Below are 60,948 nucleotides of genomic sequence, written 5' to 3' on the forward strand. Positions count from 1 at the left end.
ATTAAGAAATTGTCCCTGCTGCTAAATCATAGCTACAGATGGCCTGTCCCTGTACAAAATAACTGACTGATTGTTTGGCTTGAGTGTTCATGTTCATCTTGAATTGACAGACAAAGAACGCATCAATAAAATACACAACTATAATAACACTCATGATAAATACCATTAATATTTATGAGTATAAGCAACAACACAATGACGGAATGGTAAATGTCTGTTATCTGATGTACATTTTTGCAACAAGACTCAATTATACAAGTCAATTAAGTTTTTTTTTTTTGTGTGTGTGTGTGTGTGTGTGTGTGTGTGTGTGTGTATGTGTGCTGCCCATTCTCTATCTGTTCCTCCTTTTATATATTGTAACACCCGGGGCAGCTACTGGGCCATGAAAACAACTGCATCCTTCCTGAAGAAATGATGACTCAGCTATGTGTGTGTGTGTGTGTGTGTGTGTGTGTGTGTGTGTGTGAGAGAGAGAGAGAGAGAGAGAGAGAGAGAGACAGAAGGGAAAGAGTAAGGGTATGTGTTTAATAGTTAGAGAAAACTTATAGGGACTTGAAATAAACGCCCATAAACACTGGCTCCGCTGTAATCGACTGGGAAGCCTGTAGTACTGTGTTTTACGGTTCTTTTGTCCACTAAAGTAAGTAAGTCTGCACTGTGGCAGTAGGGGAAAGGGATTAGTGGATGATTTGGGATGCAGCCTTACAACAAAGGGCCACTGTGGACAGCCATCAAAGGGCTTAACATGGAAAAGCAGCTTTTTCTCCAAACAGGAAGAGCAACACACATCCCCCTAGTGGCTTGGAGAGCACTGCGCTGGGACCAGCTGTTTTTCTAAAGTGTGGTTTTCCTAGCTAGTGCCTAGAATGATTTTCTATAGGATAGTATTGATAGCAACGTGTGTAGAATACTTTTCTAGAGGGTGGTATTGCTAGATAGTGTATTGTGGATATTGTGGAGTGTGGTATTCCTTGTTAGTGTATATAATGGTCTTTTTTATGTGTGTAGTATTGCTAACATATGCAAAGACTGCTTTTCTGGAGTGTAGTATTGCTTGCCAATGTAAAGAATGCTTTTCTGGAGTGTAGTATTGCTAACATATGCAAAGACTGCTTTTCTGGAGTGTAGTATTGCTTGCCAATGTAAAGAATGCTTTTCTGGAGTGTAGTATTGCTAACATATGCAAAGACTGCTTTTCTGGAGTGTAGTATTGCTTGCCAATGTAAAGAATGCTTTTCTGGAGTGTAGTATTGCTAACATATGTATAGACTGCTTTTCTGGAGTGCAGTATTGCTTGCCAATGTAAAGAATGCTTTTCTGGAGTGTAGTATTGCTAACATATGTATAGACTGCTTTTCTAGAGTGTAGTATTGCTAACATATGCAAAGACTGCTTTTCTGGAGTGTAGTATTGCTAACATATGTATAGACTGCTTTTCTAGAGTGTAGTATTGCTAACATATGCAAAGACTGCTTTTCTAGAGTGTAGTATTGCTAACATATGTATAGACTGCTTTTCTAGAGTGTAGTATTGCTAACATATGCAAAGACTGCTTTTCTGGAGTGTAGTATTGCTAACATATGTATAGACTGCTTTTCTAGAGTGTAGTATTGCTAACATATGCAAAGACTGCTTTTCTGGAGTGTAGTATTGCTAACATATGTATAGACTGCTTTTCTAGAGTGTAGTATTGCTAACATATGCAAAGACTGCTTTTCTAGAGTGTAGTATTGCTTGCCAATGTAAAGAATGCTTTTCTAGAGTGTGGTATTCCTTGCTAGTGTAAAGACTGCTTTTCTGGAGTGTAGTATTGCTAACATATGTATAGACTGCTTTTCTAGAGTGTAGTATTGCTAACATATGTATAGACTGCTTTTCTAGAGTGTAGTATTGCTAACATATGTATAGACTGCTTTTCTGGAGTGTAGTATTGCTTGCCAATGTAAAGAATGCTTTTCTAGAGTGTGGTATTCCTTGCTAGTGTAAAGACTGCTTTTCTAGAGTGTAGTATTGCTAACATATGTATAGACTGCTTTTCTAGAGTGTAGTATTGCTAACATATGCAAAGACTGCTTTTCTGGAGTGTAGTATTGCTAACATATGTATAGACTGCTTTTCTAGAGTGTAGTATTGCTAACATATGCAAAGACTGCTTTTCTGGAGTGTAGTATTGCTAACATATGTATAGACTGCTTTTCTAGAGTGTAGTATTGCTAACATATGCAAAGACTGCTTTTCTAGAGTGTAGTATTGCTAACATATGTATAGACTGCTTTTCTAGAGTGTAGTATTGCTAACATATGCAAAGACTGCTTTTCTGGAGTGTAGTATTGCTAACATATGTATAGACTGCTTTTCTAGAGTGTAGTATTGCTAACATATGCAAAGACTGCTTTTCTGGAGTGTAGTATTGCTAACATATGTATAGACTGCTTTTCTAGAGTGTAGTATTGCTAACATATGCAAAGACTGCTTTTCTAGAGTGTAGTATTGCTTGCCAATGTAAAGAATGCTTTTCTAGAGTGTGGTATTCCTTGCTAGTGTAAAGACTGCTTTTCTGGAGTGTAGTATTGCTAACATATGTATAGACTGCTTTTCTAGAGTGTAGTATTGCTAACATATGTATAGACTGCTTTTCTAGAGTGTAGTATTGCTAACATATGTATAGACTGCTTTTCTGGAGTGTAGTATTGCTTGCCAATGTAAAGAATGCTTTTCTAGAGTGTGGTATTCCTTGCTAGTGTATAGACTGCTTTTCTAGAGTGTAGTATTGCTAACATATGTATAGACTGCTTTTCTAGAGTGTAGTATTGCTTGCCAATGTAAAGACTGCTTTTCTAGAGTGTAGTATTGCTTGCCAATGTAAAGAATGCTTTTCTAGAGTGTGGTATTCCTTGCTAGTGTATAGACTGCTTTTCTAGAGTGTAGTATTGCTAACATATGTATAGACTGCTTTTCTAGAGTGTAGTATTGCTTGCCAATGTAAAGACTGCTTTTCTAGAGTGGAGTATTGCTTGCCAATGTAAAGAATGCTTTTCTAGAGTGGAGTATTCCTAGCTAGTGTATGGAATGTGTGTAGTATTGCCAGCATATGCATAGACCACTTTTCTAGAGTGTAGTATTCTTAGCAAATGTATATAACCCTTTCTAGTGTTCTTACTAGTTTGTGTAAAGAGAGTATGAGATGCTACAGCGTTATATTCCTTCCTAGTGTATTAAACACTTTACAAGACTACAGTATTCCTCACTAGTGTATGGAAAACTTTTCTAGAGTGTAGTATTGCTAACATATGCAAAGACTGCTTTTCTGGAGTGTAGTATTGCTAACATATGTATAGACTGCTTTTCTAGAGTGTAGTATTGCTAACATATGCAAAGACTGCTTTTCTAGAGTGTAGTATTGCTAACATATGTATAGACTGCTTTTCTAGAGTGTAGTATTGCTAACATATGCAAAGACTGCTTTTCTGGAGTGTAGTATTGCTAACATATGTATAGACTGCTTTTCTAGAGTGTAGTATTGCTAACATATGCAAAGACTGCTTTTCTGGAGTGTAGTATTGCTAACATATGTATAGACTGCTTTTCTAGAGTGTAGTATTGCTAACATATGCAAAGACTGCTTTTCTAGAGTGTAGTATTGCTTGCCAATGTAAAGAATGCTTTTCTAGAGTGTGGTATTCCTTGCTAGTGTAAAGACTGCTTTTCTGGAGTGTAGTATTGCTAACATATGTATAGACTGCTTTTCTAGAGTGTAGTATTGCTAACATATGTATAGACTGCTTTTCTAGAGTGTAGTATTGCTAACATATGTATAGACTGCTTTTCTGGAGTGTAGTATTGCTTGCCAATGTAAAGAATGCTTTTCTAGAGTGTGGTATTCCTTGCTAGTGTATAGACTGCTTTTCTAGAGTGTAGTATTGCTAACATATGTATAGACTGCTTTTCTAGAGTGTAGTATTGCTTGCCAATGTAAAGACTGCTTTTCTAGAGTGTAGTATTGCTTGCCAATGTAAAGAATGCTTTTCTAGAGTGTGGTATTCCTTGCTAGTGTATAGACTGCTTTTCTAGAGTGTAGTATTGCTAACATATGTATAGACTGCTTTTCTAGAGTGTAGTATTGCTTGCCAATGTAAAGACTGCTTTTCTAGAGTGGAGTATTGCTTGCCAATGTAAAGAATGCTTTTCTAGAGTGGAGTATTCCTAGCTAGTGTATGGAATGTGTGTAGTATTGCCAGCATATGCATAGACCACTTTTCTAGAGTGTAGTATTCTTAGCAAATGTATATAACCCTTTCTAGTGTTCTTACTAGTTTGTGTAAAGAGAGTATGAGATGCTACAGCGTTATATTCCTTCCTAGTGTATTAAACACTTTACAAGACTACAGTATTCCTCACTAGTGTATGGAAAACTTTTCTAGAATGTAGTATTGCTCCTGAGGTTTTTGCTATCTATATTTGTTTGCAGCCTAATAATGACCCCCTTTAACCCGCATACTAAGAGTTCCACCATGAACCACAACCAAAAGCAAATTCAACACTTGGAATCAACTCCTGTTGTTTATCTCCATAACAGGTCACATCTCGCCACACCACGACCGACCAGTCATTTGTCCGATTACTTTTGCAGCTGCAAAAAACATTTTAATTACTTTATTACTTTATTAAATTCATTAAGGTGACGTCCAAATACTTATGGATCAGACTGTACTTTTAAACAAATCTTTATCAATATTATTCATTATACTGTACAACACATGTCCTGGCTAGCTAGATTTGATCAAATGTAACATTAGCATGCTAGCTGACTAGCTTTTCTGCTCGTTATATGTTCTGGCTGGCGATCTAAGGTAAATATAGGTTAGCTAACTATCTTCAAGAAACCACCCGGAAGCTCATTCTACCAGAAACTCACAAATGAACATAAGTCATTGAATTGCGTGTCAGAAAATACTGTATAGTGGTGCTGATGGTGTTGCCTCGTCCTGAAGTGTCCGCGCGCTCCAGCGCAGATCACTATTGCGCTACTATTGTGACGTCAGGCCAGTTGCTTTATTATGGCGTAGCGAGTTCTTTCCGCAGGTGCGCGAGACAGCTTGCGTCGCCAAGGCAGCGACTAGTGGCCTCTAGTTAGGACACAAGTGCGCGTATTGGACAGCGGCCAGCGACAAAAAGCGAAACCCCACCCTCCAGTCTGCCTACTGGCAGCAACGTAGAGTGGTTCGACTGCGCGGCGAACGGGAAGAGAGCAGGCTACGCTGCGGGGCCACAGCGGACTGCGACACGCTGGAAGATCGACTTGTTTTCGGGTGGGGAGAAAGACGAAGCCAGGGGCCTTGGAGCGTAATCCGCGTCCACCTGGCGAGGTAAAGGGACACTTGTCACGAGAGCTCTCGTTTGGCCTTGCTTAACGAGAGCAAACGAAGTTCTTCCTGTTCAGAAGTTGGTGGCAGTGAAGTTATCAGCGCGAGGGCAGGAGCGCGGAGTGTGTGTGGAGATAGAAAAAGAGTGTGTGTGTGTGTGTGTGTGTGTGTCAGGAATGGAGGGGAGTAAGACATTTCACTGTGTTTCAGTGTTGAGGTGAAGTGCGTTTTTAAAGTCGACGTCTATCTCTCTCTCTCTCCCTCTCTCTCTCTCTCTCTCTCTCCCTCTCTCTCTCTCCCTCTCTCTCTCTCTCTGTGTCTCTCTCCCTCTCTCTCTCTCTCTCTCTCTCTCTCTCTCTCTCCCTCTCTCTCTCTCCCTCTCCCTCTCTCTCTCTCTCCCTCCGTGAGCTGGCGCGCTCTTTTCCTGCCATTCTTCTGCGCGCCTCTGCGCTTCCTGCTCGGACTGACCACAGCACTGGACGGCTAAAAATACTGACAGGTCAAAATGGACAGCTAAATGGACTTTTTTTTTTGTCCCCCCTGCTATTATTCCTCACCTCCCTCTTGACTGTAAAGCTTTAGCTTTTGGATAAGTCCTGACCATCTTCCTCTGCTTTTGGACATTGGACTCCTCTGTGGGATTTGGATGGTCAGCAAATCCTGGGGTTCTTGTTTTGGACATTTTTTTTTTATTGTGAATTTTAAATATGGAGATATTTGATCAGATGTTCCACCTTTCCTTCCCATGATGTTTCAGCTCTGTAGAAGCAGCAGAAGCTGAAGTAAGTGCATGGAGGAAGATTGGCGTCTTGCAGGCTCTTCCGTACGCAAGCCCTCGTTCTGTTGACTTCCTTTGGCCTGAAGCCGGCCTAAAACCTCCATGGAGCCGTAGGCCTGCGATATCCATGTCCACAGGTGTTGGGGTGTCCTCGAGGAGCGCTCTGGCTGAGCATGGCTGTGTGATTGTGCGCTGCTTGGCCTTGGAGCGGGGAGTAGAAGGCCCTCATGAGCCTCCCAGAGGGGTCGCAACGGGAGAGAGGAGCTGGGAAGTACGCAGTTCGACAAAACGAGTCGCCTATTGAAACACCTTGCACACAGAGAATCTTCCATGGAGCCGCTGAAGAGCATATTCACCCGCGGCCCCCTGGCCCCCTGGAAAAGCCTGGAGGACTCTCAGAAGGGAAGCTTCAGCAACCCTGTGTGGACCGCGCTGTTCGATTATGAAGCCACGGGAAAGGACGAGCTGACTCTGCGCAAGGGGGATGTAGTGGAGGTCCTGTCTTTGGACTCTGAGGTGTCCGGAGACGAGGGCTGGTGGGCGGGCAAGGTGAACAACAAGGTGGGCATCTTCCCCTCCAATTATGTCTCGCTCAAGCCCAGTGGCTACGGCAAACTGCCCACCAATGTGGGCAGCGTGGCCCACGAGCTGCAGTTCGAGCCTGAGGTGGTTGATTTCCGGGAGTTAAGCCTAGAGGAGGTCATAGGGGTCGGAGGGTTTGGGAAGGTGTACCGGGGCACCTGGAGGGGCGACCTGGTGGCCGTCAAGGCGGCCCGCCAGGATCCGGACGAGGATATTAGCGTGACTGCGCAGAACGTGCGCAACGAAGCGAGGCTCTTCGCCATGCTCACACACCCCAACATCATCGCCCTCAAAGGGGTGTGCCTGCAGGAGCCCAACCTGTGTCTGATCATGGAGTACGCCTCCGGTGGCCCGCTGAGTCGGGCCCTGGCCGGCAGACGCATCCCGCCACACGTCCTGGTCAACTGGGCCGTGCAGATCGCTCGAGGGATGCTGTACCTGCACAGTGAGGCCATAGTGCCGGTCATCCACCGTGACCTCAAATCAAACAACAGTAAGTGACACATTTTGCAGACTATTGTCTGTTCTTCTTCGTCTGTTGTTGTGCTGATGCAGTCTGAAGGGGAAATTCCACATTCTTAAGCATAATTCAGTGGTTGAGAGGTAAACGGAGTCATGCAGAGTGGGGTGTGGTGTGAAATGGCTGATTGTACTGATGCTTACCTACTCTAATTCCTTTACGGTGGTGTTGGCTGGAACCAGGGGTGACCATGACACAATATAGCCATTTAATTGACTGGCCAGAACCCCTAGTTGCCCTACACATCTTCTAAGTTTCATATGTTATGTTGATGATGGTATAATAGCAGGAAAAATGCAAAAGAATACATTTTAGGGGACTATTTTAACAACTAACAACACCTAGTGTGTATCCTTCCACCATTGCCATTTAGGCCAATGGTTTAGGCCAAAAGCTTCTCAATGCAGGAGTAACATAAGGTCTCAGGCATCAGGCAGTGTATTCATAACCATTAGGTGTAGTAACTTAGGCCTGGACGATATGGTAAAAATATTAAATCATGATATTGTGGGGGACTAATTTGCATCATAACACCCTGGATGTATCCCTCCACCATGAATGTTTTAGTCCAAAAGTTTCTCAATACAATGATAACATGATGTCTCAGGCATCAGGCAGTGTCTTCCTAACCATTTGGTGTAACTGCTGGGCAATATGGTAAACATATTATATCACAATATTTTAGGGGACTATTTTGCTTAACAACATTCTATGAAAGTTTTCGTTCAACGTTTGAAGCCATATAAAATAGGTAAAAGACAGTTTTATGATGCACAATATTTATTACAAAACATGTGATTGCATGCAAAATGCATCAGTAGATTTTCTGCTAGATAATTGCTATACTGTCTCATGCAGTACAGTGATTTCTATTCTTGTAGTGCACTTCTAATTAGGACTAATTAGACCCTCTGTAGTGAAATCGGTGATCACAATATCCTAGATATGCTCAGAAAAGCATATTGTGCATCACGATAACAAAATTTATCATGATACAATAAAATATTGCATATTGCCCATGCTTGTAATAACTTTCTGATGGAGTTTCTGGAGGCGTTTAACCCTTCTGACATTGACAATATGCAAAATACGTACTTTACTTTGGGAACTACTTTGTCTCACAGCACCATACATGTACCCTTCTGCCATGAATTGATTGTGCACTTTGGGTCTAAATCTTCTCAAACCATGGTAAAACCATCTCTCAGGCATCAAGCAGCATATCCATAACCGTTTGGTGTAACAACTGTCTGAGGGATAGAGCTGCAACCAGCCCCAGCCACTATTTCCATTATTGATTAGTTGGTCTATTTAATTGAAAAAGTAAAAGTGCCATTTTCCATCCATTAATAATTAAATATGATCAAATAGAGGATTTTTAGTTCCTTAGCATGAAGCTTTTTAAAATTAATATTCATCTTCTAAGTCATATCTTCAGAAAAACAAAGCAAAGGGCAATATGGCAGATCTTCATTGCTTCTGAAAATGCAGTTTTGCTCAGTGTGAAAGGTGCAGAGCGTACTTATATACAGGTCTGTGGTTTCTACAAGACTTGTGTGTTGTCTGTTGGCATCATGCCATCAAATCTGACAATACTGAGGACAGAAACAGCCGGTCAGCAGCCACGTCCAGAGTACTCCAGCAGCTCATTGGATAAGAAACAGCCACAGCTTTCTCCAAACATCCGTCCACACGAAAACACACAAACAGAGTTTAAAAAAACCCTGATGCCTGGGAGCATCATTTTATTTATATCCACATGGATGAGCATTAGCATTTTGCCAGTCAGTTTAGTCAGCATGCAAATGGCATCAAGCCAACAAACGATAAGATTTATTTTTAGCTTTTTTTTCTCTCTCAGCATTATCAACAGTGTTAATAATGTTTGTTGAAGCTCTAGCGAGAGAACTTTAGGAGGCTTCAAGCTTTCAGGTGTCTGATTCCCATCACCAATACAGTGAACTATTCTGACCCTGTATGTTTACCTAGAGAGGAGAATTTCACACCAGACCACTCTGAATGACTGTGTTTACATCTGAACCATTTAATTCTGCAGTTTAGGCAATTAGGTGGAATGCACCTTTAAAGATGGCATTGCTCTATAGGACCTGTGTATGAGTAGATACTGAATAAATCATAGTAGGTACTAAATAAGTCATAGCGGCTATTGAATAAATCATAGTAGGTACTGAGTAATTCATAGCGGCTGTTGAATAAATTATAGTAGGTACTGAATAATTCATAGCGGGTTATGAATAATTAATTGTGGATGCTGCATAGTTCATAGTTGATACTGAATGATTCAAAGTGATTACTGATGAATTCATAGCGGGTACTGAATAAGTCATAGTGTACTGACAGGAGTTGCTAACCAATTCATAGTTCATGCTAAGTAATTCATTGTAGTTACTGAATAATTCATAGTGGTTACTGAATAATTTACAGTACACATGGAGTAATAGTTTAAATAGTGATTTAATCAGTGTTTTTTAATAATTCATTGTGGATGCTGAATAATTCTTATTAAGTTACTGAACAGTTCATATTATTTACTCAACAATTCATAGTGAGTACTGAATAATTTATAGTTCATACTAAATAATTAATTGTAGTTACTGAATACATGATGGTGGTTACTGAATATTTTGTAATACACATGGAATAATTAATTGAGATGCTGAATAATTCATAGTGGATGCTGAATAATTAATGGACATTACTATATATTTCATAGTGGTTACTGAAAAAATAGACTTTACTGAATTATTCTTAGTTCAGGCTAAATAATTCATAGTGGTTGCTGAATAATGCTTAATGAGTACTGAAGGATTCATAGTAGTTACTGTATAGTTTATAGGTGATATTTAATCATTCATAGTGGATACTAAACCATTCAAAGAAAATCCTGAAGAATGTTTTGTCAGTTCTGAATAATTCATAGCGGATACTGAGAACGCAAACCTGAGGATTCAAAACTAAACTGATAAGCCTGGAGATCAGTGGTTTAAAAACACAGCCGACAGAGAAGAGTGGCTGAATGGTTCTAGGGCAAGATTGAATAAGTATTAGAACATTTACGTCTCGTTCTTCAGCTTCTACAAATCCGTTCCAAATGTCCAGGATTGTCAACACACCTCACTTACACAAATGTTACCAATGTAAATGTACACACATGAGTCTTTCAATAGTTAACACTTCTTCAGGGAACCCAAAGAACCCTTTTTGGCACCTTTATTTTGAAGCGTGTATCTCCACTCCCTGCTTACCTGCACCAGCCAATCAGAGATGTCGATTGTTTAGCTCAGGTGTGTTGGAGTTAAGAGATAATGTGAGAGGAAATGCTGAGGATCACCAGTTCCTTCAGGGTTTGGTTAGGAAAACAGTGGCTTAACTGTCCCTGAATTTCCCGTCCGAGTCATGTGTGCTAACCTGCACTACATACTCAACAGGCCAGCTGTTTCACCAGCCGTTCTTTTCCCATCCACCTAAAAACAAAAAATCGTCAAATTACGACAGGTTGGTTGCCAACACAAACACATATGTTGTAGTAATGTGATTATTCACACTTCACTGAGAAAATAGGAAGCCATTCATTCAGCCGGCTGTTGGGCAAGGTTTGACGTGAGTGTGCTATCAGCTTCGTCTCTCTCTCTCTCTCTCTCTCTTTCTCTCTCACTCCCATGCTGTGGTGTGTTTGAGGTCTGTCATAAAACCTGGGGAAAGAAATGGGAGAGTTAATTGTGTGGGAATATGCTCTTTGCTCTGGAGAGCCACAGGCAAGGTCATGTGACTTGTCTTGGCCCAAATGTCCAAATGAATGTGCGTTTGCTCGCAGTCTTTTCCGAGAAGGTTGTGAAATGGTGTGCAATCACTGATAAGACAAGCAAAGGTCAGGAGAATAATATCATTTTGGATGGATATGTTAATGAATCCAGCAGGATTACAGCGACGCTGGCAACCACACGGTCAGTACAGAGTGTTGGTAACACTCAAATATAGGGGACTGCTAGGGGCAATATTGATCTAGTCCAGTCAGCAGGTAGAACTCATCAGGCACCTTTATTTTTAAGAGTGTATTGGATGGACAAAAGTATTGGGACACCTACTCGTTCATTGTTTCTTCTAAAATCAAGAGTATTAAAAAAAAAAAGGTCCTGCTTTTGTTGGAGTTACTGTCTCTACTGTCCAGGTTTTGCAGCATTTCTGTGAGAATTTAAACGCATTCAGCGACAGCGGGTGTTGGATGTTGGATGATCGCCACACCACCTCATCCCCAAACACCCCAGCTTACTTCCTAAAAGTGTTGGAAAGAGCACCACCACCTTCAACGCTCAACGCTGGGGGGCTTTTAACCCACCTAGCCAACGCCTGGCATTAGGCATGGTTCCAGTAGGTTCATGTTTATCTGCTTATTTTATGCAATGGGTGCAACTTTAAGTAGCCCAATGCAGTGATTAGAAGGGGTGTCCGCAAACTTACTGTTTATTTACTGTGGTTGGTTGTCTGTCAGAACTGCTAGAACTAAACAGCGGGGCTCACCTTGAGGGTCTGTCCAATCTGCTTCGTTGTGTATATGTGGTATAACTAAAGATCTACTGTCACGGCCATGTTTTTGCACCTTAGCAAAGATAGTCAAGACGCATGAAGTGATCTGGTATAAATGTGGTCTAAAAGATCCCATAAACAATGCACACGGTATTGCGGCATCAATCAAGCGCAAGGATCTGAGCTGCTTTGACAAGGCCAAGCTGTGATGGCTAGATGACTGGGTCAGAGCATCCCCAAGACATCAGGCAGGTTCCTGTAGGGTGTTCCTGGTATGCAGTAGTTGATACCTACCAAAGGTCCAGGTTCCAGGAAAGGCCAACCAGTTAACCAAGGTGGCCAGGGCTCACTGATGCGATCCATTGAGGCCGCACCTCACAGCTTACAGGACAGCTTAAGGGATCTGCTGCTAACGTCTGCCTTCATGACTTGGGTCGGGTCAGAGCTGTTTTGGCGGCGTGAGGGGAACCTATTACACAATATTAGGCAGATGGTTATAATGTTATGGCTGCTTGGTAGTGTTAATACATATGCCTTTTATATAGTGCACATAGTGATGATGTATTTATGCCATATTGCCCACGCCTGCCTGTGGGTTATTCATCATCTAGTTAAACAGGTCTAAGTATGGTTTCTCCATAAGGACACATGCAGCTGATCAGTGTAGTGTCATGCTTGGACTACTCACTCCACAAACCCACAGGAAGAAACACACAGCTTACATCACTCCGCACAGTATGGATGTGTGTGTGTGTGTGTGTGTGTGTGTGTGTGTGTGTGTGTGTGTGTGTGTGTGTGTGCGCTATTTCAGGACAAATTTGCTACAGGGAGTTATGCTGACATGAGTCCAAGACCCATACTCTTATTCATATCAATCATGTTGATTAATAATTACTAATAAAAAATAATAATAAAAATACCACACCTCAATTGATAGTAATAATATGCCCATAAATTATGCCCTCAGTTATGGGTCATACATACAAAGCCATCAGCAATGAAGATCTCACTGTATCAGGTTTGACGTTGGGTAGAAGATTAATCAGTGTGTGGTGGTACACCCACGGAAACTGTAACCACATACACACTTCCTTACTTGAACGGTCTTTGAGTTGAGATGTTTGTTATGTTTTAAGATTACACCCGGTCCCCTGTCCCCCCTTGTCCCTCTATCTCAGGCTCTACGTTTAATGAATACTCACACCTTTCTAATGCTCTGTGCTGATTTATTTGGCTTTGTTATGGTTATAGCTTCCGGTCTCTGCCCCCCCCCCCCCTTTCCTCCTGTCATCATGTCTGTCTGTGTGTTTTGTTTCATACAGTGGCACCTATTCAGGTGTAGGACGTACATCAGTCAGCAAGTGAACGGTCAGCTCTCTAAGGTGCTAAAGGTGATAACCCCTTAAACAGCCTACGCAGGACAAATGAGCAACGAGACACTGAGACACATTGGCAAAGTCCAGGTTGTGATGACTAGACAGCTGGGTCAGAACACCCTCCAAAACACCAGGCAGGTCTTGTGGGGCGTTTTCTGGTATGCAGCGGTCAGTACCTAACAAAAGTGCTCCAAGGAAGCACCAGGGACAACTGCTGGCAGTGTTGTGTTGGAGGTGCCCAACCCGTGGTCCAGGCCCCACCTCACAGCTTGGCGGACTGAAAGGATCTGCTGCTGGCGTCTTGGTACCAGAAACCACACGACGGCTTCAGAGGTCTTGTAGAGTCCAGGTCTCTCGGTATTGAGAATGCACACCATTTGTAAAGCTCTGTGCTGATTTTTTGGCTTTGTTGTTGTTATTCCTTCAGGGCTCGGCCCCCCTGGCTTTAATTTAGGTCAGGCGACACATCCGGCCTTTTCTTTCCTGCTGTCATCATGACTGTTTGTGTCTTTTGCGATCCTTTCATCCGTTATTCATCCTCCTTTTCCTTCTTACACCTTTCGCCCAGCCTCCCTTCATTCTTCATTGTGTTCCCACGCATGTCCCATGCTCGGCGTTCCGGGCTGGAAAACACCTCAGTTGCGTAAAAGCAAACTTTTTTAACACAGGCTTTTTCTGTACACCAGAATACAATCCACTCACTGTACTGTGTGATACTATCTCTCTCTCTCTCTCTCTCTCTCTCCCTGTCTTCCACTCTCTCTGTCTCTCGCTCCCTCCCTCCCGCTCCCTCTTGTTTTTTAATTCTTTCCGAACTCCTTTGTCTCAGACGTGTCCTTACTTGTCTCTTGAGTTCTGGCATGCAAGAGTTCAGTATCCTGTGTTTTTCTTTCTCGTGTTGTTCTTTTTTCTCCCCCCCCCCTCTCTCTTTTAACTCTACTTTGCCTTTCCTTACCGGCCCTCGGAAAGTCTCGCCCCCTTCCCAGAAAGGTTTGAGCGAGAGGGCAGGGCATCCTGCAGGTCACCGCATTTCAGTGCTGAGTGTGAAGTGTGCTAGGGGAGGTCAAGTGAAGTGTGGAAAGCCAGGGAGAGAGTGAGTTATTTGGAACCAAGCCAAGCAAATGGAAACGGCAGTAAACACAATGACGTCTCGAAAGTGTCACAGGCTGCTGTAAATAATCTCGCCTGTTGGCGCAGAGCTGGCCCGGCCGATACAGCCGAAAACCTTGCTGCAGTATATTTACTCAGCAGCGTCCTCCCATGTCCACGTGGCTCATCGGATACTCTGATTTCCTCCCACCTCCCCCAGAAACACACAGGGTAGGTGAATTTGCTGTGCTAAATTGGCACTAGGTACACTCATTTTAGAATGTTTGTGGACGCCCCTTCTAATGACGCCCCCTTCTTAACATGCAGTTACTGAATGCAATCAAATCCTCACAGCAACGCTCCTCCAAAATCGAGTAGAAAGCCTTCCTCTCTGGACAGTAGAGACAGTGACAGTTTTTTTTAATACCCTTGATTTTGGAAGAAACTCTATATGGACATAAGTATTGGGACACCTGCTCATTGATTGTATATGTGTGAGTGAATGGGTGTTGCGATAGGCTGCCGCTCTGTCTAGGGGGTATTCCTGCTTTGCACCCAATGATTTCAGATCTGGCTCTGGACCCACCACAACTCCGACCAGGAAGAAGTGGATGAGATCCATGCAGTAATGCCCAAGAGGGAATGCTAATCAAGGTCAAAAGATACAACTCCACACCACAATCTCCTCTGTTTGTGATTGGCCCTTTTGCGTGTCAGTCAAAGAAACTTCTCCAAGCAGTCTCCGTAGTTCTCAAAATATACTTGGCTTGTTGGAAGGTGTATCTCTGTAGACTCACCCCGTGTAGTCGCTCTCATCCCATGCTGTATTTCCACACTGCTGTACTGATTTTCAGACACTCCTGCTGCTGTACAATAGCATAAGTGTTTACGTTATTGCAAAGTGGACCTCCAGCATGATTCTGAGGGCGCCACAGCCTCCCACAATGCATTTGTAATTTCCTGTGAATGAGCTCATCACATGAGCCATTATTAATACATGTTGTGCATTAGGTCAAACATACACAAACTACGGTTCTCAGCTCAGACCTCCAGACTTCGACTGAAGCTACTAGGTTCCACTACATTTGAATCATGTGCCACGGGTAGGTACATGCAGCATTAGGAGTCTTGTCCAAGGACTCTTATTGATTCAGTGTGGTTCATTCGGCCAGCCAGTGAATCAGACCCTAGCCTGTCACGAGGAGGGGAATGCACCACCAACCTCACCTCACAATGACAACAGTTACAGTTTCCAGGAGCTCAGTGAACAGTTTTGTTAATTGCATGCTAAAAGGAGCGAACAGTGGCAGATTTTTTTTTTTCGAGAGTGATGAGGGCACCGCAGTCTCTCACAATGCACTCATAAGTATATAGTGAACAGCGTAGCTCCCCACATGAGCTGAAACTGAACCAACATGCATTGCAAGACCATATATTATTATTTATTTATTATTGTTATTTCTATTTTTTTATTAGTATATATTTTTATATTATTTTTATTATATACTTTTTACTAAGCAACACACCATGGAACAAAATGAAGCCCCCAGCATTTGTTAATATAAGCAAGTGATGGTTACAAGCCACTGCAGACCTAACAGAGACTGTTATAAGAATGTTTTTAAAAGATTCCAGATACTAAAATAGCGTTCCAGGAACGTTATATAGCGTTCCAGGAACGTTCCAGGTTTGCATCACGACGTTATTGGAGTTAGTTCCCAGTTGGACAAACATGAAGTCAAATGCTATGGAAATGTCGGATTTGAAAACATTGATATAAAACAGTTAAAATGACATTAAATGTTTTTTCAAACGAAATAATTTGAGCATTTGTTAAAAAAAACATTTGAATATAGAAAAAATACATTTTAATTGTATACTTCCATTACTTTTCATATTATTTCAACAAAATGTTGGATCCCATATTCCCATAGTTAGTTGTAAGCGTAAACGAATGAACTTTACTGGATTGGTTTTTTTTTATTTATTTTTTTTAAACATATTCTGGGCAACGTTTACAAACCTTAACACATTGAACCACAAATCGTAACATCCAGAAAATGTTCCACTAATTAAAAATGGTTCGCTGGCTGGACGTCATGAATTTCAGATATTTTCTGCATTTAGTTTAACAGTTGGTTTAGGTTGCTCAACATAACGGTCAAAGATTATTTCATGAACAGCACAATACATTTACTGCCTTTAATTCAGACAGCTTTTTTTGTATAGAGATTTAAGCAGGCCTCAATCACTTGTGTGTTTGTTTAGGTGACTGGTGCAGAGGTGTGTTGATGAAGGATTCATTTGTGTTCCTATCGCTACTTAAAGTATACTAAGTATAGTAAAGTATAGTAGCCCCACCCTATATAGCACCCTATATTGCTGTCCAGTGAAAAACATGCATCTCCAAAATGGTGACTTTACAGGAGAAGGCAAAACTGTTCTTAACTTTGAATGGAGGTCAATGAAAGCTAAAGGGGTCAATGAAAGAAAAGAGTTTATTCCAAGGAATTTAGAGCATTTCTATTGGTCAATTCACATCAATTATTTACACAGTGTACAGAGCAGCTACAGGGTTCAAACAACAGACAAATATCCTAATATCCGGCGATATCCTAATGGGTTTAGGGCTCCATCTCGGTCACAGCCATGGGGTTGTTCGTTACAGTTCTTTTTGGCAGGATTGGTACTTGTCTTTTAAACTTGGCTGTTTTTTTCTGATTGTTTTTTAATAGCTTTTGTTCGTTGCTAGGTTACAAAGAAGTAAGTCTGATATCTGTTGATAATAATTGTATTGTGATGTCATTACAAAACCTCTACTCCCTTTTTCAGTTTTTGGTAAAGCCCAGCTGCTGGGAACATTGTACTGGGTCAGTTTTGTTAGCCTTTCTGACAGCCTTAAACAGCTAGGAATACATTAAGGATGTATGATAATTGGAGGAGTCTCGGTATCAGAAGCGCTCATGTGCCTTAGCTGAACTTCACTTATGATATTTGGTGCGGTGTATATATATGATGTGTATATATATGATATCTGGTCCGGTGGTTGGTGTGGCGCAACAGATAACACCACCACCTACCATTGTGTTACAACACCACCATGTGGGAGACCAGGGTTCGATTCCCGGTCTGGGTGACTATGCTGCGCTACACCAATAAGAGTCCCTGGGCAAGACTCCTAACACTACATTGGCCCTCCTCTGTAATACGAGTAACCTTGTAAGTCGCTCTGGATAAGAGCGTCTGCTAAATGCCATAAATGTAATGTAAATGTAAAATGGTGCATTTGTTTAGGAGTAATAGTAATAGATTAAGTTCTACATGGCCATTGTCCAACCTCTCTTTAGCTCCTAGATTTAAACAGGCTATTTTTGTGCCCGTAGGACGTCTATATGTAAATGAGCTTTGTTCTGATTGGCTGTCCTATAATGTGCTTCATTCACAAAAAGCTGTCCAGACTGAATCACTCATTATGACTTCAGTGTAAGTAGGTGGAGCTAAACAGCATCTGTTTTAGAGGTGGATATGTGTAACACTGTTGGCTTTTATGACATCACAATAAGGGTGAATTCAACATTTCCTTATATGGGTGTTTTAAGCTGGGACATGAAGAGTATATTCAACTAACCTAACAATGCAATGCAGGGTCTGGACGGCTAATGTAATACCATTTTTATCAGTACATATTGAGATTGACCTCATTACGTTATTGGAAATTGCATTTTCCAGTTGATCATTTGTAATGTCATTACATCATTGGGAATTTAGTTAATATGCCAGTTGATAATTTGTTTTACCTTATGATATTTTTGGGCATTTATTACATTTTTCAGGTTGATAAATTGTAATGTCATTATATTATTGGGAATATAGTACATTTTCTTCCTGGTTGATCATTTAAAAATACACCCCCCCCCCAGCATGTGCAATTAAGGGTCAATTTGCAATTATCTGTAAATAATCTGTCAATAATATTGTTTTTTACTTCTATTATTTATATTGTGTATATATTGGTAATTTATATATTGGTAATGTCTTGCTATCCCTTTGCTGCTGTGGCACTGTGAATATCCCCACTGTGGGACTAATAAAGGATTATCTTATCTTATTTATAATATTGTTTATTACATCTTTAGGGAGTTGGTACATTTTCCTGATTCAGATCATATTTTATTCATTTGATTTCATTCTTAACTGCGTTAAGTGCAGTTTTTCGTTAGGGTTATTACACTATTAGGAAATGATTACAATATCAAGTGCCCTTTAAAGAGTTCTGTCATTTACCCACAACCATTCTTTTCAATCTAGAGACTGGGTTGTCTGTCCGTTCATTTTTTTAGAACATAGGCACAGAAACAGCTGTAAAACATAAACATGTTATATTTGGAGCACAGGGGACAGAAGAAGATGCAAGAAAAATGTAGGATATGGGCCCTTTAAAGGACAAAGGGGTTCCGACAGGAAATAAAGGGAATTTAGGTTGTTACAGGTGTGTGTGTGTGTGTGTGTGTGTGTGTGTGTGTGTGTGTGTGTGTGTGTGTGTGTGCACGCATTGAGGGGAATTATTATTTATTCTTATTAATTTGCTTATCACAGATTGTGTCCTCTGCTTGGGTGTTCGGGATATGGATCAAAATCAGGCTGCTGTAGGGTGTGTGTGTGTGTGTGTGTGTGTGTGTGTGAATAGTTGGACTATCAGAGGATGCTGAGAAGGCACGGCTCGCAGAAGTACGTCTAGTGATGGGAAAGTCTTGGAGTGAAGCCAAGGACCATAACTGGAATTCCACTGAAAGCAAATACAGAAAGGAAGCTCTTTTAGCTACACACACACACACACACACACACACTATCCTTAGCCACACAAGTTGCCCATTTGCACTCACGTATAAACTGAATGAAATGAGTATACTAGTATACTGACACACACACATGCACACACTCCAGCTGCCTCACCCAGTTAAACAAATATTCACCCAGGCCCACACACACACACACACACTGGTATAGCGGATAGGGGAAATCGTGGGAAAGCGCCAAGCTAAGCACTGTGTGTCAGTGGCCTCTCTCAAGAAGAGCCTCAGTTCAACCCAGGAGCAACTCGGCTCACTCTCGCGTGCTCTCTCTCGTCTCTCTCTTGCTCTCTTGCTCTGTCTAGCGTTCTTCTTTCTTGCACTTTCGCTCTCTCTCATGCTTTCTCTCTCTGTCTGTCTCTCTCTCGCTCATATTCTCCATCACTCTAGGTCTTGGTCTCTTGCACTCTCGCACTTTTTGTCAGTCTTGTTTTCTCTTGCTTGCTCTTCCTCTCACTCTCTCGCGCTTTCTCACATGCTCTCTCTAACTCGTTCTTTCTTGTGCACTCTATCTCTACCTCCTTCTCTCTCTCTCTCTCTTTCTCTCTTTCTCTTTCTTTTCCTTTTTTCCTCTCCCTCATTCTCTCTCATAGCATCAGATATGACCCCGTTCTTTTTTTTTTTTTTTTTTTTTTTTTTCCATGGACTGTGATTGGCTGTTTTGAAGCCCCTAGCAACTTTGGATGGGTCATCTAGAACATCTCTCACTTCTATCATATCATCTCTCCCGCCCTTCTCTCTCTCTCCCTTTCTCACTCTTTCTCTTTCCTTTTTCCTTTTCTGTCTTTCATGCTTTCTCTCTCGTCTATGTTCTCTTGTGTCTCTCTCTCTCTCTCTCTCTCTCTCTCTCTCTCTCTCTCATGTAGTCTATAAGGGTAATTTAGGAGTGTGTTGAGTGCAGGTGGGTGTGTGATCTGCAGGGGGGTTGATCTCTCCGTATCGGCTCTATCAGCAGATGCTCGAAGATACGGCCTTTTTACTTCCACTACAGCGCACTAAAGTTTGGAAGGCCCACTTAATCGTATTGTGTGTGTGTGTGTGTGTGTGTGTGTGTGTGTGTGTGTGTGTGTGTGTGTGTGTGTGTTTTTATAGTATGAGGAATTTTCCACTGAAAGCCACCTACACACTGCAACTTTTTTTACATCCCCCTAATTACCCTCATTACCTGAAGCACATTTCAGGGGCTAGATTATTTTCTCAGGGAGTTCAGCTGTTAGACATGATGCCTTCACGCCAACGGAGACACTCGGACACTTCCAGACTGTATTTACGATCTTCACTCTTCACGATACTGGTCTGTTCTGTTCTGACAAAAGTATTGGGACACCTACTCATTTATTGTGTTTTTCTGAAATCAAGGTATTCAAAAAGAGTGCATCCTGTGTTTATTGGAGTAAATGTCTCTACTTTCCAGGGAAGACTATCTACTAGTCCAGGGGTGCTCAAATATGTATCTTGCAGGTCCACACACCACATGGGTCAAACGTCAGATGACAAACGAGCGATTTAAATCTGGTACATCTTACAAAATACAAAACAAAGCTGATAATTGAAGTATAGTCCCCAGAAAATCCCAGAAAAGTTTGGGACACCTGCTGTTTCATTGTCTCAAGACCCAACTGTCCTGGGTAAGGCTTTCTGCTGGATTTTGGAGCATTGTTGCAAGGATTTGATTGCATTCAGTGACAAGAGCATTAGTGAGATCACGGCGTTAAATGATCAGCACCTCACCTTTTCCCCAACTTCCCAACCCAGCCCGATAGCTGCGGTAGCAATGTGGGACGAGCCCGGTCGCCGGGCCTTGTTAACGCTGTGGTAGTCCTATGGGATGAGCATGGTAGCCGGCGTGCTAATGCTGTGGTAGCGATGTTGGACGAGGCCTGTAACCGACTCTAATATGATAAACTTTATTATCAGTGCAGTTAAAAAGGCTAAGACGGGAAAACTATTCTTTTAGTTGTTGCTACAGTTGGTTTAGTGTTACGCTAAGTTGAAGTTTAGGCTGTGTGGATGCAGCAGATAAAGCCGAGGCTGAAACACCACTGGAGCATTCCTTTAATCAGCTGCAGGACTTCACTGTCCTAGCACTGTCCTGGGAAATGAGTTGAATGAGGAGTGTTAGCGCTGGAGTAGACTCTGTCGCGCTGCTGAAGAAGGGCAGGAAACGGAGGGCACTAGTCAGCTTTTTTCCCCCCTCTCCCTCCCTCTCTTCTTTGGCCGTGGCTGATAAGGAAAGGGAGCTGCCGCGGGCCTGGCCTGTATTGTCTCTTTATTTTGGAAAGGCTAAGCTGGCTGCATCCGGAGATGGGAGACGGAAATGTGGGCTGGATCAGGGCAGGTACCAGCCTGGCATGGGATTCCCCTCATACAAGCCACTGTCGCATAAGCAGAGTCCATCAAATAGCTGTTCATGTCTTTAGCCTTTGCTAATGCAAATGGCTCAGCTCTTGAGCTACACGTTTGTCTTCGGCCTTCTCCCGAATGTAGTCGATCGACCTAGACATTTTGTTGTTGACTCTGATTCCAGTTCCAAATGATGGACTCTTATTCAATGAACTTTTTAAAGTTAAAAAAATTAATTATATCTGGCAAAGAAATACAATAATGATGTTTATAATACACTATTACGATATGAAGTTATGAATAAAGGGATAGTGAAATGAGTTGTTGAGGCTCCCACCACTTTAAGAACACGAAATGTCATTAGGGAACCAATGGATCTGAACATGGCCTCGATTTGGGTGGGTAGTAGTTTCAGCAATGGTAATGTTTTTATTGTAAACCACTTTTTTGTGATTAATTTTACATTGCACAAAGTGAAATACTGCCAGAATAGTACGTTTTTCAGACAGGCTGTCTAGACATCGATGGCAGAATCTCCCACAAAGGTACAGGCAAACTTCAATGTCTGTTTTGGGGGCGATTCTTGACTCCTAAATGCTTGGAATCAGAGAACTGACTCTTTGGAGTTGACTCCTAGCCCTTCTTTTTTGATTGATTCTGGGTTTATTTTTATTATGACTTTACTGTTAGGTTTGGAGACCAAGTGAGTATTTAAAGCCCAAATCTGTTTGTTCTGTGCAGGAAGCGAGCATTTAGCATCTGCAGTGCCTAGACATATTATGGTCCATCCTGAATTGAACTGCTTTTAGATTTACTGACTACATGAGGAGTCCCTTAGGACTGGATTTAAGTGCCTTGCTTAAGCGCTCTGTGGCTGAGACTGAACTCCATGACCTCTTAAAGGAACACTTAGGGTATTTTTTAACTGACTGTCCTATGACTTCTATTGTAAGTGTGTCAGAAGCTTTTCTGTTTTCTGTCTTTTATGAGCACATGGAAATATGAGCCTGTTTATTGTCCGTGGTGTGATATAGATGCAGCAGATTAAGATTAGTCTGAAAAACACTGGAGTATTCCTTTAGTTCAGAGCAGCTTTACAGGTTCTCCCAGGTTCTGCGCAGTGGATCTAATTTGGCCTGGACTACGTTGTTCGGTGGTCCATTTTGACAGTATTTCGACGCAACCAATTAATAATTTGGCGTTTCTGCTAAGTTCCTGCCGGACAATGTGGGCAGCTGCGTTTTCTGGAAACCACAAGGCCTCAGATGGCAAAGCTGTAATGTTATGTAAAGCAGGTGTTAGTTTTGTTTCAGGTCTCGAACCCAGCAGCTGAGAAGAAGATATGGTTGTGTTGATGTGTTATTGGCTTATTATAGTAGCTTTCTATCTTGTGGCAGCTGGAATCATGCATTATGTCATTTGTGGACTGTTGTAGTTACAACCATTAAGCAGTTAACGGTTTCATTATGCTGTTATGGTGCTGTGAGCTGGCACTGACCATCGTGATGTCCTCTTGTGTAATGTCTCCCTAGTGATGGAGGTCTGAAGTGTTGCTGTGATTGTTAATAATACTCATACTGTACTTCAGCACAGCTGTGTGGGTGATAGCTCAACCAGGGATTCCTCCACCGCTCCAAAAGTGGATCTACAGATGAAATTCTAAAACTGGTGAGCTTCTCAACTAGGCCTTAATACCAGGCACATTCAGGTGTATCACCAAATGTAGTGTTACATTTTAGTCTGTTTGATCTGTCATGATCAAAGTTCGACTGCTCTGATGAGGCAGTGGTGCAGTCTGTGTAACCTAAGCTAATTCCTGCCCATGATTATTTAGCTAATGTAGATGGCTGTTAATGGCAAATCTGGCTGTTACAGTGGGTGTGTTCTGGTTTGCAACCTAACACAGCAAATTATTCTCATCAACATCTCTTTGTTGTTTTTTGTGTGATTGTAATATATGTCCTATCCTCGAGGCTGTAAACCAACTCTAAAGCTGTGTACTGATGCATAATACTTGGGGCTTGGTGGCCTTGGGGGTTAAGCTGCCTGCAGACGAACTGTGAATTGAGAGCTCCTGCACAGACAAATTAAACTTAATTTATACTTATACTAGATACTGAATAATTAATAGTAGATACTGAATAGTTCATTGTAATAACTGAATAATTTAATAGTATTGGATATTTTAGAGTAGGTACTAAATAATTAATAGTAGAGACTGGGTAATTCGTAGTAATAACTGAATAATTTAATAGTATTGGATATTTCAGAGTAGGTACTAAATAATTAATAGTAGAGACTGGGTAATTCGTAGTAATAACTGAATAATTTAATAGTATTGGATATTTTAGAGTAGGTACTGAATAATTAATAGTAGATACTGAATAGTTCATAGTAATAACTAAATAATTTAATAGTATTGGATATTTCAGAGTAGGTACTGAATAATTTATAGTAGAGGCTGGGTAATTCATAGTAATAACTAAATTTAATAGTAGTGTATAATTCAGAGTAGGTACTGAATAATTTATAGTAGAGACTGGGTAATTCGTAGTAATAACTGAATAATTTAATAGTATTGGATATTTCAGAGTAGGTACTGAATAATTTATAGTAGAGGCTGGGTAATTCATAGTAATAACTAAATTTAATAGTAGTGTATAATTCAGAGTAGGTACTGAATAATTTATAGTAGAGACTGGGTAATTCGTAGTAATAACTGAATAATTTAATAGTATTGGATATTTCAGAGTAGGTACTGAATAATTTATAGTAGAGGCTGGGTAATTCATAGTAATAACTAAATTTAATAGTAGTGTATAATTCAGAGTAGGTACTGAATAATTTATAGTAGAGGCTGGGTAATTCATAGTAATAACTAAATTTAATAGTAGTGTATAATTCAGAGTAGGTACTGAATAATTTATAGTAGAGACTGGGTAATTCATAGTAATAACTAAATTTAATAGTAGTGTATAATTCAGAGTAGGTACTGAATAATTTATAGTAGAGGCTGGGTAATTCATAGTAATAACTAAATTTAATAGTAGTGTATAATTCAGAGTAGGTACTGAATAATTTATAGTAGAGGCTGGGTAATTCATAGTAATAACTAAATTTAATAGTAGTGTATAATTCAGAGTAGGTACTGAATAATTTATAGTAGAGACTGGGTAATTCGTAGTAATAACTGAATAATTTAATAGTATTGGATATTTCAGAGTAGGTACTGAATAATTTATAGTAGAGACTGGGTAATTCATAGTAAGAACCGAATCATTTATAGTAGACAATGGATGATTCATAGTAACAACTAAATTTTTTATAGCAGGTTCTAAATCATTCATAGTAGATACTGAATACTTCATAGTAGGTACTGGATGATTCATAGTCTGTACTGGATGATTCATAGTAAATACTGAATAATTCATAATAGTAATGAATGTTTAATAGGAGGTACTGGGTAGTTTGTAGTAGATACTGGATAATTTGTTGTTGGAACAGATGATTCATAGTGAATACTGAGTAATTCATAGCAGACACTTCATAATTCATAGTTGATACTGATTAGTTGATCTAAATCTCCAGAGGTTAGGAGATGCCTAATGCTTGATAATGCGCTCCATGGAGGCCCCACCTCACAACTTAGTAGCACTTAAGGATCTGCTGCTAACGTCTTGGTGCCAGATACCACAGGATGCCTTCGGAGGTCTGGTGGAGTCCGTGCCTCGAATGGTCAGATCTGTTGTGGCGGCACAAGGGGGACTCATTATTAGGCTGATGGTATTAATGTTATGACCCTGTATATATATACACACACATACAGAGAGAGAGAGAGAGAGAGAGAGATTGACAGCAACTTTTTTTTCACTATTTTTGGAGAGAGAGAGAGAAGAGAAAACAGGTCGAGTGGAGAAGGAAAACAGAGACACTGAAGGGTCATGCAGCACAGGAAGTGGAGAGGAATCCGTACGAAAGAAGGAAACTTTTCCAGGCCCCGAGCACATTTCTATTTTTTTTTTCTATTCTGTCTCTGCTTCTCTGTTTGGCTGCTCGGCACAACCCAGCCTATTGTTCAGGATGGCCAGTATGACATGGAGCAGTCCGGCTCCGGGTCAGCGGGTTTGTGTTTCATTATCTGCATGAAATGTGGGATATTCTCTCAGATGATGGGGCTTTTTGGTCTGTATTTTTGCAGCTGGTCTTCAGAATCGCTTAGGCTACTGACTTTGTGTGCAAATCTTTTGTTAATCAGCATGTCATTATTGGCCTTTGTGAAAAATGCTGGAATGCACACCCTTTAACTTATAAGTAAATAAGCCATTTGACCAATTACAGTGTGTTTTTACAGTGTATTGTGAACTGGCTGACCAATCAGAGCCCCAGGCCAGTTTCTGAGGGTGTTTTAATGAGTCAAGATTCATGTAATCCAACAAAGGTCAGGGATCACCATTGTAATATATAATATGTCCAAATGTTTGTGGCCACTCTTTCTAATGAATATATTTAGCATATTTAGGTTGGATCCATTGCTGACACAGCTTTTGTACTGTCAATAAAATAAGACTCTCTGGAGCAAGATGAATATGAACCTGTTGGCACCATGCCTAATGCCAGGTGTGGGCTAGAGGGGTATAAAGCCCCCCAGCATTAAACAGTGGAGCAGTGGAACTGTGTTTTCTGGAATGATGACCGATGCCCCATCCAATACCTTTCAGTAGGCATGAGTTGGGGGTGAGGTGGTTATCATCAGACATCCTGACCTTGCTAAATGCCTTCCCTGGACAGCATTCCAACGTCCAATCCGATACCATTGTTGAGTGAATAAACCATATACCTGACCATCTGGGAGAGACTTAATGCATCAGGATTGACGTAATTGCATTTCTATTAGTCCGTTCATCATGAAATTCTGACACAGTGTAAAGAGCAACTGCCAGATTTACATCATATCAGAAAGTGAAAAACTGAATGAAATGAAGATGCTAGGTTTTTGCCAGACTGTGTCTGTTTTGAATTTTAGCTGAACCATTGCTTCACCAGATGAGCACACACCTGCCCATCTGGTGAAGCAATGGTTCAGCTAAAATTCAAAACAGACACATATGTGTTTGTACAGGAATGTGCAAACATGTGAGTCTCTTTGTGGACCTGTCTGTGTTCTCCTGTCTGTGACTGATGTTTGTGTGTGTGTGTGTGGGGTGGTGGGGGGTTGAATGACCTGAACACTGAGAACACACATAGTGCTGTCACTAGTGCCCCCCCCCATACAACAAATAATATATGGAGCATAGCGTCATTGTCTTGTATCTTCAAAATAGCAATAACAATTATTAATAGCACTGAATAAATTATAGTGGTTACTAAATAATTTAGAATAGTTACCGAATAATTTATAGTGGGCACTGAATAATTAATTGTAATTGCTAAATCATTTATAGTGGTTGATTGATAAGTTATAGTGTTTACTGTATAATTCATAGTAGGTCTGCAACAACGAATCGATAAAATCGAAAAATACGATTATTATCGATAATTAAAAGTGTTGGCAATGAATTTCAGTACGTACAATTCGTTGTGTTGCATGATTTATGTGTTACTCGCCTTGTCATATCCACTTACGTCACATGCGGTTTCTTTTTTTGTTATCAGTTTAATTCACTGAAGCATTGTTTAAATGTGCTTTATAAAAACAGGTAACTTGTACACAATGGTGGTAATTAAAGCTTAAGCTTCATGTTTTCAAGTTTGAGTGATGAAACTACATACAAACTAAAGGCAATTCATCCTGTCTAACTCCTCACTCCCAACCCGTGCAGTGTTTACATCAGCAATGCACTTATTTTTCTTTATTATTTAATTTATTAAAAGTTTCATTTATGAATAAATTTGGTTAAATAATTTAATCTATTATTATTGAATTATTTTACATGCTTATTTGCTCTGTTATTCAATTTTAAATAAAGACATGGAAATTTTGGATGTTTAATCAGATTCATCGATTGGAAAAAATAATCAACAGATTAATTGATTATTACAATAATCGTTAGTTGCAGCCCTAATTCATAGTACTTACTAAATAATTCTTAATGGTTACTGAATAAAATATAGTGGTTACTGAATAATGCATTATGGTTGCTAAATGAATTGTAGTGGTTGATCAATTATAGTGGTTGGTAAATCATTCATAGCGGTTGGTAAATCATTCATAGCGGTTGGTAAATAAATGATAGTGGTTACTGAATACTTCATAGTGGATGCTGAATTATTTGGAGTAGTTACAGAATAATTTGTTGTAGCATTATTATTACATTACTGTTCTGTGAGCGGTTCTCCATTTCCTTATTAATTTCCTGCAGTAAGTTGACTTCCACCTTCTTCTGCACAACTCCAAAAACAACTTACCTAAAGAACCTTTCACTGAATAAATCTTTTAAAAATGAATGAATTGATGGAAATGAGACGAGTGTGAGTGTGAAGAAGCTGTTTAAGTTTGAGGAACTTCTTTGTCAGCTAATAATGTTCTTCTTATCATGATCAATTACACCACAAACTGCTTTTCTGAGAACATTGTGGATATTCTCATTAGCTGTACAACGCTCAGGAGAGACGAATTAGTGCTGATAAATTGGACTTTCAGTATTACATCTGCAGTCCATCATATGGCCTTCCTAATATGCCCTGAATTGCCAGTGAGTAATTCTAGTTATGTGCATAAGCTAGAGTGTATAACTTCTTAAAGTCAACACATTATTAGGTCTGTTTACAAAAACATCTTCGTTGATTACTGCTGTAATGTGATGCAGTCTGACATAATGAGGCCATGTATTGGTCATTAACGTATAGGTACATGTGTAATACTGTGGGGGAAAAAAACATATGGCTTAATAATGTGAAGCCTCAGACCCATGTCAGACCATTTAAAGGATTATGTATGCAGTATAACACATCATACACCGATCAGTCGTAAAATTAGCACCACTTGTCAAACACTAAGTATGTCCACCTTGTGCCGCCACAACAGATCTGACCATTCAAGGCATGGACTCCACAAGACCTCTGAAAGCGTCTGGTAGCAAGACGCTAGCAGCAGGTTCTTGTTAGCAGTCCTGTAAGTTGAGGTGGGGTGTCCATGGATCGCATTAATGAACTGTGGTTGTGCATACACGATGGCCATATAACCAATTCCACTTGATCGGATCGGGACATAGCCCACCTTGTCTGATTACGTCATCAAGCATTCCAACGCCAGCCCACCATTTGGCATAGAAAGTGCCCTGGTACGTAGACACGTAGAATCGCTGGGTGTCCATGCTAACACAATGTTCTCCAACCCTGCTCCTGGAGAGCTGCTGTTATGCAGACTTCAGATCCAGCCTAAATTCACCCCATCTAATCCAGCTAATTACTACCTTCTGAAGTTCTTGATTGGCTTAGTGAGATGTGCTGGATTTGGGTTGGAGTTGAAACCTGCAGGAGGGTAGATCTCCAGGAGGAGGCCTGGAGGCCACTGCAGATACGGGCTAACACTATTGCCAGTTAAACATCAGCTATGGCCTGACTCGCTTACAGAGCAGGAGCTGTCCGTTGGGGTTAATTGGTTACAGTTTGGGTTAATACGTGACCTATCTTTTAGCTTGGCAGCATTCAATGGCACACCGTGTGAGAGAACGGGGCTGTCTTTGTTGGGTTTCAAAGCACAGTTCTGCTCAGTTGTGTGAGATATTTGACACTTGAAAGAGATGCTAATTGACTTTCAATTTCAGGCTCCATTGTTCTTATACAGCAGAAAGTGAACAGTCATTTCTTGAAGGTCCAAACTGTGATGCTAGACGACTGGGCCAGAACATCTCTAAAACATCAGGCAGGTCTTGCAGGGTGTTTCCAGTATGCAGTGGTCAGTACCTACCAAAAGTGGTCCAAGGCAGAACAACCAGTGAACTAGTGATGGAGTGATGGGCACCTAAGGCTCATTGATGTGGTCCATGGTCGCACCACCTCACAACTTACAGGACTTGAAGAATCTGCTGCTCCGACTCTTGGTGCCAGATACCACGGGGCACCTTCAGAGGTCTTGTAGAGCGCCATGCCCTGAGTGATCAGATCTGTCGTGGTGGCACAAGGAGGACCTACATAATATTAGGCACTAATGTTGAGACATAATCAGGAATGCGTGAGATCAGCGGTGTAGAAGTTGTAAACAGATGGTGGAGCATGTGTTGAGTGTGAGGAAAGTAGGCGAAGAACCTAGACATCAAGTGAAGGTTTTTAAAACCTTTAAAAGGTTCTTCACACACTCATATCTCTACAAAATGGTGGTTGGTGTGGTGCTATGGATAACACCACTACGTGCCAGTGAGCTGCTACACCACGTGGGAGACTGGGGTTCGATTCCCGAGCTGGGTGACTGTGCTGCACTACACCAGTAAGAGTCCTTGGGCCAGACTCCTAACACTACACAGGCCCACCTCTGTAATACGAGTAACTGTAATTCGCTCTGGATAAGAGCGTCAGCTAAATGCCATTAATGTAATGTAATGTAACGTACAAAATGTTTCTTTTTGGAACCAAAAGTGGCTCTTCGGTTGCTTAAGAGCACCTTTAGTTTTGTAAATGACTTAAATCTGAGCTTAAAGTCTTATGTAAAAAAGGTGAACAATATAAAGAATATGACAAGCCAAAGTAAGCTATTGGCAGGACTTCATTTTAGCTTGTATAAGTGATTTCCTGATTTATCACTTACCCAAGACAGTCGGCCAAGACATGTTTGATTAATGACGTGCTTCTTTGGTGTACAAACAGCTAAACATTGCAACACTGGAAAAAGGGATTCATCACAGCTTATCTAGGTAAATACATGCCCAAAGCATCATTCATCATGTCAACCAAACGACTATGTCAACAAGTAAAAAAAAAAAAAGATAGAGCTACATTATCTTCTACATAACGTCCTGCTTTGTAGATCTACTTTCAAACTGGACCTCAATGTGTGGAAAAATACCACACACTGTGCTGAGATAAATAAGCTTCCGGTTGCTCAAAATAATTACACCGTCCCAGTAGGGCTGGGCAATATGGTAAAAATACTACATTGTGATATTTAAAGACTTGTTTTCGTGATTCACAATATTTATCACAATATATGTAACTACAGACTAAAAACATCGGTAGCGACAGATTCTTATAAAATAGTATAATTACACTGTTAGTAATGAAACCTGCAGCTGATCAGTGTTTTATTAAGCACTAACAGGATCCTTGATATGCTGAGAAAAGCATGTTATCACAATAACAAAATTTATCATGATACGATAAAATATTGTCTTATTGCCCAGCTCTACGTCCTATTATTTAGCTTCCAGGTCATACCATGTTCTAAACCATGTTAATTCGTCTGCGTGAAACCAATGAGGATCTGCGTATGTTTTTAGCTTTGTTAAGAGACATTTCTGGGCATGTATTTACAGAGGTGAGATTGGTGACAGTCTAGGTCCAGGGTTAGTTAGCAACATTAACCTAGCATCTCCCATTGTGAACTAAAGAAGCACACATCTGATACCAAACATTTTTTCGTTGGTCAACTGCGGTAAATCACGTCCGTGTTATTTTTTGCTGAACTTTTCCTTTAAAGCATTTTGCTAGTTCAACCCCTTTGCTAATAAAGCAATTACACATGTATGTTTTTTTCCAAAATCAAGGGGATTAAAAGAGTTTTCCCAGCTTTTGTTGGAGTAACAGTCTCTACTGATTATGACTAGATTATGGAGCACTGCTGTAAGGAACTGATTGCATTCAGCAACAAGAGCATGAAGCCGTTTTTACACATGAGCGCCGGAAAATGTCTGGAGAATCAGGTCTGGACGTTATCCGGACTTGCCCTTTTGCACATGTAGCGTACGCCCGGAGCTTTTCCGTGTCAGACACTTTCTTACTACAGGAAATGTTCCAGGGGTGGCCCCTGCTAAGCGCACGGCATGACCCACTGTGATTTCTCTGGTCTGGAAGTACCTGCTGTGTACACTAGTGGGTTCACTCCGACATTACCTAGACTCTGTACTAGGGGGCTGGCAGGATAAAGTGCTGGTGATATCCGGTACAAGTGATTGGGGCATTACTTTGTGTCTGGGTATTGTCCGTCTGGGATACCGTACATGTGTGGGCAGGACTTCAGTGAGGTCGGGATGTTGGATGATCACCACCACCCTACCTCATTCCCAGCTTATCCTAAAATCATTGTATGGAGAACCACAGTCATTCCAGAGAACAGAGTTCCACTGCCCCACAGCTCAGTGCTGAGGGGGTGTCCTTTTTACCCCTCTAGCGCACGCATGGCAGTAGGCATGGTGCCAATAGGTTCATGTTTCGGTTCTGCTCCAGAGAGTCCTATTCTTTTGCCAGTACGACTCTATAGGGACTAGACAAGCTGTGTGTGTGTGTGTGTGTGTGTGTGTGTGTGTGTGTGTGTGTGTGTGTGTGTGTGTATTTACACATCTGTATCAGCAATTGGTGCAACTTTAAGTAGCTGAATGGGTTCATTAAAAGGGGTGTCCACAAACATTAGACACATAGTGTATGTATTGATCTACAGCAGAATGTTGGGTGGTAATCCAGCATGTAAGCTCATGGACAGTCTCATGGCTTTCTGTTGTTGTTGTCAAATTCATGATGATGCTTCAGTGCCAGCATATTGAATGGTCATAAGGAGTTGAGGGACAGTCCTTTCCCATCCTTACTGACCGCAGTGACGTTCTAACTACTAACTAGCCGTAGAAGAGAAAGACAAATATTGCGATTTGAAGTCGTGTGTTGTGCAAATGACCGCAAATATCGTGATAGCCCATCCCTATATGGGTGATGCAAGCTGTGGTTTTTAAAATCATAAGACTGCTGAGGGGGAAAAAACACACACACACACACAAAACAATCTGGCTTTGCAGAACTGTAAGATGCTGGACGTCTGTGTCTTTTCTCCCTTACTTCTGTCTCTTGTACTTTGTCTCTCTCTGCCTCTCTCTCTCTCTCTCTCTGTCTCCGGGTCGTGGGTGGGGGCAGAATTCCGACAGGGTGGGGGCTTTCCCCTGGAAGAAGGAGGGCTTTGTCTCTCTGGGGAGAAACACACACACACAGACTGTCTGGCAACCTCTGTGCGTACACACACAGAAGGAGGGGGGTAATCACACGGAGAGAATGTTGAAAGGTTACGGAGAGAGAGGGAGAAGTGGAGAAAGAGAAAGAATATGGTCAGAGAATGGAAGAAAAGAGGAAGGCATTAGAGTGGAGAAAGGGAAAAGGACAAGAAGCGCGAGAGCGGCAGGAGAGAATGACCGAATGGAGGACAGAAGGGACGAGTCACATGGGGACAACTTTTACAAGGCTTTCTCTGGGGTCTCGCACAGTAAAAAACTGAGAAATGACTGTACTGGTATCGGCGCTGATACTGGCACATATCCGTATCGGCAATAGAGTGACCTGATACCATGAAGCTCACTGACGCCCTACATTTTTTTTTAACATAGAAAATTTGGGTTTGCATACTTTATAAAACCAAACATTTAAACAACCAGCAAACAGCCAGACATACATAGTTATTACCATTTTAAACATTTTAATGCAACTTTTAGCACTAAAACCAAAAGTTGGCTTTTAGCAGCTCGTTTTAAGGCCACACACAGAAGAGATGTGTACTTGTAATGCATTAAAACACCAAACATGTCCCTTACTCTGGAGCTGTGGTACAGTGAAGTAGCCCTAACAATTTACAGTAATAATAAGATGTTGAAAGGCATCACTGTCTGAGTCCTGTTTTTATGTATGAATTAATTGGTCTGAAATGCCCATTATATCATCTATTAGAACCATAGACACAAGTCTGTCTTTTTTAAGATAAGGTCTATTAACACCACATGCTTAATGGGTACATCTCCTGAAACTTGCAGTTACCATGACTGTAACTCCTAAGGTAAAATCGTTCTATTGTTTGCTAGATACATTAGCCTTGTAGCTCCAAATTAAATGTAAAGTAACTACCATGGCTTTAAGCAGCTTGTTTTAAAGCCACACACAGAAGGAACGTGTACTTGTAATGCATTAAACACTAAATAAAAAAAAAAAAAGCTGTTTGGTCAACTTGCTTACTGTATTGTAGCGATTTTCATTGTTTCATAGCTCTGAAACTTTTCAAGTGTGCAGTTACTCAACCAGTACATGCTGTATCAGGGTTTAAGCCATATATCAAGTGTTTAGAGTAAGTCAGTAAGTATATAGAGTAAGTCTATGTAAGTCAGAGTTGGTATCAGAACTCTGTATCGGCAGACACTTGAAAATCTGGTATTGGTATCGGTATCGGAAAAGGAAAAAAGTGGTATCGGGGCATCCCCAGTAATGAAGGCTTATGCACATCACCTGGCATCATGCAGACTGTCTTAAACGTCACACAAACGGAGTAGTTAGTAGTTAAGTAGTCTCAAATCGACTTGCTTATGAAGGTAAAAAAGGTAAAGGTGCACATATTTGTCACTGTACAGTGTAGACCGTACAGCGAAATGTGTCCTCCGCATTTAACCCATCTGGTAGTGAACACACACACACACACACTCACACACACACATGTGTACACACATGTGCAGTGAGTACACACACACACACACCCAGAGCGGTGGGCAGCCAACTCCAGCGCCCGGGGAGCAGAGAGGGTGAAAGGGCCTTGCTCAAGGGCCCAACAGTGGCAGCTTGCCGAGCCCGGGAATCGAACCCACAACCCTGTTAACGATATCCCGGCGCTCTAACCGCTGAGCCACCACTGCCCCTGCCTGAAGCCTGACTGGGGGCAGATAGATAGCTAGCCTTTTGTACAGAGTTTTGTACAGAGACTACGACAACTCCAGAGCTAATTAAAAGGTGGGCCGTGTGGGTTATAGCTGTTAACCAAAGCCGGGTCATTCTGTATGCAACAGAATTAGCCCTGTGTTTGTCCTATTGGCTTGCGTTAGCATTGCGTTAGACCAAGTTCTCATGCCTTAGCCTTAGTGTGATACAAGTATCAGTACAGTATAGTTATTTCAGACTCTCAGTTTCAGAGGTTTCTTTAAGAGGCATTGATTTATGGTGGAAACCAAGGGAAGTACAGGGATTTATGATTAGACGAGGGGATTATAAGCTCCGCATCACATCGAAGGTCCAGGGGCTATATATCAGACACAAATGACCTCTATGGCAGGTTCGCAGGAAGTGCATCAGAAAAACACTGATAAACAAGCACACTCTGATTTGACACATTTTACTCATGTAGAGTATCAGACGAAATCAGACTTTTCTTTTATTTATCATGTTTGCGGTCAGATAGTCATCAAATATTCACTGTTCAGAGGAAACGCGATGTGATTAGACTCGTAATTGTTTAGCTGAGGTAAAAACTGACGCCTAAACTAATGCCACATGTCCCTTACTCTGGAGCTGTGGTACAGTAAAGTAGCGTTAATAATTTACAGTAATAGTAAGATGTTGAAAGGCATCACTGTCTGTGTTCATTTTTTGAGTCTGTTTTTTTGTTGTATGAATCAATTTGACTGAAATACTCCTGTTACTCCGTACATCTGAAACTTGCAGTTAGCATGACTGTAACTCTTATGATAAAATCTTCTATTGTTTGCTAGGTGCATTAGCCTTGTAGCTCCAAATTTAATGTAATGTAGTTACCTTGGCTGATTTGATTATTAGTTATTATTGAATATTGATTAATGCGAGTGAAATCACCATTTATAATCCTTAACATCTGATTTTTTAGATAACTATGTGTATTAACTCCTCATGCTTAATTAGTACGCCTCCTTTAGCATGATGCTAACTCGTGAGGTAAAATCTTCCATCGTTTGCTAGGTGCATTAGCTTTGTAGCTCCAAATTAAATGTAAAGTAGCTAACTTGGCTGATTGATTAATCAATATTCAATAATAATTAATAATGCGAGTGAAATGACCATTTATAATCCTTAACATCTGATTTTTTTAGATAACTGTGTATTAACTCCTCATGCTTAATTAGTACGCCTCCTTTAGCATGATGCTAACTCGTGAGGTAAAATCTTCCATCGTTTGCTAGGTGCATTAGCTTTGTAGCTCCAAATTAAATGTAAAGTAGCTAACTTGGCTGATTTGATTATTAATTATTATTGAATATTGATTAATGCGAGTGAAATGACCATTTATAATCCTTAACATCTGATTTTTTAGATAACTATGTGTATTAACTCCTCATGCTTAATTAGTACGCCTCCTTTAGCATGATGCTAACTCGTGAGGTAAAATCTTCCATCGTTTGCTAGGTACATTAGCTTTGAAGCTCCAAATTAAATGTAAAATAACTAACTTGGCTGACTGACTATATTTGGGGTATGAAGGGAAACTGCACTTTTTTTTTGGTCATCAACAATCATCCTGTTGCGATTTCTGTCTTAATATCTCCCTCCGTCTATTAGCGACCTGCTACGTGTTGATTCATTATTGATTATTGATTAATTTGAGTTTAATGCCCATCTATAATCCTTAAACATTGGTACAGCTCCTGAAACGCACAGTTAGCATGATGCTAACTCACGAGGTGAAATCTTCCATTGTTTGCTAGCTAGGTCGTTTAGCCTCGTTGCCTCAAATGAAATGTAAAGTAGCTAACTTGGCTGATTGACATTTGGGGTGTGAGAGGACACTGTATGCTTGAATCCTGCTGTGACCATTTCTGTATAGAAATCTCCCTCAGTCTGTTGGCGAAATGCTAGGTGTTTGTTGTTTTGTTGATGGTAATAAGTGTGTTGTAAGAACAAGGTCAGCCTTTAGCTCCTGAAGTGCCTCGGGCTGTTTGGTGTCTCGCTCCGGCGCGAGAGTTCAGCTTAGTGAAATCCCTGTTTTTGAAACAGTCAACAAACAACCAAACACAGGCTGTTGTCGTGGTTACCATCTCTCGCGGCGCTGCTGTGCGGCCTGTTCGGCGTGGGGCGCGCATTCTCGTTTCTCTTCTTTGTTTCTTTTTTCCTGTGGAGGCCTCTGGACTTCAACCACATCTAAAAAAAACATCTTTCTGGACCCGAGCCCAACAGATACAGCTGAAGTGAGCGATGGAAGTATAATTGTACGGTATTTAGAGTTCCTGAGGCCGCAGTGTAAAACTAAAGGGCTGCCTAAGCCTCAGTGCACTTATAGCATGTTGTGGTTCTGCTGTTTCAGCTGGTGAACGGGTGCAGTCACCGAAGGGTACTTTCATGGTTTGGTTTTGTCATCATCTTTGACTTTTCTTGCCTCTCTCACTGAGCACTCTTCAGGAATGATTGTATTATAGTGATGGTTTAATGCCTTTAATATTTTTTCATTACCTTTATTACAAAGATAATAATAACGACAACAAAAAATTATATTATTAATATGCAGTTTTCTCCTCAATTTTGTCGTTTCCAGTCCCCAGCCACCGACCAGGAGTCAAGCACTACCGCTAGCACAACATCATTACAGCTGAAAGGTTTTTGAAGAAGAGCCCAAACTGACAATTCCATGAAGTCAGCTGATAGACGTCCACTTTGGCTAGTATCACTGTGAGTGATAAGGCAGGAGAGAGAGGGCGCCATCCTGCCCACCCAGAGAGAATGAGGCCAGTTCCAGCCATTTAATAATAGGGCAGTTGTGCCACCCAGGAGCTTAAACACTTAGACAGTTGTGCCACCCAGAAGCACAAAAAGTTTATTGAGCTTGCAGAAAATTACAGATAATTGAGGTTGATTACATTTAAACTTTATTTGCAATGTCAATAATAATAAAGTTCTTCTTTTAAAAGACAAAAAGTAACATTTTCGCTTGGTTTCAAGTATGTGTTTAATTATATATTCATCGTTTTGGCACAGAAATCCTATATCTCAGATGACTTGTGCTAGTTGTGATTGTGTCTTGGTCTGATAACTGTTAATTCCTTAATAATAATAATAATAATAACAATAATAATTATTAGCGTCATGGTAGTACAGCAGGTTGTGTGGGTCTGGTACTGTCGGTTCAATCTTCTTTGCTAGTAAGAAGTGTGGTAAAGTAGTTTCCTCCCACAGACAGAAAAAGCAGACAGCAGGTCCAGGTGGTAATCCTGTCTTGCACACACTTGATTCTAGGTAGGCTTCACACCACAGGAAGCGTCGGTGCAACAGGAAGAAGCAAATAAATGAATAATAAAAATAAAAAAGATGCTTTGGTGTAATTGACAACATTTAGGTTTACCTCAAAGCTTTGTTTAATTCAGTGTTGGTGTGTGAACTCCGAGCAGTGTGTGTGTGGGTGAACTCTCAGTGGCCTTGCGTTCCACCACAGGAGGAACGACGTTAGATGCAGACATGCTGACTGTGCACAATCTGGGTGTGACTTCGGGTCTGCTGTTGGGTGTGAATGTGTGTGTGTGCGCATAGATGCTCATTCGCTCAGATGCTTCATTGACTTTCAGTCACATGTTTGCATCGGGAGTGTGTCAGAATTCAGAACTGCTCAATGTAAAAGACTGGTGTCAGTAGTCAGTGGGAAGAAGCCTCATCCATAGAGTCAACACAGTGTGTTGATGAAGTGTTGATGAAGGTGATGGCCTGAGGGTAGAAACTGTTCTTGTGTCGGTCAGTCTTAGTGGACATAGTTCTGTAGCGTCTGCCAGACGGAAGCAGCTGAAAGAGCTTGTGATCAGGGTGCACCAGGAGTCTGTAAGGATTTGCTCTGCCTGTTTTCTGGTTCTTGAGCAGTGCAAGTCCTATATGGAGGGCAGAGAAGCACCGATGATTCTCTCAGCTGTCCTGACTGTTCACTGCAGTCTGTTCCTGTCCTGCTTTGTGGCCTAATGAATGCACACAGGATGGATTCAATGACCGTAGTGTAGAACTGGCTCAACAGCTCCTGAGGCAGACCCAAATTTCTCAGCTGACACAGAAAGTACATCCTCTGCTGGGCCTTTTTGAGGATGGAGGAGATGCTGGGCTCCCATTTCAGGTCATGAGATATAGTGGTACCCAGGAACCTGAATGTCTCTGCAGCTGACACAGGGTTGTTGAATATAGTGAGAGGCAGCAGAGCTGGGATGTGTTTCCTGAAGTCCACTCTCATCTCTACAGTCTTGAGCGTGTTCAGGTCCAGGTTGTTCTGACTGCACCAGAGTAGTATCTGTTCTTGTCACCATCCCGGATGAGTTTAATGACTGTAGTGTCATCTGCAAACTTCAGGAGTTTAACCGATGGGTCATTAGAGGTGCAGTCATTGGTGTAGAGAGAGAAGAGCAGTGGGGAGAGAACACATCCCTTGAGGAGCACTTATATGACTTTCCCCAACTGCACCTGCTGCCTCCTGCCTGTCAGGCTGTGGCCTGTGATCCACTGACACATGGCAGGTGAAACAGTGAGCTGGGAGAGTTTGGAGGACAGAATGTCTGGGACAGTGGTGTTGAACTCCGAGCTGAAGTCAAAATACAGAATTCTTGCAAATGTCCCTGGCCAGTTGAGATGTTGCAGGATGTAATGCAGCCCCATGTTGACTGCATCCACTAACCTGTTTGCCCGATATGCTGTAACTGTAAGGGGTCGAGCAGGTGTCCTGTGACATCCTTCAGGTGGGACAGCACCAGACATTCAAAGGACTTCATGACCACAGGCCTGTAGACATGGGGACTGGGATGATGGTGGAGTGTTTAAAGCAGGAAGGAACTTCACACAGCTCCAGTTCATTTTCGGTCATACACAGCCTGCTTCAAATCATCCCACAGCATCTCAGTAGGATTTACTGGAATTTTGTGAGTCATTGTCATGTTGCATAGTCCAGCTTTGCATCGGTTTGTGGGCAGATGGTCTCACATTTTCCTCAAGCAAGTGGATTTTCCTGTAAGGTTTTCATGGGGTTTCCTAACTGTTTGCCATTACTGTATGTCAGTGTTGTATTCAAGCCAATTCTAGATCATTTCTATTGTTTAATTTATAATGAGATGTCCACACAGGGTCAAAGGGAGCTGGAGTTTTCACATGCTGATCAAAACGTCTTGGTAACTTCTCATTTAAAGAGATGAAATGAATGATTTAATACAAATGTTACAAATTCCACTGCTTGAAGTGAAAGTATAGATTCAGCCCTCTTTAGTCTGCCACATCAAACCGGTGGGCGCCTTTTCCTCCTACGGCAGGGCCGCTTTAGTGCGTCTGTGCCGCATTGTGCTGTGTCCACTCTGAGCTGACCCTGAGAATAGCGCTGTGCAGAGGCTGCGGGCAGACAAGGAGCGAGGGATTATTTTCTGTCCTCTTTTGAGGAACGAGAAGAGCTGATTTGCGTCACGTCCTGTGGAGGAGGTCACAAGAAACAGGCTGATGGAAACCACCACGGTGTGTGTGTGTGTGTGTCTGTCTCTGTGTGTGTGTGTGTGTGTGTCTGGGTCTGTGTGTGTGGCATAACTCTGTTTCTCTGCCATTCATTTGGCTTGGTTGTGGTTGCTGGCACTAGACAGCAGGCTTAAGGTTTGGGCTGGGCAGGATCTAGTGCTGGAGAGACGGTGAGAGAGAGAGATAGAGAGACACCCAAACAGAGCTAACTGAGAGCGCTGCGTGTGTTCTGCACATAAAACAGGAAGAAGCGAAGGCCTGTTTCACTTCTTACTAATACACCATGTTTGGCTGTGTGTGTTCAGTCTGAATTGCACATTAAAATGATTGGGTGTTAAATTAAAGCCTCCTAGTGTTCAATAAATAATTACAAATATTATTAAAAAACTTGCATTCTGCATTTTGTCCAGGTTTATGGGGATTAATGTACCCAAAACAGTTCTATATAATTCCTATAAAACAATTTTCTAACCTTTTATATCATGGAATTAAACACTTTTTTGTTACTGTACCTTTAAGACTGAGGTATGTAAAAGAGCTCTGTTCTTTGATTGACCACCCTTTTAGTGAATTAATGAATAATTTGTGCTGGAATAACAGTTTGGTTAGAAACACTCCTTATAACTTCAGCATGAATAGGAGGGTTTAAAATGCTGTAGGCTGAACTGGCTGGTATGTGTATGTGTGATGATTTTTGTGAAATCACTGAACCATTGCATTCAAAGTCGACAGTTCTCAGCTTTCACATAGTGAAAGTCTCTTGATTGGAGAGTCTGCTGTGGCTCTGTCTACATGCTTTTATTAAAAAAAAAGTACAGAAAATTCCTGATTTGGGCTCTTTAATAATAACTGCTATAAACGTCATTCTATCACACAGTGGAGTTAACAGTAGGCAATGGCTGCCAAACAACATAATATGTATAGCTTATTCAAGGAACATTACAATGCATTTTAATACACAATTCAGCTGAGGGGAGTGGTTATATATGCAGGGCAGTTTCTTAACACATGGGATGGGGGCTGCTCTAACCATATTGTTTTGTATTCAAGAAAGAATTAATGCTTCATTCACTTTAACCAAGAAAAATAAAGCTAAGAAAAATGTGCTACAGTATAACTATAAACATAGGAATTGGCTGTATTATTATCATTTTTTAAAAAGCAAAAAACATGCATGATGAACTTTAAAATTACTATATATTTTTTTAATTGGTTTATTAACTTTTCTATGGGAGGAAAAGGAGTACTGCTTTGTGCTTAGTTAGTGATCTGCATGGGCTACCTGGAGAGGCAGTGTTTTAAACAGTAATTATTGAGCAGAAATCTTATTTCAGTCAGTAAGTATTAGGGCTGCACTGATTCACCTTTTTCTGTTCTGATACCAATACATAAGCTTTGCATATTGGCCAATGGCCGAGTTGAATTAATAAACCATATACTTAAGGCATCAGGGTTATAAACAATTATTTACTACATTTGTAAAACAAACAATCCTAGTATTGGATCAGTTCCTCCCTAGTAATGATGTGTAAATGCAGAATTTGTGAGTTACTCTGTGCAGTCTGTTCTGGGTCAGTCAGTTTAGACTCACAGTTTTATTTAGGAGGTCAAGGAGGTCCGTGTTGAGGTTAGGCCACTACTGCAGCAAACTGCTGACGCCCAGCTGTTTTTAAATACTTGAAACTAAAACTTCCTTTTCTAGATTTTACCTGATCTCTGATCTGTTAGTCATGTGGATCCAATAGTTAGTCTGCTCTGCCTGTTTATTTACTATGAGTTACAGATCAGACTCACAAATCAAGAAAAAGGGTTTCGGTAAAGTATGCGGACACAGCCAGAGACGTTTATGGTGAATCTGGAGTAAGATCCATGTGTAAGCTCCAGATTCATACACAGAAATACACAGAAAAGAAAATTTTAGAAAAGTATATATATATATATATATTCATATCCGTATACAACTATATACTGATATCCGTACTGGTATCATTAGTTCATTCTGAAAAAATTTTCTATTAGGGTTACATTCCCAGTCATAGTGCCCCTTGTGGCCTGGGGGCCCTAAGTGAATGCTTATACTGCTTATCACAAGCATCTTCCCTGCTCATATGTGTCTATGGAGTATTTTACAGTGACTTTAAACAGATTTCAGCCTTTTTAAATCCATAAATATCCTTTTCTAATTAGGAGTTAAGAGCTGCAGTGTAAAGGACTGCTTTCAGCACTGAGGGCTGCGGTCACCAGTGCAGTATTCTGGAATACACTGCGAGTGATTAAGCCAGAAGTCAGTAAGCATGTGTTGGTTGTTGACAGGCTTGCCATAATCGTATTTGTGAGTTTTGCTGTTTGCACATGCGTTGCATTGTTGGACTTGCTGACGTTGTGGGTATTGCTATGGTACTGCGCAGAAAGTGTTTGTGTGTGTTTGTGTGTGTGTGTGTGTGTGTGTGTGTGTGTGTGTGTGTGTGTGTGTGTTGTGCAGGAAAGGGGTTGGCAGAGATGCAACGCTGTTTTCCCCCATTCTCTCAACTCTCGCGACACATTATGCTGTGACGTCTTTCTTTCTCTCACACACACACACACACACACACACACTTCTGCTTTCCTGCCAACAAAGAGGAAGTGAGAGAGAGAGAGAGAGAGAGAGAGAGAGAGAGAGAGAGAGAGAGAGAGAGGGAGAGGTAGTGGTTAGGGTTTAGGAGGTGGAGCCTGAGGTATTGTGACAGAGAGACAATAGGGACTGTATAATAGAGAGAGAGAGAGAGAGAGAGAGTACCTTGTATTTCTACTTACTGGCCACTATGAGAAACACCTACCTTAAGCATCCACTCACTGGCCACTTTATTAGAAACACCTGTCTGGTACGTCTACTCACTTGTCACTTTACTATAAACACTTTTCACCAGATTTTATTTGGACGGGCAGTTTGTCTGACATGTTCGTGAGAGTGTGTGTGGTGCTGGTATGAGTGTGTCAGGCACTGCTTGCTGTGTTGCTAGGTTTAGCGTGGGTCCACCACCCAAAAGTATGTGGTATCTGTGGTCAGAAACTGACCACTAATGAAGGGGTAGAGGATGGCTAACACAGAACTGTGCATCAGCAGTTGGGTCACAGTCTGTAAATGTGGAGCTGCGAAGCAAGGATTTTTAATAAAGTGGTCAGTGAGTGTATGAAAGACGGTCACAATGGTATTAGGATTTTGTATTGGCAAGAACCCTGTGCTTCCATTCACTGGCCACTTTATTAGAAACACCTACCTTGTACTTCCAATTGCTGGTCGCTTCATTGGAAACTCCTACCTTTTATTTTCACTTACTGGTCGCTTTATTAGAAATGCCTACATTGATTAGCCCTGCTTATAACATTTCAGTAGCACCGGCGGGTGGGGGGGGGGGGGGGGTTCCTTTCATGGCATCAGTTATGCTCACAGCACAGTAAAAGCGCTGTGATTGGGTAGAGGGCTTATTTGCATATCATAGACTACTTTATCAGTATTGGAAAAACCAGTATCGCAATAACAATGAACAGATTATGAATTGTGCAGCTCTAATATTTCATCAGTCACGCAAAAGCCTTGTATATCCATTTTTGCTGTTTTTCACTTTGTGATGTGAATCTGGTGGTTGTGCTTTTTCATGTTAAATTAACCAATAGAAATGCTGCAAAATGACCTGGAATAAAATCTTTTACATTTTTTGGAGTCTTTTGCATGACCGTAGTGATTTACTCTTGCCTTAAGCTGTTGTCTTGACCCCCTTGATCCTGTCCCTGATTTTTGTACTGCCCTGTGTGATGTCATTTGCCCAGTCAGTATTACTCTTTGTTTTGTTATAATAAGAGTAAAAGTCAATCTTTCTTTCCATCAGTCCTCCTGGCTCAGCCGATAGAGAAGGATGGCATCGAGGGTAAAACTCTGAAGATCACGGATTTCGGACTGGCCAGAGAGTGGCACAAGACCACCAAGATGAGCACAGCTGGGACCTACGCCTGGATGGCACCAGAGGTCATCAAATCCTCGACCTTCTCCAAAGGCAGTGACGTATGGAGGTATGAGAGTGTGTGTGTGTGTGTGTGCGCACATGTTACTTTATAAAGCATGAACATGAACACAATTATTCTGATACATAGAGCATTTTTAAAGTAGGTACATTATAAAGCATACCATAGGAACCACCTGGAATACCTTATCAACCGCTTAGCATCTTTATTTTTTATCATCTTTCCTCCTCAAATACCATGGATACCATTACAACTGCCTAGCAACCATCTAGCAATACCAAGTCAACCACTTCAGATACCACAGCAATCCATCTATCAGCACTGTAGCAACCACCTGGGATACCTCATAACAACTTAGTAAGCACCACAACAACCACCTAGTATTATCAGAGTAACCACCTGGGATACCATAGCAACTGCCTAGCAAGAATAGTGCAAGCATCTAGCAACCCCATAACAACCACCTAGCAAAGCCATAGCAACTGCCTAGCAACTAGCTATACCCTAGAAACAGCCTAAAGCCCCATAGCGCCTAAATTACTGCTGTAGAGGTCATTACATTGGATACAGTATCATTTAATGAGGGTAAGTCCCCATGAAGATAGTAATAATAGAAGGGTCTTTGTGTTTTTCATCTAAGCTCACCAGAAATGACTCTCAGTCTTGTTGTTACCTGCAACGGGTAAGTTAAACAATACTGCTCTTATTCAGACTTGGACAGAGTTAGAGGGTGCAGGAACACACACACACAGCATCTTACAGTAGCATAGAGACATAAGCTCAACATAAGAGCCACACACACACGTAGACATACACACATTGAACAATAGGCACTTGTGCGTCCCAGGACACATCACTACACCCACGCAGTCTGTGGATCATTCGGACTGTCGTTAGATCTGAATCACTACACCAACATAAATACCTTCAAGTTCACACACACACACACACACACACACACACACACACACACAAACTCTGAAACACATTATGGAGGAATCGCATACCAGCATTAAGGTGGAGAAGTGGAACTGTGTCCTCTGGAATGATGAATGGTGCTCCATCCAATACTTTTGGGTTGGGTTGGGGAGTTTGGGATGAGGTTGGGTGGTGATCACCCAGCATCCTGACCTCAATAATGCTCTTGTTGCTGGATGGGATCAAATCCTCACAGCAATGCTCCAAAAATCAAGTAGAAAGCCTTCTTCACTGAACAGTAGAGACAGTAACTCTAACAAAAGCAGTATACTTTTGTATACCCTTGATTAGAAGGTGTCCCAATAGTTTTGTCCATATATTCGTCAGTCTGCACCTTGATTCGTCCATCCCTACATCCATTCACCCCTTTATCAGCAGTCTATTTTTTTTATCAGTTCATCCATCCATCACTTTGTACATTCATCCATCCATTCCTTCCTCCATTTATGAATCTGTCCTTCTCTTAAGTTCATCTATCCAAGCTTCCAGTAATCTATCACTGCTCTCTACAAACACAGACAGCATTCAGCATTCTTTCTGAAGTCTGCACCTACTGGCTTAAGCTGTGTGATGAACTGCAGTCCAACTGCAATGTGATTGGTGTTTGATTTGATTTGTCACTGTCACTTTAAACCTTTCAAACCCTGTGTGTAAGCCTGCATATCTTCACTGCCATTTTCATCACTTCAATATGCCCTACAGTAGAACCCTGTGGCACTCCACAAATCTGATAATGGCTGTACAATAATCAAAATGTTTTTGCTTTAGGATTAATAACCAGATCACTAACTTGGAGATTATGTAGTTAATAGTATCTAAACTGCTAATTGCTTCCATCTACAACACACTGATGGCACTGGCTGGCTGTTTTCAGCCCACATCTGGCACTGATTTCTGCCATGTGTTTTCTATTGGAACACAAGAACGGAAGCTGCTGAGTAAATCTGGAAGTTATTAGCGAAACCTGTTAAGTGTACAACCACAAAGTTTCACAGCATTAAACTTCATCCAGCTTTCCACTGTAAAATTGACACATCTGCGTAGAAGCATTGCTGCAAATGGTCGGAAACGCTCTCCGCTCCCTCTGTGACAACATGGCTAAACCGCTGCCCAATCACTGCACTTACACAAGCGTTCCTGTTCCTTAACGTCTTTAACTGCGTCTTTATATATTCCTTAGATTATGGTCTTTAGAACGTACAGGCCAGAGAAAGACATGCTGTTCTGTGTGTGTGTGTTTGTGTGTGTTTGTGAGCAAGTGTGTGACTGTATATATGTGTGTTTGTGTGTGTGTATGCTGTAATTAAGGGGCTATATAAAGCCGCTGTGGGCGGCTCTCCCTCTCTCTCAGTGAGAGCGTTTTAAAGGAGAAATACTCTTGTGTGGCTCTCAGGGTGTAATTGTCAGTGCGAGTGAGCCAAAACATGGAGGTTTCTGCTTTTCCTTTTGCGGACACCAAACAGCTGCATCCAGCGTGTGTGTGTGTCTCTCTCTTTCTCTCTCTCTCTCTTTGTACTGTTGTGTGTGTGGCACAACTCAAAACAACTCGTATTTTTCAGATAGTGTCCGTCAGTGCTAATTCCTTACGGTTGGACCTGATTGAGAATACTAATGAGACTCTCTCTCTTGCTCTCTCGCTCACTTTCTCTCTCTAGTTACGGTGTGTTGCTGTGGGAGCTGTTAACGGGTGAGGCACCATACAGAGGTATAGATGGTCTGGCTGTGGCGTATGGAGTCGCTGTCAACAAGCTGACCTTACCAATCCCCTCCACCTGCCCCGAACCATTCGCCCAACTCATGTCAGGTGAGTTCCATCACTTCACCCATACATCCTTTGATCCACTGATACACTAGTTCATTCATTTAAACATCAGTCCACCCATCCATTCATCCCTTCTGTCCTGAATTAATCACTCTATTCATCATTCTACACAATTCATCATCTACTCATACCTCCATCCATTAGTTTGTCCATTCATTCACCCCTTTATCTGATCATCCCTCTATCCATCAGTCTAATCCTTTTATACGTTCATGCATCCATCAGTTCATTCAGTCCTCTATCTGCAGTTTCATGCCACCCAGCCATTCATCCATTCTTTCCTGAATCATTTCATTAGTCCATACATCCATTAGTTTATCCATGCATCATTCCTTCCATCAGTTTATACTTGCATCAGTTCATACATCCACCAAGTCTGCAATTACTGCATTGTGAGCATGTGCTCATTTTTGGGCAAAATAAAAGTCTTTGCACATTTAATTTCTAACAGAAATATCACAAAAATAGTTAAATTATTTTTATCGTCCATATTCCACTGCTGTGACAGACATTTACACTCTATTATATATGTGTTTGTGTGTGTGTATGTAGAGTGCTGGGAGCAGGACCCCCACCGCAGGCCAAGTTTTGCCTCTATCCTGACTCAGCTGTGTGCTCTGGAGCAGCAGGTGATGGAGGAGATGCCACAGGACTCCTTCCACTCACTGCAGGAAGACTGGAAACTGGAGATTCAGGACATGTTTGATGAGCTTCGTGCCAAGGAGAAGGTGTGTGTGTGTGTGTGTGCGTGTGTGTGTTATGGTTGGTGAATATAGGTAAATATTAGGGGTGATACAGTACGTGTATTCATCCTGAACCGTCACAGTATGGATGTTCTAGTTCAGGACATGCAGTTGTACAGGGAATTGCTTTCTTCTCATTGTACCGATGTACCATGATGTCCAAACCGTGGTGTGAACCGAACCATGACCTATCCCTGTGTTTTAGACTGTGCCAGAGGACTGAATTGAGAACCAAAGAACTTTAAAATGTGTCTATGGTATCACTCCAAATGGCCCATTTTGGCTCCCATATTTAGTAGTGTATTTAATGTGTATGTAACTGGTAATGCACTACCCGGGGTTCGCTAGTTTAACTCCCGAGTCATGCCACTTTGCCATCAGCAGCAGGTGTCCGAAAGAGCACATATGTCCGCTCTTTCTCCGGGTGGGTAGATGGCGCTTTCTCCCAATATAACTCTTGAAGTGAAGTTGGCTGGGGCTGGGGACCTGGCGCTTTTCATCAAAGCGTGGCGGCTGCCTGGCAGTGCCACATCAGAAGCAGTTTGAAAAGAGGCAGTGGCTGACTTTACATGTATCGAAGGAGACGTGTGTTCTTTACCCTCCTAGTTTCGGAAGTATTGCTAGTGCTATGGGGAGCTACGAACGGGTGGGTTAAGTGGCAGTATCAAATTGGAAGAAAAGGGTGAAAATCAAAAAAATAAATAAATGTATAGAAGTGTATCTAACAGTTGTGTGTGTGTATGTGATGTGCAGGAGCTGCGCTGTCGCGAGGAGGAGCTGAAGCGGGCGGCTCTGGAGCAGAAGTCTCACGAGGAGTTCCTGCGTCTGCGAGAGCAGCAGCTGGCGCAGTGGGAGCAGGACGTGTTTGAGAGAGAACTGTCTCTGCTCATCCTCCACCTCAACCAGAACCAGGAGAAACCCAACGTCAAGAAGCGCAAAGGCACCTTCAAGAAGCACAAGCTGAAGAGCAAGAACGGAGAGAAAATCAGCATGCCACAAGGTGCCCCAGTGGTTGCGTGATGTGCTTGTGTTTGTGCAATGCATGCTGGGAATTGTAGTCAGGGGTCGTTAATGGATGAAAACACGGCTTAGATGGCATGTAAAATCATGAATTTTGTCAAACTCTTGAGGATAAGGGATGTAATGCAGCATACCATGTCCAATAGTGTGGTGAAGGCTGGTTTTAGGCCAGAATTTCCCTGTGGATATACACTGGATTTCTGTGTTTTGCTCCTCTTAGGCTTCTAGGCTTTTTAACAAAAGCCACAAGGCTTCTTATATCTGATTTTTCACATTTTAACAGTGTCCACACTTTAAGGACTGCCCCTTACTGTCAGTAAGGCCAGCCACAGTGATTCTGGCTATTTTGTTTAAAGGTACTCTGCGATTGAGAACTTTTAATAAATTATAATGGTTGTAGTTTATTTTTTGCTCCACTACAATTTAGAAAATGTCAGTTTAGAGATTTTAGGATGTTGTCTGTGAGGAAGAGGAGGGGTGAGACATGAATATGCAGTGATAAAGATATAGTGTGGTACGGCTGGTTTGAAAAGTTCACCTCTCATTTTTGCCATTAAAAATCAGGCGTCTATGATTTAATAATTTTTCCGTCATAGTTTCTATTAACGGAATTACCATAATGTAGTCCTTTTTATTCTTGGAATCAAAAGAAACGAAATAAGTTTACGCTTAGAAAGCCGGGGTCGGAGCACAAGGTCAGCCATTCTTCAGTGCCCCTGGAATAGAGAGGTTTAGGGGCCTTGCTCAAAAGGCCAGCAGTTGCAGCTTAGTAGACATAGATGTCGAACCCACAACCATGTGAACAGTAACCCAGCACTCTAATCACTGAGTCACCATTGCCCAAGTGACATGCCTTTGAACTGATCTTGCCTGTGATTGGCTCATTCCTTCCTTTTCTTGTGTTTTCCGGTCAGTACAGACGTATGTGGGTTTTTGAGAGGCATGCAGAAGTAAAGCAGCAAGTAGCCTGAGCAGTAATTGGGAGTTAGTAATGAGTCGCTTTTTGAGTAACTACCCAATCACTGTTTTTAGAGGCACAGCTCTGTTATGTCCGCTGTGTGATGTGTATTGGAATCTGGGCAGCAGTGAAGTTCTGTGGTGAAGTTAAATTCTGTTTCTTCCTCCTTTGTTTTTAGATTTTATCCATAAGATCACAGTGCAGGCGTCTCCTGGGCTGGAAAAGAGACGAAACTCTCCTGATTTGGGTTCTCCTTCCATCGGTCCCCGCTTCCGTGCCATCCAACGTGAGTTTGTCCTTTACACATGCTGTCCAGGAGTGTATGATAATATGCCCAAAGACCCAAAAGCAGGTTGCACACGTGTTGTACACAGTCTGTACAACACAAAGCATTCCATAATTTTGGCTATTGGTACAGTGTTTATTAAAAGAAAAATCTTAGGACAAATATGACAATTCCTGCTGTTTACACAATACCTCAAACTATTATCATGACATAAATGTTGCTTTGCTCACATAACCGAGTCATTTATTCTGAGATAACCATTTTAGAGTTGCTTCTATCATTATAATGACAAACAAAATTACTCTATCTTAATTTAACCAAACAGAAAATATGTGAATCCATGGCCCCTCAGGGCATCCATACAGCATACTGCAGAACACAGCATTTGTGAAGAGTAGGTCAGTGTGTTTGTCTGTCTATGCAGTAAATGAGCTGTTATTCTGCAGCTGGTCTAAGAGGAATGTAGAAGCAGCAGCTGTGTTGTAATTCCACTGCTCTCTGCTGGCGTTACACAGAACTGAGTGCTTTTGATTCTGGTGGTTCATACGAGGCCTAGTTGGGTTTAATGTGAGCCCTGATGATTTATAATGATGACACTCACAGTGCTGTAAAGCGTCCCCTAGATAATAAAGAAGCACAATCACAGAATTGTTATGGTAGTGTCATTAAACTATTTAAATGAACTGTAAATGCCAATCGGTAAATTACTATTTATAAAGTTGCATGCAAAACTATAAATACCCCTGTGAAATAATTTTTTCCTAAATCCCTATACAGAATGTATGTAATGTGTTTTTTTTATGTAATTTTCCTCCCCACTTTTTAGATTTTAGCCAAACACCCAGCCTACTCGCCTTGAGCAAGGCCCCTAACCCTTTAAGCTGGGTTATGCAAAGAGAGGGTTGTGGGTTCGATACTCACATCTGCTAAGCTGCCAGATTGGATTTCTGTTGAATTCATAAGCGAGCCCATAACCCTCTGTGCTCCAGGGGTGGCTGACCCTGCACTGTGACATTCTCTTTGCATAAGTTAGGATATACAGAGAGAAGGTTGTGGGATTAAAATCTGGGTCCACTAATCTGTTAGGTCCTTTAGCTATGTAAAGAGAAGGGATATGAAGAGAGAAGGTTGTGGGTTCGATGCCCACATATGCTTAGCTGCAAATTTTGGATTTTTAAGGCCCTTAACCTTCTGTGCTCCTGGATACAGTTTACCTTGCGATCTGTCCTTTTCTTTACATAAGCTGGGATATACAAAGAGATGCTTGTGGGTTCGATACCCGGGACCTGTACGCTGCCACTATTGGGCCCTTGGGCAAGGCCTTTAACCCTCTCTGCTGCAGGAGTGCCATGGCATGGCTGACTGTGCTCTCTAACTTTCTATTTGCATAAACTGGGATATGCAAAGAGATGGTAGCCAGTTCGATACCCAAATGTTTATATCAGTAAATAAATGAAAATTTTGAATTTTGTTGACTGGGTTCCTCACCTTTTTGTTTCCTTCTGCAGTGGTCAGCCCAGGTGACAGCAAATGGAGCTCTATGTGGCCACTGGAGTCTCTTCCTCTGAAGCAGCCGAATGGGGAGCGCAGACTGCCCCCCCACTGGAGTCCCCAAAGCCCTAAAAGCCCCAAGAGCCCTAAAATGCTGCGTCTCAGCCAACAGGACAGCGGGTACGCGCAAACACACACATACACACTGTCTGGAAGCTACCGACACACAGTCGTTGCTGATATCAGGGTTTTGTGTGTTTCTCAGACTGTCTATGAGGGCTAGGCTTCTGGAAATGGACAGCAATGAGAACGGAGAATTCAGAGATGACTTTGAGGAGTACAGACCCACCACGCCTGAACCAAGCCAAAATGGTAGGCTCTCTTTATTCTGCAGTATTGAAGAACTTTGTTTTAGCACAGCTACATAATATAGATGAGAATAATCACATTTATATGGCTAGCTGATTAGCATGATCTCTCTTCTCTACTCATTCTAGGCTCCAGCTCTGTTAAGGAGCCTTCCTGGACAGCTCTTCCTGAAGAGGATTCTGGGAGTGAGGAGGGATGTTTGTCCCACCGCAGTTCCCCAAACCCGGACTGCCGCTCCAGCATGCCTTCGCATGTTAAAAGCACTCACCGGGCTTTGCTCAGCGGTGCCGCCCTGCTGGCCTCTGTGGCTCTGGGGCGTCATTTAGAGCCCCAGTACCCACCAACACCCCCTCCACGAACTGCCCCCAGGACTAACCAACCTGCTCTGGAGCTGGAGCGTGAGCACCCTACGGTGGTCATTGAGGACTTTCCCACAGACCCGGCTGTGGTTGGGGATCTTATTACGTTCAGTACAGACTCTCTGCCTCGAGGAATTTTTGAAGCTCCGCTGAAGCCTCCAGAGACCAAACCCTTACCCCTGACTCCTCCCCCCCCAAACCCCAGAGACAGGTCAGGTCGCAGGACCCCCCAGCACAGCTCTGCAGAGTGGATCGCTCAGGCTAACGGAGAGACGGCAAATGAGAGTGTGAGTCAAACTGGAGAAAGGAGGAGAAGATCCAGTCAAGGACTTTCCTCACAATTAGGTAAGGCAGGCATGTTTTGAAGATGGTCGATGTTGTGGGATATTGTGCTGCAGGTCTTAAAGTAATGGTTCTCCTTCTTCCCTCCTGTTCTCAGTGTTGGACCTGCCTTTGTGCCAAGACACTATGGTGGAAGCAGACGACAAATCCCCCATCCCATTTGCCCTGTACCCGGACCCTCGTCTTTGGAGCCCCAAAACCCGCCGCCTGGAGGTCAACATCATCCCCAGACCCCGGCCGTCCCCTATCCGTCCCCGGATCGATCCCTGGAGCTTCATTTCGGCCGGCACAACCGAAAGAAGCGCCTCACGGAACAACCTCTCAGCTAGCAGCCCCACAAGTCCGAGACTGGGGTACCATCCCTCGCCAACCAATCCCTTCACGAACTGCGACCCATTTCCCTCTCCTGACTGTGACCCGTTCAGCCTCAGGGCTGACCCCTCGGTGAATTCTGACCTTCCCTCACCCTTTGACCCCTTCTCTGCACCTTTTCCCACATCTCGCTCCGCACCGTGCTCCACTAACGGCAGCCCCAACCTCTCTCTCAGGGTCGCTCCATTGAACCCAGCTGACTCCCCGCTCATTGACCTGGGCTGGGCGGGGGTCAGCAAGCCCCTAGCTGTTGCCAAAGAAAAAGTTTGCCCCAGGAGGGCTCTGGGTTTAAGTCCCTTCAGTCCCCTCAGAGACGACAGATTCTGAACTTCAAAATGGGGAAGCCATGCCGTTAGCGGTCAAGTTCAGCTGGGGGCAAGGCGATACGGCACCCAAGCAGCAGTTGCCCTTGAAATTTGGTGCTTTGGAGGTCTAACAGTTCCTTTGGAAAGAAATGGTGGGAAATGCACAACAGATTTGGTAGACTGAAAAATAAGTAGTGGCCAAAAAGGTGGATGTTCCGGCTTTTTTATTTTGTTGGCTTAAAGACAAAAACCCTTAAAACCTTATGATATTTGCAAATCCTTATGCACTTCAGAATCCAGACAGGATTATTTCAGAACCGGATCATTTTCTTTCCCAATGTTATTAGCATTGTGACTCTGTAAATTTTGGGGAAAAAATGCCCTTCTTAATCTTGATTTCCTGTGAATATCAGAAGTAGAGAGGTCAAAATACACGTTCCTTTCACATGCCCTTTTCCATTGGTTACCATGAGCAAAGCCTGTGCCAGTTTAGTGTCAACTAGTGGCTAAAGGAAAAGTTCAAGCAAAAATGCTAACATGGCCAACTGTGAAAGAAAAGTCCATAAGAAAGCTCGGCCTAACTTGCTTTTCTAGGTTTTGTTCTTTGTTGCTTTGTTAGATGCTGCCATCTTTTGGTTGAAGTGTTCCTTAAAAAAAAGGTGCACAGCCCCTAAAATGAATGTCATCTCATATTAAGCGTTAAGAGTTGTGTTCGCCTGTGTCTGTCTCGAAAATCGCAAACGGTTGCCTGTGCTGCACTGAACTGCTGCACATCTGTAGCAGCTGGATCCAGCCCAGTTCAAACTCTTGGGTTAGTTATGTTATGTTGGGTCTAAAGGTTAAAACAATATGTGTCATTTTGAGGTGGGAAATGTAACATTCAGAGAATAAGGCTAATAATTAGGCACTCCTACGAACACGGGGCTGCAGGGGAAAACGAGTCAAACCCGCTGAGCATTGTGCACACGTGCCAAAGAATCGAAGAACTCAGGCCAACAGAGCATTGCTGCAAGGTGCAAAATGCTAATGCTTTGCTGCAGCATCTCCCAATTTCCACATAAAACCTGACATACATTTACTTAGAGCTAAAACTGTATTTGCAAAGCCGTGGGGTAACAGCCATTTCAGACTGCTTTAAAATGGACAAGACACCTTTTAGCAGATCTCATTTGTAGTATTGTGAGTCAAACTGGAGAAAGGAGGAGAAGATCCAGTCAAGGACTTTCCTCACAATTAGGTAAGGCAGGCATGTTTTGAAGATGTAAAGGGTAGATGATGGTTGATGTTGTGGGATATTGTGCTGCAGGTCTTAAAGTAATGGTTCTCCTTCTTCCCTCCTGTTCTCAGTGTTGGACCTGCACTGCACTGAGTGCATATGAGTTTCTGCATAGCAATGTTGAGGTGGACAAGCTTTGTTGACAACACTGGCAGAAATCCCATTCAGCCGAATGAGAGATAGCAGCACACAATGCATGCATGTCTGTTTAGGATGCTCCACACGTGACTGCCAAAGTTTGACAATATGCTATCAGTTATACATGTGTTCAGATTAGCACAACAAAAAGGTTGCAATTGGTGTGTACAATCCTTTACTGTAGCTGTAGCTAGGTTTGAAATGATGGAGGCTAGGTTCAATTAGTTACAGCAAATCTGTTTAACTCTGTATCGCTGCATTTCAAACTGGAAAGTTAATGTTATAAATGTTAATGACATTCATTCAGAAAGCTAGCATTAGTAAGCAGTAGAGATAGCACAGATATGGGGGTTGTAAGAGGGCAGTATCTGCCAGTGTTGAAATATAAATAGGTCTAAAATATATAAAGAATTTGAGACGAAATCCACCTCCATCAGCAATACAGAGAAATATAAAATACAGATATTTTAGTGTGGTAGTCCAGCGTCACCTAAACAATACTGGTTTGACATAACGGTCAAATCTAAGCATCACAGCAATTCTGGTCCATTTTTAAGCAGTTATTTCCTAATACTGGTATAAAATCTGATCTCGTTGTGCAACCCTGATGAGCAGAGCATTGATAGGTCAGTTGATATTGGTACAGTATGATATTATGCCCCCCCATCTAACCAGAAATCTGCAGCTAATTGATTTCAGCTTCTACACAAACAGACCCCACCATGACCTGCAGCTCTTCATTGAGACTAATTAGCTTAACTTTGATTACCCCATTGTCCTGTCAAATTTCAGAAGAAAAAGCAAGAAAATATGTAGCTTGATCATCTCAGCCAGACTTGCTTCTCCTAATTTAAGCCATGAGAGATCTTGGCCTAAATCTTTGTTAAACTACTGACTGAAGCTTGTCTCGATACATAGGATGTCCCCTCTACCTCCTTCTGGTGATGATAACGATATTGTGCACATACTGTACCGCAAATCTTGTATCTATGTTATTTTTTTTAATCCATGAAATGAGCCCAAGCCTGATTAGGAAGAGAGGCTGACTTTAGAGTAGATTCAGTACAGCATTTCCTTCCCAAATATTCTACAGCCTTCTACAGTAGTGGGTTAAGGCTAAGAAGCATGCCCCCTGATAGCAGTTGTTCTTATTAGCAGGAATGCATTTGAATTCATTTGTTTAGAATATCTCAGCATAATTAACTTTCTTTTTCTTCAAACAAGGAGAGAAATTTCATCTCCATCGGCCAGGGCTGGTGAAAACTCAGGTTGCAACATCAAAGCATCCCCCAAGGCTTCTTCCTTCTTTGTTATGGCCTCTTTTTATGGCCTTTTTTTAACATGTACGGAAAATGAGCTCCCGAGGTTTGTCAGCACAGGGATGCTGCTAGTATTAGCTAAGTATGTCTGGAGAAAACTCTACATAATAGTGGAGGCACCAGACTCAAACTAATTGGCCTGGCCATGGTCCATTGGACATATAGCATAAGCTTTATTGAACATTGTCAAAATGTCAAACTTCAACAGAAAAAAATATATCAGAAAAATTATTTGTCTAAAATTAAGGAATAATTTTTGTTTTTATGTAGCACTCTATTTTTGCCCTGTATGCTACAGTTTTTGGCCAATGTTCTGTAAAGCTTGTCCAGCCTCACATCAGCCGCCTCAAAAGAGGGCATTTGTGGGGACAGAATCAGTTGCAGGAATCTACCCTGAGTTAAAATAGCATACTTTTAAGAAGCTTGCTGTACAAAACAACTAACCCTTGACCCCTATCCATCAGTTCTGGATAACCATTCAGCAAATAGATCCATATCTATGCTCCTGAATGGCCAACACCTAGAAAAATAGGTAGATTTTTTTTAAATGCCTACATCAGAAGGGCAGTTCAGTTAGCCCTTCAGCCTGTCTCTGAAGCGACACTGGGTTTATGCTGCTTAGAGTTCGTCCCTGAGGCTCGACCCCAGGTGCCCCAGGTGCTAGAACTGTGGGTTGTTCTTTTCTCAATACCAAAGATGAATGCCTGTGAGATTTGTAGTTAGTTTTTTTGGTTTTGAGATTGACGATTTCAGGCCAGTGATTTAACTAAACAAAGGAAAACAGTATTTTAGAGTTCCAAGTGGTCTTGGGAGAGAGAGAGAGAGTATCAATTGTGAGAAAGCCCCGTCAAGAGGCTGTATAATTGTGGCAAGAACTACCATCAGTGTGCGCTTTTGGTGGTAGCTCTGCTGCTCTTTAACAGTTTTCACAGTAAATCTGCTGCCACATTCGCTCACGTCTACCACAAAAGCGTCTGCTGATGCAGAAGAATGTTTCCAGCGGTTCAGAAATACTGGAAAATGAGAGAAAACTGAGAAATGAACCCTCCTTGGTTCAAATCAAGCTCCAATCGAACCCTAACTCAACCCCACAGACCTTTCGTTTACCACAGGCTACTTTTTCATGCTAACTCTACACATTCCCTTGTTCCTTTGCCTGCAAATACCCATCTGTCATCATGCTATCAGGATTTGTCCTGAAGTGCTTACAGTTTAAGAACACACTAACTAACAGAAAAACAGGACTATGCAAGCTTTGGGAGTCGATTAGCGATCCTGCTCTGCTCTCTTATCTGCTCATCACTGCCTGGCGCTAGAGACAGAAACAGGCTAACACTGAACATATCCTTCAGCTCTGATGTCGCTGAGGATCAACTTAAAAGCACTGGAGAACAACTGTGAGGGCCTCTGATCATCCGTGAATGCTTAAAAGAGTAGCACAACCACAAATGCTAACATGGCTAGTGGTGTGAGGTAGCCAGTTGAGCAAGAAAGCTAGAAATTAGCATTGCATGGTCGCTGTGGTATTTGTACATAATTCAGTGTTTGAGATGTAAGCAAAGCCGTTCAGAGTGGTTTGGTGTGAAATGGTTTGTTGTAGAAGATGTATGGAGTCAGGTTTCTTTATGTTCTTTAGAAACCAGGGTCACCGTGCCTAAAACACAGATGTAGATACACAGTTAATCTACACATATATTGACTTTTATGTGTAATAATGATTTAAAAATAGTGGCAAATCATAAAAAAAAGAAAATTATTTGGTACTATTTATTTTGCTATATAGCAAGTCTCCTTGCATCCATAGCCCCCATTCTTAAAACTATCATAAATCAGTATCTCTGACTTTAGGCAGCACATTCACAACAATTGGGTGTAGTAATAATAACTTTCTGTGAGGGAGCGCTTAGAGACATTTCCAGCCAATATGTTCGTCAGGGTTACATGGGTGGAACATGATCTAGATGGGTTCCAGTTGGACATGGGCTTTGAGTGGTTTTGTACATATGTCATTACAGGGATCCAGTTGGGCCTCCCATCGCCACAGTGGACAACCCAGATGGGGCCCATGCTTAACCCTTCTTGATCCCATAACTGACCCTGATGGGCATCCAAATATGGGGCTAACATGGAACCCCTGGACAAAACTCTCTGGATCCCAGTTGGGCTCCCCATACAGGCCCATGATGGGAGTGTTATCTAGCATGTTTCTTCTAGAACAGAGCATTTCACACCTAACCATTTAATCGTTAAGTTGCTTTTGGAGATCTACTATCCTGCATACTAGCTCCAGCCATAATTGACCCCACATTATCCATCTGACTGTTGTGTTATTGAAGTTTCTCATTAGCTGAATGAGAGGTGTTTGGTTTGGGTTGGACGTGAAACTGCTAAAAAGTTGTAAATCTCCTATAGGAGGATTACTGAGCACTGGTTTACAAGTTACAGATCAAAATGCTATCTCCAATATGATGCTACATCCACAGTCTTCCTCTGGTTTTGCTAACATTCCCCAAGGTTCTTCTCTGCTGGCCTCATTTTCAGTGATAATCAATATTAAGTCAGATAATTGTCACCACCACTTACTGTTATTTCTTTGAGCTTTTTGCTGCATCTGGTGCAAACAATACATTTACTTGGCACTTAGTAATGCTAGTTCCAATCACTAGTCTATAACAGTTCTATACAAATCCTCAGAAGACACTGTTGTCATTTTCTATGTGCCAAAGAAAGACTTTTGTGGTCTTGAGTTTGTTTGTAAACCTACTTTTAAGCCATGTAAGTAAGGGGGAGAAGTGCCTTGAGTATGAAACATATCTGCTGTTAAAGTTGGCTGCTTTATAGAGGTAGATTTGGAATTAGCAGCGCTAGGCTAACTGCGGTTTTGACTTGCTTGCAGATCTTCTGCCTTAAATGGGAATTTTACTGTATTTTCAAAACATCCAGAATTGTTTGGTTTTGTGTGGTTCTCCTCAACCACCACCACCACCGTGAACCATGATTTGATACTGGAGGTTTCTCTAGAACAGGGTTCTAGAAAAGCACAGGCCAAACCGCTACGAACATTTATTTATGCAGGAATCTTGAAAAATCAACAGAATATGAGTGGAATTCCCATTTAATGCTGTTACCTTGTGACCTATATTCTCTGTAAATAGGCTAAACCCTGTTTAGTGCTGACCGCAATCAACTGTGGCTCAAAATAGAACACTTGTGGCCTCCAGATTAGCCTGTAAAATCATAGTACTGTGCATAAACTCCCCTGTGACAGATTTTTTATTTTGTTTTGTTAAAAAAAGAGATTTAAACCTATTTATTAAGGCCTTTTAGACACTGGATTAAAGATATTTTAAAGGGCCGCAGACAGATTCCTCATCAGGATGCTTTGTATATTGTATTTTCTATTCTACTTCACTGGAGTATGTGATGAAGAGGTATAAGTGCTGCAAAGGGACAAATCAGACTATGTTGCAAGTTGTTAAACAGAGGTTCATCTGTAATCATTGACAGTCCAACCTCTCAGATGTCGCATTATATGAGTACATGTGCCTTGATTCCAACCTCGGATTTCCTTTTCCTTAGTTTTTTCTTTCTTTTTTTTTCTTTTTATCATTTTTATCTTTTTCTCCGTTCATTTCTGTTGGGGAAAGAGAACTCGGAAGGTGCAAGCTGAAAACACTTCAATCGACTCTCTCAGACACCCTTATGGACGCCTGTTAAAAGATGTTTTGAAGAGCTAGATCTTTCACTAGCTGTCTCTTAGACTCCTCATGAATATTCTCTGTGACCCAAGACGTCAGCCGTCAGCTCTGTTCCATGAGGATGCCTTGTTTGCTTGTTGTTAATTCATCATTCTTTTTTTAATAGTAGGCTTTATTACAATATTGTATCCCTTTGTTGTTGCACCTGCGTAAGGTTATGTGTTAAATTCTTTCACGTTTATATGGATATGTTTGATTTTTTTTTTTTTTTTTTTTTTCCCCATTGGGCTTTGTGTTCTTGTCTTTTGTGTTTTTGTGATTGCGAAATGACATACTGGGCTGGGCCTAATCATCCTATGACTTTGTGTTTCAGAGTGTGTGTGTGAGAGAGAGAATGTGTATGTTTTATGTATGAGTAAATGATGTTTTTGTTTTGCCTGTTGTATTGAGTTTTTAACCTGTGGAACATATTAAGGAAATGGACGATAAGAAATGAGACCAAATAAAATTTAACATGACCTTTAAAATGCTCTGCTGGTGAGTCCCTAACAGATGAATCTCATAAGATGGTCAGTTCTTGCTGAGGAAAAGCATTCCCCTGATTGATGTTACCATCCCCATGCTTCACTGTTGGGAAGGTGTTTGCTAGAAAATTTTGAATTTAGAATTTAAAAAAAAAAATCTGTCTCATCTGCCCACAGAACATCCTGGCGGACTCTTTGGTGTGCTTTGATGTGGTCGTTGTTCAGTAATGGCTTAACGATCTGCAGTAGAGTGTGGGACGTGGCTAGAAAGAAACCATAACTGAAGAACGACCACATCAAAGCACATGAAAGCCTGCTGGGATGTTCAGTGATCCGTATAGATCTCCCACTACGGTTTAGGAGGCAGATGAACTGCAGATTATTGGCCTAAGTTTAACCATAAGTTGTGTAATGTGTGGAATGCAGTTTTACTGACACTGTGACTTTTTACAGCAATAATTCCCTCAATCTGGACGAAGAGTTGCAGTGAATACATTCTTGGTACACCTTAACCTTCACAGTGGCTCTAGAACCAACCACGAAGTTAGCGGTTTCCGAGATGCGACCACCCTTCGCCCCGGTACCGTAATACCATGACCTTTTGGACATCAGTCAACTCAAGTCCTTTGCCCATGATGATGGTTTTGCACTCTACTACAATTGACCGGTGTGCCCGCTTATTTATCCCTGCAGAACACCCTGTCACATGGCATCTGTGGCGTCCCTGGCTGAGTTAATTTCAAACCAGGGGAGGTTATAATATTCTGATATGACTGTGACAGTGGGCCAAGGGTGGTAGCATCTCGGAAACCACTAACTTTGTGGAATGTTCTAGGGCCACCGTAGTGAATTGCAACTGCATAAAAGTGGTGCCCCATGGGCCATTGATGGCAGAGGGGAACGACGACTCCGGTGAGTGGTAGAGAGCAATCGTCGCATCACTGTGGAGCAGTTACCTTCTATAATGAACACCTTCCATCACCTTATCACCTAATACAGTCCATACTGTCCATGACTTCTTGCAAGTGTCCCACTATTCAGATTTTAAACAGTACTGGGCCAATCATTTACTGCAGTGATTGTTCTTTTTATTATGAGTAAAATGTCTGGTGGTGGTGAGGTCACAAGGCCTGG

At 41.8% G+C, this 60,948-nt stretch overlaps 1 protein-coding gene across 1 annotated transcript; it reads left to right on the forward strand.

The window, feature by feature from the left end:
- The first annotated feature begins 5,224 nt into the window (after positions 1-5,224).
- On the forward strand, positions 5,225-59,817 carry LOC140547158 (mitogen-activated protein kinase kinase kinase 11). The gene is made up of 11 exons (XM_072670745.1): positions 5,225-5,369; positions 6,124-7,219; positions 43,682-43,862; positions 46,448-46,596; positions 47,167-47,342; positions 48,111-48,357; positions 49,514-49,621; positions 51,130-51,292; positions 51,378-51,484; positions 51,610-52,185; positions 52,280-59,817. Exons 2-11 carry the CDS (start codon positions 6,475-6,477, stop codon positions 52,879-52,881), a joined length of 3,054 nt encoding a protein of 1,017 aa, XP_072526846.1. The 5' UTR covers positions 5,225-5,369; positions 6,124-6,474; the 3' UTR covers positions 52,882-59,817.
- Positions 59,818-60,948: the final 1,131 nt, after the last annotated feature.

Source organism: Salminus brasiliensis, chromosome 24 (genome assembly GCF_030463535.1).
Source record: "Salminus brasiliensis chromosome 24, fSalBra1.hap2, whole genome shotgun sequence".
NCBI lineage: Eukaryota > Metazoa > Chordata > Actinopteri > Characiformes > Bryconidae > Salminus > Salminus brasiliensis.

Bases quoted from the DNA above. Each gene is read 5' to 3' on its own strand.
- LOC140547158 (XM_072670745.1), top strand. From the start codon at position 6,475: ATGGAGCCGCTGAAGAGCATATTCACCCGCGGCCCCCTGGCCCCCTGG. The intron at 48,358-49,513 runs GTGCCCCAGTGG...CTTTGTTTTTAG, and splicing joins GAAAATCAGCATGCCACAAG to ATTTTATCCATAAGATCACA. The intron at 52,186-52,279 runs GTAAGGCAGGCA...TCCTGTTCTCAG, and splicing joins AGGACTTTCCTCACAATTAG to TGTTGGACCTGCCTTTGTGC.